General features: G+C 46.8%; 3 protein-coding genes across 3 annotated transcripts in view; all 3 read right to left on the bottom strand.

Annotated features, from left to right (window-relative positions):
* Positions 1-378, bottom strand: part of Fcmr (Fc mu receptor) — a 7213-nt gene extending 6835 nt beyond the window's left edge. The window contains exon 1 of the mRNA XM_051147338.1: positions 1-378. This exon is cut by the window's left edge and continues 4 nt beyond it. Within this exon, the coding sequence (XP_051003295.1) occupies positions 1-366 (366 nt within the window). The 5' untranslated portion in view covers positions 367-378.
* Positions 379-17433: 17055 nt separating this feature from the next.
* Positions 17434-41033, bottom strand: Pigr (polymeric immunoglobulin receptor). The gene is made up of 11 exons (XM_051147337.1): positions 40866-41033; positions 33841-33938; positions 26896-27240; positions 23501-24154; positions 21864-22193; positions 20998-21315; positions 19910-20099; positions 19379-19500; positions 18866-18997; positions 18697-18755; positions 17434-17654 (listed from the first exon to the last, which is right to left on the bottom strand). Exons 2-11 carry the CDS (start codon positions 33911-33913, stop codon positions 17559-17561), a joined length of 2319 nt encoding a protein of 772 aa, XP_051003294.1. The 5' UTR covers positions 33914-33938; positions 40866-41033; the 3' UTR covers positions 17434-17558.
* Positions 41034-54190: 13157 nt separating this feature from the next.
* On the bottom strand, positions 54191-57826 carry Fcamr (Fc alpha and mu receptor; the record flags this gene model as incomplete). The annotated part of the gene is given in 5 exon segments (XM_051147336.1): positions 54191-54437; positions 55065-55183; positions 55811-56564; positions 57456-57657; positions 57659-57826. Coding segments are annotated over 5 exon segments (1395 nt in total), but the record flags the coding sequence as incomplete, so codon positions are not given.
* Between the last annotated feature and the right edge of the window lie 13085 nt (positions 57827-70911).

Genomic DNA, 70911 nt, shown 5'->3' with positions numbered 1-70911 from the left:
ATGGACGCTCAGGGTGATTTTCCGGGTCTTGCCCCGGTCTGTGTTTTTGCCCACACCACAGGCATAGATTCCGTTGTCATTTTCAGTCAGCTGTGTCATCTCCACCAGGAAGAGACTCTCATCCAAGTACGGCGTTAGGGTGACTCGTCTTTCGTATTCCTTCTTGACAAAGCTGCCAGACACCACGGTGGTGCATATTTTAGGGTCAGTCATCTGTCGGCACAGATACATCCTCACGGGTATTCGAGGGAGTGGGCACTCGATGATAATGGATCCGCCCCACTCGGCGTCCAGCTGTACTTCTGGGAGGACTTTCAGGGACCCAGACACTGCAAGGAGAAGAGATGGATGCAGAAGAGGCCCCATTATCAGACGTATCTCAACCTCAACCACATCATCAGCCTCACGCATCTCTCCATCCCTAGTGGTGGCCCCATGCATCTCTCCATCCCTAGTGGTGGCCCCACGCATCTCTCCATCCCTAGTGGTGGCCCCACGCATCTCTCCATCCCTAGTGGTGGCCCCAGGCCACTTCATACTCATCCTTAGATCGAGCGATATCCCTGTCCTCAACCCAGCTTCAAGCCTTCAGGGATTTCCACCTATTGAGTCATGTTTGGTTTCTTCAAGGTCCTATTCTCATTTGGGCGTACTCTGTGCGCATCCGACGTCCTCAGCCACATAATTAAATCTGAGACTGTAAGGACTTGGACACAATTGCAGTGCCTACTCCAAAGAGAAATAGTATGCCTGGAATGACCCCCCAATGGCACACAACCCCCAAGTGACTTCAGTATGTGGGTGAAAAAGGTGACACATGCTTACAGCACATTTTCCTTCGGAGTTCTTTTTCTCCTCAGGTCTGTTCATGTACCCAATCCTCCTTTAAACTCTATTAAACCTTTCAACCAGTGCACATTGGATGCCTTTCACGTGCACCCCTGTCTTATACAACAAGTCATATGACAAATTACACCAGCAGATAGCTACCATAGCACAATGTAATAGATTCCATGAGAGAGCCAGCTCAGGGCTCCCTGAAAGGAGCGAGCAGGAGCAGCTGACTCAAGCTACTGAGGGGATGGGTCCCTGGAGGAAGGCTTTTGAGAGAAGTGATGTCCAGGCTGTGCCCTGAGTGAATGAATGAGCGTGGAGGGCAACTGAGAAGGTGACACTGGTCACTGGTGCAGAGAACTCACGGAAGGGAAAGCTGGGGTATGCGTGAGTGTGAGTACACGCCTGGGAGAGAAGCAGATCAGGGGAGAAGTGGGAACTGTGGGCAGCAAGTCCCTGACCTCAGAAAGCAAAGGAGGATAGAGTAGTGTAACCCAGCCCGCTAGAGGAGAGAGTAAAGCCACAGATGGCGATGTAAGTGCGTCCCAGCAAGTGCCTCCATGTACTGAGAAGAGGGTGTCCTAGTTACTTTTCTATTGCTGTGATAAAACACCATAACTAGACAACTTCATTTGTCTAGAGCATTCCATTTGGGGCTTGTGATTTCAGAGGGCTAGAACCCATGACCATTGTTGTGGGAGGCATGGCAGGCAGGCAGGCAGGTGTGGTGTTGAGGTGGTAGCTGGGAGCTTTTATCTTGATCCACAAATAAGAGGAAGATGATGCAGAAGAGAGGGACGGGGAGGAGGTAGCGAAGCAGTGGTGTGGGGTTTTTGAAACCTCAAAGCCCACTCCCGGTGCCACACCTCTCCCAACAAGGCCACGCCTCTTAATTCTTTCCAAACAGTTCCACTTAATGAGGACCCAGCATTGAAACATATGAACATATGGGAGGGGCATTCTGATTTAAACCATCACAAGGGTTGATAGGGTAAAGTGTGCATGTGTGTGTTTAGGTGGGCCTGGAGGGCTACGGCGGAGAAGCAGAGGGCCTTTCAGATGACAAGAACATGCTGTGTCCAGACGGAGACATGAGCAAACATGGCAGGGAAACCTGCTGGCTTTCAGATGTTCATCTACAGACGTTCTGAATAGCTCCAATGAGCTTAGTCAAATTAGTTAAAAAAATTAGAACATCAATGGGTTTAGGGGTTCTAGATTTGGCTATTTCTGGCAGAGGGGAGTGTTGAAGGGTAGGGAGGTGGAAAAAAAAAAAACCATGAGCTAGAGATGGGTGTTAGGTGAGGGTGGAGAGGCACTGGAAAACATCCACCGGAAATGTTGAGGTCAGAAAGTTGAAGCTATGTTAACATGCTAGAGGGAGGAAGAGGCAGAGAGGGCTCAGCCAGGAGCACGGGGTCTGCCAAGGAGCCCTGCATAGCAGACACAAAGCCCAACACGGCTAAAAAAACTGATGCCAACAGAACTCAGGAGATGGTGTCACTCCTGGACTCAGCCAATGGAAAGGGACCATAATCACAAAGTTCCAGTCAAGGGTGAAGACCTGGTCCAGAGGTTGAGGGAATCACAGAACTGACCAGATTCCAGGACAAACTAACAGGTGCATCTGTGGTCAGGACTACAAAAACAGGTTGCCAAGACAGAGAGAAGTTGGGTACAATCTCGTAGTCTAGAAGTTTGAAGTGCTGCTGTCCACGTGAGTCATTCAGGGGGCTTGCAGATGCCTGTAAGTAGTCTTGTCCTTGGGCGGGGTGGCTCCCTATGTCTAGGCTGGTGCCGGGACCTCACCCTCCTTAAAGGAACATTCCAGGTGCCATCTTTTTGGCTGTTTAAAAGTGACTCTTGGGAAGAAAAGGGAAGAGGGAAAAGGCATCTAAAGGACCCCACCCATTTAATATTAATGTTGTAGAGGCAATTAAGTGACATCCAGTTTGTAATCGTTAATTTGGCTGGACAATCTCTAAATTGCTGGACACGGTAGAAGAGGAGGAATGATGCAGTCTGGAAAGTCATTGCCAATGTATAGTCAGATGAAAACACATGTCTGAGATGCTAATTATGTCCCTTCGCTTTTTCATGGCGCAAAACGAGATGAAATAAGATGGTAGGGCTTTGAGGGCCGAGGACACACCGGAGATTCTCTAAGTGGGAGTGGGATTCAACCCAGTGTGGAGCAGAATGCTTGAAAAAATGGGAGACCCCCTGGCTTGAGATTCCACACTTATCAAGAGGCCTATAGGCGATGAGTGTGTCTGTGGGGCAGGCATTCTCTCTAACTGAACCTGCAGCTCACCCATTCACCAGCAATCCTGGGTGTTCTCTTGTTCCTGCCTCCCCAGCTCCGGGCTCACAGGTGCGCATCGCTGAACCTAGCTTCTTACGTGAGTGCTGTGGCTCTGAACTCAGCTTCCCAAGCTTTCGTGGCAGGTATCTTGTCTAACTATCCAGGCCCTGACTGTAAAATTTTAAATTCTATTTAAGAGGATGAGAGGGCTGGTGAGGTGGCTCTGAGGTGGCTCGGGAGGTAGAGGCACTTGCTGACAATCTTGGCCAATTTCAGCTTGATTCCCGGTGCCCATGTGATGGAGAAAGAGAACCGATGCCCTCAAGTTGGCCTCCATATGCATGTGCCCCCTCCTGATAGACAAGCAAGTAAACAAACAAAATAAACGCAGTAAAAAAAAAAAAAAAAAAAATAGAGCCGGGTGTGGTGGCGCATGCCTTTAATCCCAGCCAGCACTTGGGAGGCAGGGGCAGGCAGATTTATGTGAGTTTGAGGCCTGCCTCGTCTACAAAGCAAGTCCAGGACAGCCAAGGCTACACAGAGAAACCCTGTCTTGAAAAACAAAACAAAACAAAACAGGACCTCCAGCAGCCTGACTGTGTATGGGCCTGGCCTCAGCATCCCATGCTGACCTCCAGCAGCCCCGCGTGTGTACAGGCCTGGCACTTGCTATTAGTTCTGCCTCAGAAATGGCTTCTGTTTCCTTTCACAGGACACTCCTTCAGGGGCAACCTGATTCTCTTGCTTAGAATGTCTGTCTGCAATGATCCCCTCTTTCTGTTGCACCGTTGGCTTAAACCTCTCTTCAGCACTGTGATGTCGCACACACAAGGCCTGGTATTGGCACCTTCCAGGCCCTGAGATGGTGTTTGCCTCTCCTCGACTTTTTCCTGTTTTCTTTCCCAAATGCCTCATCAGATTCCTCTCCTCTCCTTCACTTTCTCTTTGATCAACTTCCATCAAAATTTTGTCTCTAAAAGTCCACCAAAACCGCTCTCATCCAGTTCAACACACCTGTCCTTGTTGCTGTCTCTGGTGAGCACTTGGCTTTATCTCACTGGTCCCCTTGCGAGGGTTTGACCCCTCCAAGTTCTCCTTCCTAGCATGGCTTTTTGTGCACCCCCACTGTGCTGTCTTATCATTGTTGTTACTGTGGCGGCTCCTACGTCCTCACCCTCACCTTCGCCTCCCTCTCAGAGCTGGGCTTCCACAGCGTTTGGGACCTGACCTATTCTTTCTGTCTTCACTTCTCTTCCCACACTAGGTCATTTACTCTAACCTTTACATACAGCTGCTGATAGGTTAGATTTCAACAAAACACATATTTTTTTTTTGGTTTGTTTCTAGTCTTGTCTGAGCTCCAAACTCAGACCCTTGGCCCTTGGACTCCATTAAACATCTAAGATAATATCAAACAACAGCCAGGAGAGGACTCCTCATCTCTCTTCCTCCTCATTCATAAGGGTTTTCGACCTTGGGAAACAAAACACTACATCCAAGCACCAAAGCCCAAACTCATTCTCATGTTAACAAGTTAAGATTAAACTGCTACTGGTCCGGGGTGGGGGGTGGGGATGATTCCATGGGTAAAACTGCTAGCTAGACAATCCAAGTGCAGTTCTTGAACCCATGTAAAATGGCGGAAAAGTGTCTGTAATCTCCTCACTCCTATGGTAAGATAGGAGTTGGAAAAAAGAGAATTGCCTGGAAGTTCATAGGCCAGCTTAAAGTATGTAGTACAGCAGCAGAAACAGCGAGAGAGACCCTGCCTTAAGTAGGCAGAAGCTATGAAGTGACTCCCGAAAGTTATTCTCTGATCCCCATATCATACTGTGGTATGCACACAATAAAAAATAATTCAAAGAATAAACTTTCATATTCTCTCTCTCTCTCTCTCTCTCTCTCTCTCTCTCTCTCTCTCTCTCTCTCTCTCTCTCTCTCTCTCTCTCTGTGTGTGTGTGTGTGTGTGTGTGTGTGTGTGCTGAGTCACAATATGTGTATGTATTCTTATTAGTAGCCTAGATAAAAAATGTTTGAAGCCCATATCTCATGATAGTGCTTTGGTTTATGAGGGAAATTCCCATAGAGCTCCATTTAATGTGGGTCTATAGTTGTACTGAGGGCTAGGGCTAGGCCCACCCCAATAGTTGTAGGTTGGAGGGCAGTAGTAACAAATAAAGGCCAAACAAACAAATAAACTAGTTATTTGAAATTATTATCAAGGGCTAGGGATACGGTGCAGTTGCTGCAGTGCTAACCTAACACACACACACACACACACACACACAGAAACCTGAGCTTGAGTCCCAGTCCTCTGTAACTAGGCATGGAGGCCCATGCCTTTAACTCTAGCTCTTGAGATCCCCTGCAAGAAGATCAAGAATTAGGAGCCAGCCTGGGATACAGGAAGCCCTGTCTGCAAAACAAAACAAAACAAAACAAACAAACAAACAAAACCAAGTCACAATAAACTGCTAATTAAAATATTTTGTATGTTCATAAGTCCATATATTCCTTCTCCATTGCTTATGGCACATGTGACCTCCCTCTCGGCAGGCTCTACTTGGTGCCTATAGCTTTCCTCAGTGATATAGAAATGTGCTACATTTCTGGAACCTCCAAACCTGTGGAGTCTCCTCTGATTTACTTTCACACCTACACAGCTGTCCTCTCAGAGTCTTCATATAGAAACCCCATCCCTGCCACACTTTGCCTAGCCTCAGAGGCTATTTCAAAACTTGACGATGGCCTTCGTGAGCCCTTCACTCTTACTTTTTTTTTTTTTGAGACGGGGTTTCTCTGTGTAGCCTTGGCCATCCTGGACTCACTTTGTAGACCAGGCTGGCCTCGAACTCGCAGCGATCTGCCTGCCTCTGTCTCCCGAGTGCTGGGATTAAAGGCATGCGCCACCATTCCCGACTCACTCTTACATTTTATCCATCTGCAAAGGCAGATGCATGTGGACAGTGCCAAGTCCTGCTGTAAGCTGAAGACATAGTGTGGCTTCTTGGACCACAGCTAAGACAAGATCTGTGTGTCCCTAAGGATAAACCTGAACAAGTGCTTCCCAGGGTGGCAGCATTCTAGTGTCATGTCCCAAAGATTCTCATTTCAAACGAGAGTTTTTCAAATGAATTTGCATCGCTACACTCTCTGGTTGGAGAGCTGAAACCGTTCACTCAATGCAATGTTCCTATTGTCCCCTTGCAAAGTCTGAGGTTTCTCTTTGTGCTGGCTAGTTTATGTCAACTTGACACAAGCTAAAGTCATCTGAGAGGAGGACACCTCAGTTAAGAAAATGTCCATTAATATTGGCTTGTAGGCAAGCCTGTAGGGCATTTTCTTAATTAATGATGGGTGGGATAGGGTCCATCCCATTGTGGGTGATGCCATTCTTGGGCTGGTGGTCCTTGGTTCTGTAAGAAAGCAGGCTGAGCAAGCTATGAGGAGCAAGGCAGTAGGCAACATGCCTCCATGGCTTCTGCATCAGCTCTTGCTTCCAGGTTCTTGCCCTGCCTGCGCTCCTGTTTTCACTTCCTTTGATGATAAACAGTGATGGGGAAGTGTGAGCCAAATAAACCCCTTTCTCCCCAACTTGCTTTTTGGTCATGGGGTTTCATTGCAGCAATGGAAACCCTAAGACATTCCTTAATTGCACCAGTCTCTTAAAGAATCCTAGCTGCTTTGGCTGGGTCCATTTTGTCTGTTCTATTTGCACCTTTAACTGAGTTCAAGCTCCTTTCTTTGTCTAGCAGCATATTTTCCACACACTCTGTTCTTTCTCGCTGTAAATCTGGGTAAACACAGTAAGCAACAACCACGCCATGACGTGACATGAATGTTATGCCACATTCACATATCTTCTGTCAGACAACTCAGTCCATTTGATGTCAGGACCATTCAACTTATGGAGGCACAAACAGAACACAGTCAGATTCTCGATAGTGTGAAGGAATGACTTCTGACTCCAGTTTCTGACAGAGTGAGAGAATCTTGTTTTCCGGTGAGAAGTCTTCACTGTCCACGTCTTTCTTTTCCTATCATTGTGGCCTGTGCTCTCACCAGAATGGATCAATTACCTTCTGCTTACAGCATTCTCGACCTTCCCTAGCTCATCTGCTGTTTCAAAATCCCTCCTGAAGACTAGGCCTATAAACTGCAAGCTCAGGTCTCTCACAGCAGTAAACCCACTTCTTGGTATCAATTTCCTGTATTAGTTACTGTTTCTCATTGTTGCCACAAAATGCCTGACAAGAAGAAACTTCAGTGAGGATTTGGTTCACAGTCTGAGGGTATGGACCAGTGGTTCTGAACCTAAAGGTCACGACCCCTTTAGGGGTCAAGTGGCTGTTTCACAGGGGTCACCTAAGGGCATCAGAAAATTATGTTGTGATTCATATCAGTATAAATATTACAATTATGGAGTAACGATGAAGATGATTTTATGGTGTGTGGGGGGGTCACCCCAACACGAGGAACTGTATTAAAGGGTCACAACATTAGGAACCCTGAGAACTGGTACAGACCATCATGGTACCACAGGCTATGGTAGCAGAAGTGTGAAACTGCTCGGTCACATCTCCAGGTGGATAGTGGCGGGGATCAACAAACAGAGGAAGGAGAATCCCAGTGCTCCTCAGGCTTTCTCTTTTTTTCTCTTTATTATGGTCTCAGTCCATCGGATAGTACAAGCGATGTCAAGATGTGTCTTCTCCCCTCCATTAATTTTCTTCAGAAACAGCCTCACAATCACACCCAAAAGGAAGCCTGACTAATACTCTAGTATTTCTTAATCCCTAGAATTTCTCAAGTCCCAAGCAGAAGATATTATTGATAAACTAAATAAGATAAGCACACTGTATGTGTGCGATAGACAGTGAAGAGCCAGTTAGTGAGTAAACTGGGATGTTCCCATTGCAGGGACAAGCTGAGAGAGGGCACGGTAGCAGAAATCTGTAGTATGTGTTCAAAGAAGAGTCCCTTTTCTCTGGACAAAGGTACAGGGGAGCATGGTGAACTTGGAATATAAAAGAGAAGAGTGCGTTTAGGATGGGGGCCAATGAAGAACATTACAATGTTAGAGACGCTTAGGACAAATGTGGTAACTGGTTTATATGGCAACCAGAGATGTATACCAGGCAAGGCATTAGGCACATTTGTATTCCAGAGCTTGGAGCTCATTCAGGAGGGATGCCAGGTAGGTGGTTGTAGGTAGAGATAAGAAGTTTAGGGAAGCAAGGTGATGGTGGTGCACGCCTTTAATCCCAGCACTAGGGAGGCAGAGGCAGGTGGATCTCTAAGCTAGAGGCCAGCCTGGTCTACAGAATGAGTCCAGGACAGCCAGGACTATCATACAGAGAAACCTTGTTTCCAAAAACAAACAAACAAACAAACCAACAAACACAAACCAAAAGAAAACATATAGGGACTAGGTTAAGGAGTCTTCATCTGAAGTCGAAAGTTGCCCATTCAAGAGAGGAAAAAGATCTAAAGAAGGAGAAAATGTGTCCACAAGAAGAGCAAACGTTGGAGACACACATTTTAAGATCCTATATTAATAAGTGGATATTTAAGATATGTGACACCTTCAACTCTTAAAAATCTAACATCTGTCCTGAGTGGAAGTCTGGAAGAATGCTTCCTGAGTGGGGAGGGGCCAGAACCTCCCAGGTCTCCATCTTTCTGCCCCGAGTCCTGGCTGCGGCTGAGTCTGTCCAGAAGCACCAGAGCCAGAGATGGCTGGCAATTGATTGGCTCTGGCTCACTCAAACCAAGCAGTTAGTTTCCCCATAGCACTCACCTGGCAGGAAGTAGAGAAACCAAAGCCAAAGGCCCATGATTCCTTGGAGGTGAGATCCCATCCCAGAGGCCCCTGGAGTGAGGCTGAGACACACCAATCACCTGGGAGCCTTCTCCAGCTGGGTGCTTGAAAGAGATTCTGACCTCTGAAGGCCTTAAAATGAGGAAATGATCATCAGTCTTGTTTGCTAACTAGCCTTTGTCTAAAAAAGAAAACACCAGCCAACCACAGCGGAAATCAAGAGTTGAGAAATCATGTGCGGCATAAAAAAAACCGAGTGATCAGGTTTCAAAGGTTTCAGAAACTTGAGACTAGAGCAGCTAGCTACTAGGCTTTGGCCCTTCGTCTCCGAGGGACCTCCTAGGATTAATATGAACTGATTGCTTTTGAGCTAGAGTCACTTGTTTCTCCCCCAGCAACAAAGGCTTTGTGGACCAAAGCTAACCTCTGATGGATACTTGTGAACACCTACTATTTGCAGTGATTTTTAACCACGGATTTTTGAGCAATTCACTATTTTCCCCTGAATTTTATCTAAAAAAGCCAAATGAAGGCGAGGCAACGAGGCCTCCGGCACCCCACCTTGCAGAGTATCATTTCTGAGATCTTCGCCACAGCTTGCCCAGCACCCCAGTTATCTTTCAGTCTGCGTTCTCTCACAGCGGTCTCCTGAAGGGGCTTCCCTCTGGCAGAGGCACAAGCCACTGGCCAATAAGCAGAAAGGCAATGCTAAGAAGAGTCAGGTGTGATAAGTCACATAGCAATGCTGCCTGAAGTGTCAGCAGCCTGGTAGAGCCATTCTTCAGGACACCCAGAGGCAAGGGCGAGGCACGTTGATGGAGAAGAGAGAAACAAGGCCTCGAGGGATCATGAAAAACAACTTTGGATTCAAGACAGAATGCTGGAGGGTTTGTCCAGGGTCCAGGCTCCACGCTCGTTAGCCTTGGGCAAGCTTCCCTGAGCCTGTGTTCTCACTAGTAACTTGGAGATGGTCACTTGCCTTGCTTGGTGCATAGCAGAAATCACTGACGTGGAAATGCTAATAAAAGCCCTTTAACATGGCCTTTATAGCTTTATGGCCTTTAAGATATGGGAAGCTGTCACGTATTAGAAGAGGATTCCCAGGCTTTCCTTGGTGGTGGTGCGGGTTCATTGGTTCATTTGCCCACAGCAGTCCCCAGGGCCCCTAGTCTAGGCTTCCCAGCCACTTGTGCCCACACTATTTTAGAATCATTGGTGGCCTGGCTGCCTGCACACCAGAGTTGTCACATGCTCTCCAAAACACAACACAACAATTTCCTCAGCCCTGGAGGTTGAATGTGAGCTCGCAACAGGTGCAGAGGAAGAGGAAAGAGGAAACGTGTGGGTGTGGGCTGCCTGCCCCTGCCATGCCCTTCTCTCTCCAGGACTCTACTAGCTAAGAGCAGCCGGCATGTGATGTCCTCCAGGCAACAAATAGGCCAAGAGGTCATAGGGCAGTCTCAGGCTTCTGCTTAGAGTGGCTGACTGAGGGCAGTTTCAACTAGCATCACCGTCAACACTTCCTTACTGAGGGAGCTAGCTGGGCTCTCCGTTGACTTAGCTAGATGGCTGAGATTGCCTTAGAGTCCTGGGGTGGGTGAGAGGAATGAAAGGAGAGAAGGAAGGAAGGAGGGAGGATATGAGTGACCATGCCGGGTGTGATAGTGGGAATGGTGGATGTCAATGTACTGTGCTGTGTGAGGTCAGTGTCCTGTGCAAATGCGCTGCGTGTTATATGCAAGTAGGTTCTGTGCAGCGTGTAGGCATGTGATCTGTGTTCTGTGTGATCCGTGGTGTGGCATGTGATGTGGGAGTGCATGATGTGGCTGTGAGTGTGTATATGTATATGTCATTATTGTGTCTATGTGTTACATTTATGTAGTTTCTGCATATCTATAAAGTTCAGGAACTGGCTGTGTGGTTGAGCCAGTGGGTCTGGGCTGAAGGCATGTGGATGACAGGACAACATTTAACATGTATAGCCTTTAAAAGGGAGTCTTAAAAAAAAAAAACCCATATGAGGGTAAAAGCAAGAATTTGTGTTTGGGGCTGGAGAGATGGCTCAGAGGTTAAGAGCGTTGGCTGCTCTTCCAAAGGTCCCAAGTTCAATTCCCAGCAACTGCATGGTGGCTCACAACCGTCTATAATGAGATCTGGTGCCCTAAAGAATTTGCGTGTGTGTGTGTGTTTGTGTGTGTTTGTGTGTGTGTGTGTGTGTGTGTGTGTGTGTAAGGAGGGAAGGAATGAGGGGTTCTTTCTTTCTTTCTTTCTTTCTTTCTTTCTTTCTTTCTTTCTTTCTTTCTTTCTTTCTTCCTCTGAGAAATGTTTTCTCTTTGCAGCCCTGCGTGTACTGAAACTCTCTCTGTAGACCAGGCTGGCCTTGAACTTAGATCCACCTGCCTCTGCCTCCAGGTGCTGGAATTAAGGGAGTGCTCCACCACCACCCAGCTACTGTGGTTTTCTTTATTCACTGAACTAGTTTTAGTTTGAGGCCAATCTACTTCGATATCAAAATAGCCAAGGAAGCTTGTTTCATTTGATTGACAGGTTGACTCTGATCTTTTGATCTCAGGTTCTTTGCCAATGAGTATGGTTTTTGTTTTTTTGTTTTGGTGTGTGTGTGTGTGTGTGTGTGTGTGTGTGTGTGTGTATGTGTGTGTGTGTATTAAGATAGCAGATACTTGCATTGTGCTTTTTAATGCACTCAGATAGCCTGGATTTGTAAATGGGGCATTTGTGTCAAAGGCTGGTTTTTGAGAGATGTTTGCTAGTGCCTATGGCTTTGTTGGCTGTTGTTCTTTGTCTCATGTTGCTGTTAGAGATTTCCTGGCCTACAGTGTTAGCTATGATGGATTCTTTCCCATCTCTGCTTTGCTCAGCTATTCATTTCATAAGATCATTTGCTTTTGTGAATGTTTTTCTTTTAGTGTGTTATCCATTTAAATATTTTTCGGGGGGGAATTTAAAAATTATGAATGTATATGTGTGTGTAAAAGTGTATGTCACATGTGTGTGGGTACCTGTGGGGGCCAGAAGAGGCTGTCAGATGCCTTGGAGATACAACTGGCAGTTGTAAGCAGCTAGCTGTTTGTGGTGGGAACTGAACTTAGATCCTTTGGAAGAGGAGGGTACGCTCTTAGCAGCTGGGTCATCCCTCCAGGCCCCTTTAAGTATTTTCTAAAGTAGTGGCATAGCTGTTGTGACTTGCTCTAGTTTGCAAACGTTCTTATTTATTCCTCAGTTTCAAGAGATAGCTTTGCTCCCAACCCCTGATTGGGATGTGTGTACTTGCAGTGCACAGTACAGCCGTTCGTCTGTCCTTTCCAGCTCAGTGTTGCTGGTGGTAGATCTGACGCTGTTCTGTTACCTTTGCCTTTGTAGGTGGCTTGGCATTTTTCTCTTACAGCTTTAACATGGGTTCTTTGCTTTGCAGTGTGGACATCGTGACTCTGATATGTTGCGGAGAAGTTCTTCCTGTTTGGGTCTCTAAATGGCTCTTGTGTTTGTATGTCTGTTTCTTTCTGTGGACTGGGAAATATCCTACCATAAGTTTATTGAAGAAACTAAGTTATGTTTTTAGATTTTTACCTCACTCTTTTCTTCTTTCTTGAGGATTCTTGGGTTTGGTCATGGTCACCAACTTTTATTTTGTATATCTGAATGGATTATCATCTTTAGTTTGTTCATCCCTTGATAGCCTTCTTCCCCTCCCCCCTTCTCTATCACCTTTGGGGCTTTGTTTGATACTTTCCACTGGGCTTTGTTTGCTTGATTGCCTCTTTGATTCCCAGCATTTCTTTTCTTTCTTTCTTTTATATTTCTCTCATTTAAGTCATTTAAGGAGATGGATTTCTTGTAGCCACAACCTCATCTCCTCCTAGAAACAGTGTTCTGAAAGATGCTTTCTGGTCTAGCCGAAAGACCTTTTTGGGATTGCTGTTGCTCATAGGAAAGATTCCCAGCATTTCTATTTGGCACTTTCTCAATCTCAAGCTGAAGTTTCTCTGTATTTCTGCTTGTTATCTACATTGCTCGCCTTTCTGTCTATTTCACTAACTTTCTGTTATAGGTCCTGTGCTGATTTCCTCACTTTGCTCATCTGCTTATTTGAGTCTGTTATGTAGTTGCTGATTCTTTAAATAGTAGAACTCTGAAATATGTTTTCCATCTATCATTGCCTTTGGTTTCTGGTTTAGGGAACTGTGATCTTGTGGCTGTTTTCTTATATTTGCTGGGTTTTTTTTCCCCATGATGATTGTGACCCTTGGGTTTTTTTTTTTTTTTACATTTTGAACACTTTTTGTTTGTTGGTTTGTTTGTTTGCAAGTCTCTCAGGTAAGCTGTTTTTGCTTGTGTTTATGTTTCCTGAACTATTTAAAAGGGATGCTGGCTACAGTAACAGATACAAAGACTTGGCAGCAGTCCTGGTATGAACTTGCATCAGTGGGTGCTTGGCCCTTCTCCTGTGTTTTCAGTAGGGTTCAGAGTCAGTGGCACTACGGTACTGACTTGGAAAAACATAGTTAATAGGTTTTTAGAGCTAAGCGAATTGTAAGTGTAAAACGAATGGGAAAGGAAAAAATACAAAATTTGAAAATGGGGATAAGTGTGGTTTAGAGTGACAAGAAATAATGTTCTAGAATAGGTTCAGAAAAGAAAGGATGTGTGGTGGCACACACCTTTAATCCCAGCATTCAGGGAGGTCAGAGGCAGGTGGATCTCTGTGAGTTCGAAGCCCAGGAAAGCCAAGGCTACACAGAGAAACCCTGTCTCAAAAAAAAAAAAAAAAAAAAAAAAAAAAGGACAGCTATAAAAGCCTATTTAGATAAGACAGAAGCAAAAGACAAAACAACTAAGCAACTAAAGAACTGAAGCAAATATTAAACATTAAAGTTAAACTGCATGGCATGGACTCGTAGTCCCTGCTTCTTTCTGGTTAGGTTAAACACAGCTCCCCCTACCCCTCAGTCATCCTTTACTGCACCCTTTGCAGATGGGTTACGGCTTCAAACAAATTAGATCAGTATGGCGCCCCTCCCGAAAGGGGCTGAAGGGAGTCTCCTTTATCAGCTCCCTGCCTGTGAGCTGTAGCTTCATCTCCGGTGTGGATGCAGGGCTTCCTGTGGTGGGGTGTGGAAGGTACACCCACACGTGTGCTCACCATTGCTGCCGGGCCCTCTCTGGCACATTCTGGCTGTTTTAATTCCTCTTCTCTGACTGCTTTTTGCCAAAGAATGTTTGTGTCCAGTAGGTGCATTTTTGCCAGGGTCAGCACACTGCTCGCAATCCTACCTTCTCCCTTGCCTAGGCAGTGGTCCAGGAGCTGTGTCCCTTATGTTCCTCAGGCTAGCCGCCCTCGGCGTACTTGCAGGGAGTCTCACCTTAAGGCTGTCACGTGGTACTTTTACCACAGTCCCCATAGCTCTGTGTTGTTCTGCCCATCTTTCTGTTCATATTGTGTCTAGCTCCTGTTTGCAACTCGACGGTCTAGTCAGTCTCTCCTCAGCTTGTCTCTCTTACGGTAGCTGAGTTCCGCCGGAAGCAGTGCCTCCTGGGAGCTACCTTCCGCTGACTCCAGCCTGGCGTGAGCACCGTAGAGTGGCTGTGTGCCTGCTGCTCCTGGCTATTTTACCATGATGATTTTCTAGATGTCACCATGGCTTATTTCTTTTCTCTATGTCATGTTTTTGTTTTCCCACTGCCCTTTGTGTATCTCTGATGCTCTTCTGGTCTTTCTCTCATAAAACTTCTAGTCACGTTTATCTCTACCCTTCTCCTTCACTAGGGCACATAGAGGCAGCAACTCCTCTGTCACCATACCCAGAAGTCTTATTTATTTATTTTTGAGACAGGGTCTTTCTATGTAGTGTAGGTTGGCCTGGAACTCACAGTATTCTGGCCTCAACTTCCTTAGTGCTCTGATTATAGGCATGTGCCATTACACCCAATGACCTTGAAAGAGACTCTCTTGACTACTTGTGGCTCATGTGTCTAGGTAATCTTTTTTCTTTGTTGTTGTTGTTGTTACTATTGCTTTAGCTTCATGGCCAACTTGGCACCATTAGCCTCAGTCTTATACTTTTTATCTAGTATGCCCCTTTCCCACTTGAATAGTTCTATTTCTGAGATAATCCTTCCTCCTCCTCCACCACCATCTCCTCCACCACCTCCTCCTCCTCTTCCTCCTCCTCCTCCTTCTTCTATGGTACAGCCTCCCCAGCACAGGTAAACATTTCATGGAAGCTTGGGTTGGGGTATACTACGTGTTTCTTTGCCTTGGGGTCCATTCCTCATCATAAATGGTTCATGTCTAAACTCATATTAGTGTCTAGTGTTCTTAGAAGAATTGTTCAGTCTTGAGTTTTAGAAAGGTCTTAAATGGTTAGAGATTATTTCAGTTTACAAAGGAAAGTCAACTGCTACACCAAATGTCTCAGAACTGGTAGGTAGATCTTGTTAATGTATAGTCATATTATTGTGTAACAGACTTTCAAAGAAAACTAAAAAACCCAGGGAAGGTTTCCTTGTCATCAGATAGGCAAGTAACTTCCTGAATGATGGTCGTTGCTGGTTTGTTTCTCGTCATCCATCTCCCAGTTGATCATTACCCTGCGGGGCTGCATGCCCTCCAAACAAAGCGCAGGTCCACCTGTGACCCAGCTTCCTTCTTGTAAGGACTTTCTAGAGAGAAGAGGACTTTCATGTCCTGCATTTGCTATCACCTATCGATAATACAAGTTGGGAATAAAATGGCATGGCCTGTGGCTTTAATGACATTTCTTGGCCTCTGAGTGCAGGGATTAGGGTACGTCATGTACGAAGAAGGCCAGGATTGGGCTTCTGGCATGAGTGCAGACATTGAATCTCAGCTTCTGTTGCACGTGGAGCCCTCCAGTGACATTGCAAGCAGCATAGGGATGGGCGTGTGATGATGATCATATTATGGTAACAAGTGACACAGCTTACAGTTAATTACGTCTCTTCTGGGATGACTTTCTATCATTACCAGAGAAGCTAGATCTTCATCCCTATGACACAGAAAGAAGACTTACTTTCTCATCGTCCTCTCTGCCCCTTTTTCCCTGGGAGGGAATCCAAGACTGATCTAGGCCAGGGCCAGGGAACCAACGCTAAGTACTACAGTTGGGAGCCCAAGCAGAGAACGGAGGAAGACTGGGCTCAAGGAAGAGCCAATTAGTTGGTATCTGTCCCCAAGGCAAGACCTCTTCAGCTCAGCCTTTGCGGTGGCTGAGTTTGTTGGCTTGAACACATACTCTGGGGCACACATAGGAGCTAAGGTTTGGGGAACAAATGCAGTCTGAGCCTCCTTGGTGGCAATCATAGACTTTAATTATTAATGGACATTTCTGATTTGTTGATTTCAGCCTGTAGGTGCTGGTTGAAGTTCAAAGCTCAGAGAGAAACAGTCTTAATTTGACTATTGGGAAGAACCGCTGCTCTCAGGCTCCATCTTCTTCTTGTCTGCTCAAAACTCTCCAAATTTAAGAGGTTGAGAGTATCTGTTCCCTTATCTAAGGGCCACATGAGTGACAGGAAGGAGAAAGGTGAGACCAGGGAAAGATCCATTTGCCATTTGTATTTTCTCTTCCTCCTCTTCCTCCTCTCCCCCTCCTCTTCGTTCTCCTCCTCTTTCTCCTCCTCCTCCTCCACCACTACCACCAAATCCTTCTCTTCTTCCTCTTCCTCTTCTTCCTGACTTGAAACAAGGCCTCATGTATTCCAGGTTGGCCTCAGACATATATCCAACAATGACCTTGAATTTCTGATTCTGTTTCTACTTCCTGAATGCTGGGGTTGTAGGAGCACACCACAGTGCCCCTTTAACTTATTACATTTCCTCTAACTTTTCTTGATGTTAAAGTAAAGACCTCTAATAAGAGCAGAGGTCTTGAAGACAGATCCCAGGCCAAGAGCCATGACTTGTCAAATCTAGTTTGACACTAGTTTATCTCACTGGGTGCCCTAGAGAAAAATCTCTTCCCATGTGGGAACCACGGTGCCCTTATGTCTTGCTTATGCCTTTGACTGCAAGGATTTCTTGTGTTGCCTATGAGATCTGTCTAGTGAAAAGACCGAATCTGGGAGGAGATGGTGTCTCTTCCAGTGGTATTTGCAGAAAGGCTGTGGCCTGGCCTGCCTCCTAGCATTTAGTAGGCACTGCGGTTCTAATGCGTTTTCAGCTGTGTCTTTTGAATCAGGATGCGAGGAAAGGAGAGATAGAGAAGAGGAGAGTTATACTGACATCCCATCATATAGGTAGAAAAGAGGCTTCAGATGGCTCTCCCTCCTGAGATGAGCCCCTACTCCGAACCCTCTTCTCTTGGAGATAGATGTCTCTCAGGTCTGGCTCCTTAATTCCACCTTAATCTCTCAACAGACAAAAGCTACAGGTCAGAACTCCTCACACCTTCTCCTAAATGGGCACAGCTAGGGCAGGCTTGGGTCACTGAGGAAAGGACCAGCACACCTCTGAGAACAGGAGGGAAAAGCCTAGGTGATGGGTGAACGCAGGCTGTGAGTGGATCAGTGTGATTCTCTAGTTGATTGTCACAGGCAGGGGTAGGCTGTTAGTGCCACCTAGACTTCCTTGGGTCCATCATGGACCTGTGCAGCGATGTTGCTGGATTGGAGCAGGAATGCTGAGTAGGCCATGTCAGCTTCCTCCTTGGATGACTAGGGAGCAATAGGAGAGGCATTAGATGGCAGGTGAGAGGAAGGACACACACACTTGATGTTCTGAGTTCACCTCTCCGTATCTACTGGAGCAAAACACACTTTTGAGACTTTGCTCTTAGTCCAGCCCCCATCCTCAGCAGGAAGACATCAGTTTTAAGAAATGGAAAGTTGCAGCCTCTAAAAATAATCTCCCACTGTCTCACTCCCCTTGTATGCAAAGCAGGATGGAACCACCTTCTGTTCGTGGGCCTGTCCCCAGAAGCTATGCTCTCGTAGTCCACAGGCGAGGTGGCCTAGGGTGTTGTCAACCAAGGTGTTCTCTGTTTTCTTTCTCCACCACCCTAGACAGGTAGCATTTTAGCATTGTCCAGGTGGCAGGGACTCAACTTTTGGACTTTACTTCCACATCCTGATTGTGCTAAATGCACAGGTGGGATATGGAGGATATGGAGGATATGGAGGAGCAGATGTGGTAAAAAGTGTCAGTAACCCCAGGATTAGGAGTGGAAGAGCATCATAAGGAGCCTTAGGAAGGCAAGAAAGGAGGACATTTGCAACCCAGTGGCAGGAGTTCCTCTCCCGAGGTTTTGTGATTCTGCTTGGGGTGGGAAAAGGCTTTTAGTGATGACCAGGATGCCCACCATGAATGAATATCTTCCAGCCTCAGGAGAATGGGCAGTCCTGAGGAAACTCTGAAAGGAGGGTGTGTGATCCATAGAAAGGCCTTGGGACCCCATAGCTCAGAAAGACCACCCACCCAGTCCCCCCACCATTAGCATGTGACCCTCCACCTGTGAGCACATCTTTTGCAGGCTCACAGCCTATAACTGAGTTCCCCTCTTTACTTCAGCCATATTGGCCAGTACCCACAGCCAAAGGAAGTGTCTCTTCCTCAGAAAAGTCCTCTTGAATACTGTATTTATGCCATATCCCCTGTTGGGGGAGCCAGCCTCCACATGGGGGGTGGGGTGTCATTTGCCCTGCTATCCAACTGCAGTTTGAATTCCCTGTCGTGTAGTGAGAAATCTTTCTTCCTTACCCTTTTTGCTTTCTTGGATTCCTCTGGCTCAGTGGTGGTCTCAGTGGTAGTCACGATTTCTGCATGGCGAGAAAAAGCGTTCTTAGCCCTAACCAATCTCTGTTCCTTCCTGGGTCGGGGCAGGTCCAGTTCTGCTCTCCCAAGCCCTGGGCATGCTCAAAACACATACCATCTCCTCTTTCGAGGACTGTTTCTTGAATGTCTGGAGAGGCCCCCAGGTTGTCACTGCCTCCCAAATCCCTGGAATTCTGGAAGTCTGCCATGCTAATGTCTGTCCTGTAGCTGCTGATCGACATCCGGTCTGTTTGGCAGAAGAATCGGAGTGAGGGGTAGGGTCATGGGTAAGGAGAATAGGGAGCAAGGAGACTAGGGTGTGTTGCTCTCCCTGAGAGGACCTGACACAGGCCTCGGCCCATGGGATACCAAGGGGTGGTGCCTTTTGGTACTTACCTCCAAATTAAAATGAAAATAGTCTGACTCCCTTTCTTGGGTGGTTAAGACTCTAGGGCCTTTGCAAATCTATGACTCAGTTCACAGAACTCCATCATAGCTTAACTCAGCCCTGTGCAGGGGTTGTTAGTCTTGAGCCACAAGGAAATGGAGGAATAGAATGGGCTGCACCCCAGTCACTCGGCTGATTAGCTGAGCTGGAGGTGAGGTGGGGTGCATCCTCGGTACTCACCCACATTCTTCCTGTGTCGGACTCTGGCCACCCACACAGCCACAGCACCCACTGCCAGCACCAGACCCAGGGGCACCATGGTGGAGAGCAGCACTTTGGAGCTCCCTTGTTGTCCATCAGCACTACAAGAGGGATCAAGTCAGCCTGTCACTGAGAGGGAGCTGATCAGAATGTACTGGGAGGCTGCCCCAGCTAGAGTTCCTGCCATCTATCTTTTTGATGCAGTTCTCAGTTCTGTTTTGCTAAAGACAACCCCTGCCCTGCACCACCCCCCATGAACCAGCAAGGCGGCAAGGACCTGATTCTCTATATTCCAGGCCTGAGATACTGCACTAGGCAGCCCCATCTATGAGAGAAGGGCTGTGTGCCCTCCCCTCCGCTGACAAGCATTAGCCAAGGCTGCGGAGACTGACCATCTGCTGGTCTCTCTCACACTCTGCTACTTGGTTCTAGTGGTCCAGACTTGGGGCTCAGTCTCTGGAGTGTTCTGTGAGTGTGGGGGCCTGGGATGTGGGGGAGGAATCTACTCACCTGCCAGCGTCCACAGCTGCTCTGTTCTCAGGAGCTTGGTCTCCCACACTCTGAACCTTTTCCTCTGCCATGAGCCTGGGGTTCAGAACGACATTGTTCTCCTGCTCACTGGCACTGGATTCCACTACCTCTTCCTCAGGAGCAACGTTTGCATGTGCGTTTGCATCTGGTGGGCTGACATGGCGTGACCCTGAAACGGATGAAAACAAGCTGGTTATGTTTTTTTTTTTTTTTTTTTCTCTCCCTGTGTTCTTATATCTGTGAGTTAGTGGGGCAGTCACAGAGTGAGACCTCAAAGCTACCAAGGAGGGCTGAGGCTAGCGGTAGACTTAATAGTGAAGACCTCTACTCTAGACCTCCAGATATTATTTCTACTCTTCCTGCTCCCACGCCATGATCACCTCCGCCCTACTCTCTACCCTATGGCCATCAAGTTCATTTCCATGTCAGAGATCTATGAATCCGATCCACCCGTGACAGCAGGTTCACAGGGAGATGTTCACAGCACCAAAATCCTGTTCCCAGGAACAGAGTGAGATGGGCCTTCCTCAGTGGCTCCTAGTGAGCCAGTCTCGCTGTGCTCAGACTTCCTAAAAGGCCATCATAGGACAAGCAGAGGCTAGGAACACAAATCTACCAGATGAGTTTGTATTAAGTATAGTCTGTCCTCTTTATCCTTTTGGTTTCAGGAACTGAACCCGGGGTAATGTGCATGTTAAGCATGTACTCTAATCCAAGCTCTACCATAGATCCATGCCTTACTGTTTTTCATCAAGATGTAGGTACCAGAGCATCCTTTGAGAGCACTCTGGTACAGATGCAGGAGAATACAATGTACTGATATGAACATGACTCTGAAATCGCTATGTAGGATTTCTGGATGGAGAGGGGGCTTCACTCTGGTTTGAAGGGCACCTGTGAGATTCTTCATAATGCTGAGATTAAACAGAAAAGCCACTACTATTTTCTTCCCTACTCTTATAGCAAAACCCCAGGATTGATGGAGAAGCTTCTAGGTGGGGACTTTCTAATAAGGCTGCCCATCGGGTGCTATTGGGTGCAGGTGCTCACTGCCCTTGGAGACTCACCCCCTGTCCTCTCTTCGACTGCTACATAGATGGCTGTAGTTTCTCCATAGGCCTGGCCTTGTTTCAGCCCACACCAGTACCAGCCTTCATCTTCCTTCTTGACTGGGTTCAGGGTCATGGAGATGATCCGGTCACAGGTCACAGAGGCCTGGCGGGCACCTTCGTCATGGCTCGGCAGGACGTGGCAGCCCTTGTTGCTCCACTTGCACCAGTATTTCTCTTGGGAGTAGAAATTGCATGGGTAGTGGCAGGAGAGCGTGAGGGCCTCTCCTGCTATAGCAGTCACGTTCCGTGGTGTCACCTCGAGGTTTGGCTTCCCTGTAGTTGGGAATCAGGAAGACAGAGCCACAGAAAGTGAGACTTGGAGATGCCCACAGGGGAAGCAAAGTGGTGGTGGTTTTGATATGTTGTGAGCATTTCCCCTGAAGATAGCATTGCTGTACACCACTCCGAGTACATAAGAAGCAGAAGGCTGTGCTAGCGGATTGCTATTGATGTGAGCACCCTATCAGTCCAGAGTTTGATGTACAACTACAGCCTTGCTCACTGGCTTCTGTTTGCCTCCCTCACTCTCCTTTACTTAGTTATGTTTTTTCTGGGGGGGGGGGCTTAGTACAAGGAGCCACATTCAGTGTTCCATCTATCTACTGAAAATGAGCCCAGTCTTTCTGATATCAAGAAGTGTTACAAGTGATGATTGAAAGAACACAGGGTGCTGGTCACAGCTATGGAAATGTGACCTCTGGCCAAGTAGGTCCTTCCTTTGCCCTCACGGATGGAGGTGGCATAGAAGGAAAGATGTCTATGGCATGAGACTGCTGCTGTTTAGGATGGCCTTCAGCCTGCTCCAGGTCATCAGTTCTCACCTTCAGCAACCTGGAGTTCTATTGTGGATCTCCAGTTAGAGTCATCGGTGAGGCACCAATAGAAGCCAGAATCCTGGGAGGTGAGCTGGTTGAGGATGATAGTGTAGGTACCAATGCCTTGCCCATCAAACAGGGCCAGCCGGCCCACATACTCTTCTTGTACCAGCCCCTGGCTCTCCACAAGCACCGGGCAGTGTCCATTTCCATCCCCTTCCCAGCGACACCAGTACTTGAGGCTGCTGTTTTCCTTGGGGTTGTAAGGACACACGAAGGCCACAGAGCCTCCTGCGACACCCTTCACAACAGGACGACTAGCGGGAATGGTAGATTCTGGAAATACAGATTGGGATTGTGTAAAAGGAGAGAAATATCCAAAGAGCCTTGCATGCCCCAGGAAACTTCTCTCCCCATGATATCCACCATGGAGAGAGGAAAGTTTAGACAAACCACCAACCCCTCCTCAGAATATAAAAGCTATTTTATTTATGTCCGAATCTACAGCTAGAGTCTGGGGGTCAGACTCCAATGACCCCAGTGTGTATCTCATTCCTCTCTTCCTATTCTAATTCTCAGCAGGGAACAAAAGACATTTAAGAGAGAATATTGAACACTTTCCTTCAGCTTCTTATAAAATTTCCATCTAGATAATCATTCAATCTGTTTCTTAGTTTATCTTAAAAAAAAAAACAAAACAAAACCCAGCTCAATGTATTGTACCTAAATTAAGAAAACATATTTGGAACGAGTCTACTTTAAAATATAAACTAAAACTGGGCTGAAGAGATGGCTCAGAGGTTAAGGACACTGACTGCTCCTCCAGAGGTCCTGAGTTCAATTCCCAGCAACCACATGATGGCTCACAACCATCTATAATATGCTCTGATGCCCTCTTCTGGCCTGCAGGTGTAAATGCAGGCAGAACTCTGTATACATAATACATACAGTGTGCAGAAGCGAATGCAAAAACGCAGAGAGATGAGAGATCCCATGGTGACTGAAGATGTCAGGGATGTGATGAGGACCCTCAAAGAAAAGTCATAGCGCGGGTACTCTGAACTTCAAGTGCTGGCTTGCTGCTTCTCATGGGGAGGAGCATGTGCCCTGTGCTCTAGGATGAGAAGGAGCTGGGGGAAGCGTGTAGCTGCTAGACCAGATGTGCCCAGTAACGAATAACCCTAAGAGCTGTGGGAGTGGAATATTTAGATGTGAGGTGTTGCCTTTCCCGGAAGCTTTTAAGTCAACGTGTTTCCATCTGAGCGTGAGGCATGTGACGTGCAACTTGCTCTGGAGTTGGCTGGGGAGGAGAGGGGACATGGCTCTGAAGCCTGTCTAGCAATCATGCCTCCAGCAGAGGATCTACTTTCCATGTTCTTGCTACCCAGGGATAATCATCCATAGGTCCTCAGTAACGTAGGAGGATAATTGGGAATGAGCGTCAGGCAGACAGGCTGCATTTTCTAGTTCTCCTGAACTGTCCCTGCCCCTGACACACATTGTACTTAGTTCAAGACTTTCCGGGTGAAGGTTTACTGCTGACTGACATGAATGGGCATTGATGACTATAACAGAGGAGTGAGCTAGTGCCACAGCTGCCATCCCATGCCACCCCACTTTGCTTCCCTCCTGGAGGTTCTCACCTTCATTGATAAAGAGCTGCCAAACCTGGATAGGCGAGACTTCTTGAGGCAGACTGGAACTGTTGGCCCCACACAGGTAGTACCCTGCATCTTCCTTCCTCAGGCCTGTGATCAACACACTGAAACGGCCGTTGTCATCTCTTTGAGTTAGCAGGACCCTGCCCTCAAAGGCCGGATCCCTCTGCCCCAGGGTGTTGATCACCACATCACAAGTTTCCTTGTTCTTCCGGCACAGATATTTGGCCTGATCTGCCACCTCTCGGCCCAAGGCACATTCAAAAGTCACCGAGGACCTCAGGTCTTTATAAACCAGCTCTGGCTCAGGTTCTAGCACCTGGAGGTTGGCAGTCTTTTTATCAGCAGTAGGATCTTCCCCAGCCTGGCAAACATACAATCCAGCATCACTGAGTCTGAGGTGAGTAATGGTGACACTAAAGGATACCTGGCTGGTCCCTTTCATAAAAAGTGTGGCTCTTCCCTTATAGCTAGGGTTTACATTCTCAGTAGAGTCAATGACAAGTTCGCAGGTCTCGCCTGTCATCTTACACAAGGATTTCTTGCTGTGAGCGTTCTCCCGTTTGAAAGGGCAGTCGATGGTCACATTTCTGCCCAGGTCCTTTGTGTAGACGTGAATGTCGGCTGGGAGCTCAGGAGCTGTGGAATGGAGGACAGGAGTAAATTCTAATTTTCGTTTTGTAACACAGGGCCATTTTCTATACCCAGTGAGGGCTCTGGGTGGCCCAATGACCTTGGATGCCCTCCTCCCTAAAGGAATGCTGTCAGAATTTTTCTGTTGGAACTTCCCCAATGATACACCAAAGCAAAGGCCTCTAAAACAAATGTTTTGCTTTGATTTTTCTCCTGCCCTTTTGTTTTTCATGCCATTCTTCCCAAAGGCAAGCCAGAACGCTCAGCATACCACTTCCCAAAGGAGACCTTAGGAACCCTGACCCCTTTATCCCAAAGCTACCCACAAACCCTAAAAATATTACTTTAACCTACCAAATTTTCTTTGTAACCAGGAAGAAACTCTTGACTTGCCGTTCTACACCAAGGTCTTCACTGCTGTGTCTGTCTCACCCCCCAAAAGAGGCACTACAGCTGGGGTTCCAGGAAAAACTTGAACAGATGGGCCTTGCTGGGTTTTCCACTCAGACTACTGCCACTAGCTCACACTCGTCCTGTTCTGTTTCATCTCTGTACGGCCACCCACCCCTGCTTCATGGAACCCAAGATAAAATCAGATCTTTGTATGGTCCCTGTGAAGTTTCCTATGAATGTAACGCTTCAATAAATGGGGTGAGGGGCTGGAGACATGGGTCAGCAGTTAAGGGCACTGGATGCTCTTCCAGAGGACCAGGGTTCAGCCCCAGAACTGTCTCCAACTACAATCCCATGGGATCTGACACCTCTTCTGGCCTTTGAGGGCACCAGGAACACATGTGGTACACAGAAGTATATGTAGACAAAACACTCATGAACATAAAATAAATAAATTAATTTAAATATATATTTGGTTTTTTGGAGACAGTGTTTCTCTGTGTAATAACCCTGGCTGTCCTGGACTCACTATGTATACCAGGCTGGCCTCAAAGTCATGAAGATTCACCTGCCTCTGTCTCCTGAGTGCTGGGATTAAAGTCCTGTGCCACCACGCCTGGCTGTAGACATTTTCTTTACATTTGCCCTCCCTGCTACGACTTGTACAATATCTAATTTTGGTAGGTGCCAAATTAACATGTGTAGAAACGAACGGAATTGAGTGTGAATTGTCTAAAACCAGTAGTCCAAATATTCTGGCCTGCCTTGGGAAGCAGAGCCGGCTGTTGGTATGGTCCAATCAGAGCCTTTGCTCCCAGTATCTGCAACATTCTCCTAGAGATGTAGGTGGAGTCAACCGAGAATACCTGCTCTGCCCCCTGCCCCTCCCCCTGCACCCCAGCTCTTAGTAACCTGTGATGCTATGCCTCACAGCCTTCGTGTTTGGAATACAGTTGATGGCGCCCACATCCCAAAGAGCAATGCTTCAGAGCCCCTCCACATTTCCTTCTTGGGGTTTTCTCTTTTAACTTTCCCTGGGCAATCAGAAGTCCCCTCAGTGGGCACCTCTTGTCAGATAGCCTTTTTCTCCCTCGCTTCTATTAGCTACAGCAGGTTTGTTTAGAGGCCCACCTCTTCAGTGGCCTAGACGTCAGTCAAAAAATCGAATTCATGCTGATAATTCTAATAGAGTAATGCATCTCACGAAAATCCCACTGATAAAAGAGACTTCCTTGGCAGAAAGCCCCAGTGTAAAGGAACATGACGGTAGGAGCATAAGGAGCTTTAAAACTCTCTTGGTGCATTTTCTACCCCATCCAATGTAATAGATGCTCTATAAGCTGATGACGTGGCTGCGCCAAGGTGTGATTAGGGGGAAGGTGTTAGTTGTAGACACGAGGGAGAGAATAGGCATAAGCATCCGGAAAAGTACAGAGCAGGGAGAGAGAGAGAGTGGTAGACTGAATGTGACCAGCAGACTAGGAGAGAAGCCCGGGGCAGGGTAGAGTGTGGATGGGGGCGAGGCAAAGAAAGTCTGAATCAAAAGGAGAGGACATAGCCCAAATAGCAGGGAAGGAGGAGAAGTGAGTAGCTGTGGGGCGGGAGTGAAGCCCGTGAGCATGGGCGCTGAAAATGAGTAACAGGTACTTGTAATACCGAGGGAGCCTAGAGGCCGGATTGGGCTGTAGCCGACTAATAGCCACCACAGATAGCCATTTGTCCCTTCTGTCAGCGGTAAGGGAAATGGCTCCTTTGGGGAACTGGCTCCAAAATTCCTGTGGAAACCAGGCACAGTGGCACAGACCTGTAATCCCAGCAGCACTCAAGGAGGCAGAGGCAGGCGGATCTTTGTGAGTTCGAGGCCAGCTTGGTCTACAGAGTGAATCCAGGTCAGCCAAGGCTACACAGAGAAACCCTGTCTTGAAAAACCAAACCAAACCAAACCAAACCAAACCAAACCAAACCAAACCAAACCAAGCAAACAAACAAGTTCCTGTGGAATGCTGGCTTTTATCTGTCCTTCTGAATTTGGGGGGAAAGGAGTTTCTTTTGGACGAGACAGATATCATGTCTCAACTCTACCAAATACAACAAAAGCTGTCCTCCTGCACCCGTTTAAGCCAAAGAAGCTTGTTAGAGACCCAGAAAATGGAACATTTCCCCCATTTCTCCCAGAAACGCCTCATGTCTTGATGTTCTATTCTAGAAAGTCTTTGCCTCAGGAGAGAGGAGGCTTGAGACTTCATGTCAGGATGCCCTTCTGTAGGAGGCACCACCCTCCGGCAGACTCTCTCATAGTACCTAAGTTGGTTTCATCTGCTTTCTCCAGAAGCCCAGGGAGACTGGATTCTTACCCTGGCTGACCTCCAGGCTGACGTCAAAGGACAGGCCTCGGTTACTGGTGCCCAGGCCACACTTGTAGCTCCCAGTGTCATCCTGGGTGAGCTGTTCGACGTTGACTGCAAATGTGTTGTTCTCTGGGAAGTTGATGAGGGTGGCTCTGCCAGCATACTCCTTGGAGATGAAACCATTTGAGGAGATGAGGGTTGTGCAGAGGCCGCTGGCTCCTTGCCGGCACCAGTATTTCCGGGCGTGCCGGTTGACAGAGGTGGCTGGGTAGTAGCACGTGATGGAAACCGATTTACCTTCCACTGTGCTCACATCCTGGGGACCAAATATGGGGCTTTTTGTGGACACCACTGTGGAGACAGAAGACAAGAATTCTAAGAAGTGATGGAGGCCAAGTGGCCTGAAAGGATCCACTTAGCTCACCCTGAGGAATGCAAATTTTCTAGTTAATGTGTATTCTCTAGTTATTGAAATGATACCATAGCCGTACAGCATTGTATTAAATAAAATGGTTGTTTAATCATAATTTGGTTCAATTTGAATTGTAATGTGATAGGTAAGTAAATTCACTTTTGCATCTGCTCTAAAGCTGTTGGCCTCTGACCTAAGTTTTTTAAAGCTCTGACACTTTGCCTCCTCCCCTAAGTTGTATAGTTCTTGTGAAATGATTAACAGCTTGCTTAGGTTTGTGTAAGCACACTCATCGCTATACTCTCTGCAGAAGTGGAGTAATTGTGGTGTTTGCCTTTAAAATCCTTTTCCCCCCATCCACTCAGGTGAAGCACATTTCTGATTTGGCTTAGAGATAACTGCCCTGCTAACAGAAATAATAAATTTGGCTAATTATAATCTGTAATTGAGTTGGTGGTCTTTTGCTGTTGGTCTCAAACTCCACAACTCGGGGCAGACTAGGGGCTAGGAATCTAAGCAGGGGAAAGGCTGAGGCAGGCTTGGAGACCCAGGGGCACCTGAGACCATGGCTACCACAGATGAAAAAGTCACTAGTCAGAGTCAGGCCCTGAACTAGTACCACAACTTAGAGTGAACAGCCCTAGATGGGGGCAAGTTCTTTTACGGATTTAGGGGCCCTGGGATTAGGATTCCTTAGACTACGGCCACTGCAATTTTACAGACTGAAACAAAATGGAAGGACTGTTGGCTGATGTATGCTCAGGACAGTAATGATTAGTGAGTTGTTCTAGGGAGTCCTGACATCTGGGGGCACATGGGGAAGATTGAATGTGATTGTAGACTCATTCTCTAGGGATAGAGCAGATGTTCCCCTGTACCCCTGGAGTTTGTCTTTTTGTTTTGTTTTTTTCTTTTTGCTTCTGCTTCTGGTTTTGCTTTTTTTTTTTTTTTTTTTTTTTTTTAACATATGAGTGAAGATATTCAGTGTATGTCTGTATCTGACTCCCTCTGACTGTGTAAATGGTTTGTCTTTTTAGTTTTCTTTTTATTTGTGTTTGGTTAATTTGTATTTTCTGCTGTGCTTCTAAGTTTTGGGGAGCAAGAAATGGGGAGCAGCACACAGACCAGTCTACCTTGAGCTGCTTGCTGCCACACATTCAGGAGTTCCATGAGGCAGACTATGGAATTAAGAAGTTGTTTAGAAAGCTCTGCATTCTCTGTGAACTAGAATGTCCCCACTTTCTAGGTGGGAAGGCCAGATGTAGGGCCCTTTAACTCCAAAATTTCCAGGAGAGGCTGGCAAGTGGTCACAGGGAACCTTAGCCATCCAGACCAGTTTCCTTATATTGATGGCTAGCTCTCCCTCGTCCTTGAGCTGCCTCCATGGCTGCAATGTTCCCTTAAACAAGGCTCCTCTGTTTTAATTACCAAGTCAATAAGTCAAAGACTGAGTAGAAACCTAAGTAAAGTGCCTGAACTCTCTGTACTGGCCCCTGTGGGAGAGGATTTTCCACTGCCTTATAATACATACAAGCCCAGGATCCAACTGCATCTGAGGGGTACCATGCACCATGCATTGGCAGCCCCGAGAATCTATCCTGCCCTGCCCTCAGCTTCTCACACTTGGAGTGTGCTAGCTTAGCAAGCACACTTGCTAGCCAAGTGAGACCCCCAATTGTTATACCTCTTAGGGAGGCACCCCCTAGTGGGCTCCAACCCCAGCCTGTGCAAGGAGTTTGTGGGGAGCAGAGGCCCAGACCACCCTCTCTTGTTTATGTTTCTTTCTCGACCAGTTGCTTGTGTAACTGGAAGACTCAGAACCCTCCCTTCTCTGAGATTTTTCAGACCCTTTTCAGTCTGTTGGAAACTATTTTCTTTACCCACCAACTCATCTGCGCCAATTGTAGGAAACTTCTAGGTACCATTTTTTAATGCTGAGAGAGGGATAGAATGATCTGAGGCCAGGAAGGCTGTGATGGGTCTACAGGTAATCAGGGAAGATGCAGAAGAAAGAGCCAAGCAAATATTGTTGTCATCTTTACAAAACTGGGACCCAAGATAAAGGGGCACCATTGCCAGGCCTTAATGACCGGAACAACAGCAGCTGCCCCAACTAATCTCTCAAAGATATGGGAGGTTATTTAGAGAAATCAGAAATCTTCTGCTGGGTTCCTGGAGCACTTCTGGGGAGCTTACCAGGAGTTTAACTCTACAGATCTGATGTCCCCTGAAAACCAGCTCCATATTAATGTTGCTTTTGTCACTCATCAGACCCAGGTATTCACAGGAAGTTACAGAAATGAGACGGTCTTGATGGGATGAATAGGCCACAGTTAGAAACAGCTCAGGAACTTTTAACAATAGAAACTCAGATGAGAAGAAAGACAGAAGACTGGCCCCTGTGTTCAGATAGGCTGATAAGATCCAAAGGGTAACATACCACCTTAGGTGATCAAATCAGCCTTGATCCAGATCGGAGAAGGGCCAAGATGCATATCATAAAGAAAAAGGAGACTGGAAAAAAAAATGAATGTCCTAATTGCCATTAGGAAAGAGGGACAAACGCTCATTATGACAGGAGTGGATTGACAAGAGGGGGCTCCATACCAATGATCCCCCAGATGTCCATGGTCACAGGAGAAGTAGGGCAGAACATTCGTTTCTAGTGGATATGGGTACAGCCTATTCAATGCTAATCCACTTGCTAGGTCCCCTTACTAAGGAAAGACCCCCCATCCAAGGGGCCTCAGGGATTGGAACCTGAGAGGTGGACCTTGGACAAGGTACTGTGACTCATTTTGTTGTTGCTGTTAAGCCACATTTTTCTGAACCCCATGATTGGTAAAGACTTGTTGAGAAAACTTGGCGCCATGATCATATTTAATGAGAAGAAAGCCACTCTAGACCCAAGGAGTCTTTACCCAGTGATCCCGGTGACTTGCCCTTTGTCAGAAGAATATAAATTGGCAGAAAAGACTAATGAGGGACTGGGAACAGATGAGCCCCTTCTAACAGAATCAATGCTAACATTCCCTAGGGTGTGGGCAGAAACCAACTCCCCTGGACTGGCCTCACACCAACCATCAGCGTTCAGCTCCTGAGCTCAGCCTCACCTATAAGGGTGAAACAGTTCTCTGTCTCCAGAAAGCATGTCAACTGCCTCAGAGATGCAGGTATTTTGACTCCCTGCCACTCACCTTGGAACACTTCTCTGCTCTCCGTCATTAAGGCAGGCACCAAAGACCATTATACTGTTCAGATCTTACGCGAAGTAACTAAGAGAGCAGAAAGCATCCCCAGACAGTACCAAATCCTGGTGCTTTGCTCAGCCTACTGGATCAAGGAAGAATTGTATATACTGTCTCAGCCCTGACACAGCCAGTGAACCAGCAGAGGAGGCCTGTGGAACACCTGAGCTGCTTCAGGCTTGGATCTTTCTCCACCGCCTCTTTCCTGGCCTGACACAGCCAGTGAACCAGCAGAAGTGAATTGGGCATGGGCCACCACTCACATTAGCTGCCATCCCAACAAGGCCTGTGAGACACCTGAGGAGCTTTGGCCTTGGGCCTTTTTCTGCTGGCTCCTCCCTGGCTTGACCCATCCGGAACACAGCCTGTGAACCAACAGAGGAGGCCAGTGGGGCACCCGAGCAGCTTTGGCCTTGGATCTCTCTCCGCCCACTCCCCACTGTCTCAGCCCTCTGGCACCTGGGAGCCAACCAATATTTGCTGTTGAACAGGCAGATCCTGAGTCAGGAGTCAGCTGCCATTTGATCTGGACTTGACTACCCACAGGGGTTTGAGAACTCCCCTACTCTGTTTGAAGAAGCTCTTACTGTGGACCTGCTTGAGTACTTCCAGGGGCCTCTTGAATGTTGCCTTCTTGCATTATGTGGATGATCTCATCACTATGCACACCCTCGAGGAGTGCAAAGAAAGCCACCAAGGAACTACCTGAAATGTGTCAGCAGCCAGCCTACTATGTGTCTACTAAAAAGGCCTGATTGTGCGCTAATAAGGCAACTTATCTGGAGTATTTCTTTGAGGATAGCAACAAGAGGACCCTGTCTTCAGTCAGGATTAAAGCTCTTCTGAATACCCTGAGCCACAGGATGAAAGGCGGGTGAGAGAATTCTCCATTACAGCTGGATACTGCGGACTGTGGATGCTCAGCTTTGCAGAAGGCACAAAGCCATTATACCAGACTCTTGGAGGAAATGCCTCCCTGAGTTGAGAGGGCAAAGAAAAGGTGGCATTCCAATCCAAAAGCTCAGGGAAGCCTGATGCCAGACTCAGTGCTTGGGCTACCTGACGTTGATAAGCCCTTCCACTTGTTTGTGGATGAACGGCACAAGGTGGCACAAGGCCACTCAAACTTTGGGACCCCGAAGAAGTCCTGTGGCCTGTTTGTCTATGTACCTAGACCCTGCTGCAGCAGGATGACCAGCTTGAGTCTGGGCCACTGGGGCCACAATGGTATTGTTAAAGGAAACTGATACATTGACCATGGGACAGGAAGGAGTTGCTTGCCATTGTCTGCCCCTCCCCCCACTTCTTCCAGGAGCCTCTGAGCACTGGATGTCAAACACATACCTTATCCATTATCAGGCTCTTCTTTTAGATACACCCACGATCAAATTCTTACCTTCTGTAGGGTTAAACACAGCATCCCTTTTGCCTGAGCCCCAAAGAACTATGCCCAGGTCATCAATTCCCTGCAATATGGACTATAGGACCTCTGAGACTAGATTCTGGGGAAGAGAGATGCAACCTCATTCACCTATGGAAGCAGTTATGTATAGGGTGAGTTCAGGTATGTAAGAGGGGCTGTAGTGACACTCCCAGAGGTGATCTGGGTGCAACCTCTTTCTCAAGGGACTTTACCCCAAAGGCAGAACTGGTAGCCTTAACCCAGGCACTAAGATGGGGAAATAGCTGTGCTGTCAACATCTGTACCACAGCTGGTATTGCCTTTGCCACATGCCCATGGTTCCTTGGTCCAGGAGTGGGGCCTGCTGACCTCTACAGAAAAGATCAAAGATAAGAAGGAGAGCTCTGCTTTCCTAGCAGCGTTGTTTTTGCTGCCAGAGAAGCTTGTTATTACCCATTGCCTAGGATTTAGTAGAAACACAAGGCAACAGATTGGGTGGTGCTAAAGCGAGAACAACAGCCACAGCCAGTGGGGCCACTACAAACATTCGGGCTTCCATGTACATACACAGTGAGGAAAATTGGGCCAGACAGTAGAGATTGACTGAGACAGAGGACTGATAGATGCTTCCAGATGGGGGCCCCATCCTACCAGAAGCTTCTGAGTTTATCCTTTCTCCCAGAAGTCCATCAGAGTATACACCTGGGACTGACCAAATCAAAGGAATTAATCAGAGACGGGTACTTTCTGTGCCACGTAGACGAAAGGGTTGAACCAATTACCCACTGCTGTGCCATCTGTGACCAGGTGAATCCAAGAGAAGCCAAACTAGCATTGATGGGTGTTGAGAAAGAGGGCTTAATCCCAGAAAACACGGGAATTGGACTATACTGAAGTTACTCTGTGTTTACAAGTTTTTATAGATACCTTTTCAGGATAGAAGCCTTACTTACAGGTCAGAAACAGCTAATGTAGTCACTAAAAAGTTACTAATAGAGCTTATTTCCAGATTCGGCTTCCTCCCCTCTTTGGGGTTTAACATTGGTCTTGTGTTCCGGGGCAAAGTTGCCCATTGAATAGCTAAAACTCTGGGATACATTGGAAATTACCTTTCACCTGTGGAGCCCAGAGATCAGGACAGGTAGAAAATGCTAGCAGGGCTATTGATATATTAATTCAATTCTGGGGAGAAACTGGCGAGAGGTGGATAGAGCTGTTTCCTATCGTTCCTTTTAAAATCAGGCGTCCGTCCTACCGGGACAAACGCCACCATTTGAAATAATTTTTGGCTGCAGCCTCCACTTATTCCTGCAAAGGGAAGGCCACAAGCTGTTGAAATGTCTAATTGTTCTTCCTCAAGTCCTTACAGGCATTGTAGCAGACAATCCGAGACATGCGGAGTCCTCTATCACCCTCACTGCCAACTCCAGAGGTTCCAACTCCGGATACTTGGTGTGGGTCCATTGCCTGCCCAGCAGAATCCTGGAACCTTCCAGAAAGGGGCCTACAGGTACCGTATCAACCTTCACTTCAGCAGGAATCAAAGATTTGACCCATATGATCTTAACCCAGTGGGGAGTGTAGTCACTAAGAAAATACCATTTCATACAAAGCAACGGCTTTAGTAGCTGTTGACTTCTTACCTAAATTCCTTGTCCACAGAGGACCCTCTACCAGAGTCCTGCTCTCAAAAGTAGGAATATTCTGTCCTGTCTCTGATTACCAGTGCTTATCAGGCCATTTTTAGACAATGCCTTTTGTGTATTGGCCCTGTGTGACTGTGTCTCACGGGGATACACAGTTTGTGAGGGATATTGCTGTGGGTGACTCTGATGTCAGTGTCTCCATGGAAGAGAGTTTGAGCTGGAAGTTGGGATCATCAGACCTACCTGGGAAGGCAGCTAATAGGATGCTGAAGAAGCAGAACCTCATTGCTGGTGGCTTCCAAGGGGGTTCTGCCATTCAAGTTGTCTTCGTGTGTGAGATGCTGAAAGACAATAACGGAAGGAGATGAAGTTCCTCTCTGACACCTATTTGCTTTCTGTACCCAGGAACTGTTGTAAATCCTCTTGAATTAGCAAAGATGAACAGTGCTTCCTTACTGCTAAGACTCCCGGTACTCCCCCCCCCCCCCCCCCATCTGCTTTCTCTCATCTACAATAAAAGCCTTCCTCTCAACCAATAGGCATTCTTAATTGCTTCAATAATTATAAATACCTTTATCTTCTTACCTAAGCTGCATGTTCCTTTGCACTAGTGATATGGACGGCATTTCTTTGATGTCATCCAGGATGCTGTATTGGGCATGCCATATTGGGCACACCGTAACACGGCCCCTTCTTTCTGTGTCAGTTCCCCTCCCTGTATCCCTGGAGGTGGAGGAGGCTGACATGGTTTTGGGTGAATGATGAGTAAACTGAGACAGGGAGAGGCACTTTAACAATTGTGGTGTTTGGAAAGGTATACAGAGGCTTGTAGCTGTTCCACGAGGGTTTCTGTGCAGATGGGCAGAGTGGAGCTAAGGGGATCTGAGCCCTGGCTTGTCTATACTGTCAGTCTCTCTGCTTCTTCAGGATTCTCACAATATGCTTAGACTGGATGCCAGAATGCCTTTGTTTGTCAAAGTCTGTCTTTGATACTGTTTGTATAAACTGACAACATGACCTCTCCATGGAATGGTTAAGAGGAAGGTTTTTGTTGTAGGAGAGAAAGGGGTGTGGTGGGGTAGAGGGGAGGGGAGAGAAACAACAAGAATAGTAGCAAGGTTATAAGGAGAAAGAGTAACTGGAGGGCGTTTAGGGTAGGAGAAGAGGTGAGAAGGGTAGGGTGCTAGCAGGGACTTTGAAATGTGCCACAGGGACTTGTGATAATGAAGGAGTCAGCATGAGCTTTGATACACTAATAGGCACCACACGTAGCATAAGTCCCTTCTGACAGAGGGACTAGCAATGGCTCCTCTTGGTAGAGGGAACCAGCTTCACTTGTTGCCCAGGAATGCCGACTTTCATCTAACCACCAGGAACCGTCTATGTGGTCCAGGCTGAGCCCATTTCTGGGTATTTGGATTACCCTTTGGAGTTTGAGGAGTTACATTTCCTCTGGAGCTGACATTGTTCATTTAAGTTTTACAAGTACCCTTGAAATAACACAGACAGACAGACAGAAAGAATCACAAGCAATGAAGAGGTTAAGATGATGCCTTATGCCCAAGGCTTCTAGTGATTCCATTCCAGGGTCAGAGACAAAATGTAGATGTTTTCATCTTTCCTGCCAGTTGAGTTCCAGCAGGACAAAGATGGAGAATCCAAGTAGCCCATGTGGACTTTGTACACAGTCCAGGCTACAGAAGACTGAGGCCTGGGTCCATGGTAGGCTGTACTATCTGAAGGACCCAAACTATACCGTAGACTCTAGGGCCTAGAGGAAAAAGGGAAGAGAGGGGAGTCCCCACTTTCCAACAGACTTTGAGGACTTTGCTTGACTTTAAACTTTGGAATGGATTTGATGGAGCTTTTAAAAGAGAAGAAAAAACAACCCAATGTTAATAGGCCCTACACAATAATGAGCACCCATAAAGATAAGGAAACTGTGAGCAGGAGGCAGCCTGGACACTATGTCTTCTCTGCTTGTCCCTGACTCCTGCTGCCCAGACACTTCCTTCACTAGCTGAGCCAAAGGCAATAGAGTTGTTTATCTTGGTTATTTCTTTTCCTTAGGGGAATTTCCCAGCAAGAACCCCTTCTATTTCCTTGTGGAGATAAAGGTATTCTGTTTCTCTAGTTCTCTGGAAGAAGTGAGGGCATGGGGTTGGGACATAGGTGTCAGATGGCAACTAAAGGCTTTTTTTTTTTTTTTTTTTTTTTACTGGGGTTAATGGCCCATGATTTCTTACCAAGTGAATGATAAACTCCTGGAGTGGAGCCTTAGCCAAACTCAGCCTAATTTGGATGTGATCAGGTGCTTGCGGGTCATCTGAGTGGCTAGAAGCTTCCAGGTAAGAGCTGCCATGCCATGAGGCCTATCTGAGCTGCCATGCCATGAGGCCTATCTGCTATGTAACGGTTGGGATGGGTGGCGCCAAATCCCAAGGGACGTGGCACCTGCCCCTTGTGCTAGTCCAGAGTGTAGTCACGGGGGGGAGGGGGGGCAAATAATTCCAGCTTTTAAGAGCCTAAACTAGCATCTTTTACTCTCCTTCTTGTCCTTGAGTCTAGAAAAGCAATCTTCTAATAGCCACGAGGCAGAACTTGGTCTTTTCATAGGCTCAGCTGGGGTACTATCCTCCTCTGGGTGGGTTGACGGCCTTTCCAGAGAACCAGGTGCCAGGTTCCCTATAGTGGGGGACCTGACTTTTAGCCAGAGCTTATCATTCTTTTGTGACACATTCAGATGGCTAGCCCAGTCAGTTTGCAAGCATGGAGATATGTGTGTACCTTCAACTTTGTGTGTAGCTCAAAGTTGGGTGTGAGAGCATCCGGGTACTTCTATCTGGAGGGAAAAACCTGGGAGAGGGTCACCATGATGAGAAAGACAAGAATTGACACCCAGGGCAGATGTTGGGCAGGAGATATTTTGAAAAATGAGGACTTTCCTTTGCCTAGAGCTACAATTTAGACCCTTCCTTTGGTAACAGCTAAAAAGACTCCATGTTTAAAACATTTTTGCCTCAGTCAGACTTTTCCCAACGTCCAGGCAATCCAGAGTTCATGGGGCCCTCAACAGCAGAGTTGAGTTGAAGAGAGGAATTTAAGAAGGGAAAGAAAGAGTAAAGCGCTTACTTGCCCCACCCCCACCCCAGCTGTTTTGATAGGACCCTCTCTCACGTGGTTTAAGGTATTGCCTCAGGAACCGTGAGGGTAGATTCGATTACTTTAATGTTGCAGACAGAAGATCTAAGGCCTAAGTATTCTTGACCCCAAGACCTATATCAGACGGGATACTGGGACCATGAGTCTATTATCACTTCTTGCATGAGCCCAGAGCTCAGTTCTATGGGGTTATAAATATTCTAGGGAACTAGCTTAAGAAAGGCCAGGTTGTCCTGACTCCTCACGTCTCCCACTTGGGAGCCACATTTGCCTGTAAACAAATGGCTTCTCTTGCTTTTTGATAAAGTGTTTTACAGCACCTGAAGGGCCCTCCTCAACACTGAGAAAGGGTCCTGATCTGTAGAAACAGTTTGGTTCCTCTAGAGCAGTGGTTCTCAATCTGTGGGCTGTGACCCCTTTGGGAGTCAAAGAACCCTTTTCACAAGGCTTGTATATCAGACACCCTGTGTATAAGATACTTACATGATCACAACCGTAGCAAAACCAACATTATAAAGTAGCAATGAAAATGATTCTATGGCTGGGGTCACCACCACACGAGGAACTGCAGCATTAGGAAGGCCAAGAACCACTGTTCTAGAGAGTTGACCTTGGGGGATATTTTATAAGATCAAAGGCTATAGTGTAAAAGACCCATAGCCTACACCAGGTCTGATGTGATTGTAGCCTTTTGACTTTGAAAACTTTACCCTCCTTTGTCTGGGCACCAAGAGTCTTTTCCCTGGCAAGGCCTACTCTTGCCCAGCTCACTAGAGGACCCCTTATACTCTTAATTGGCTCAATAAAGTGTGGTGATTTATAACTTTCTCGAGTGAATTAATTTCAAAAGTGTATGTGCACTGAAACCAAGGTTGAGCTTTTTTTTTTTTGCCCCCTGCTGATGAGGTCGAGATGTTCCAGGTTGTTTGTGGTCCGCTGGGTTAGTTTTTCAATATAATTCTAACGGATGTCCCCAAGCTTGCAAACTGGGGCAGAACATGGGCCACAAGGGAGAATAAAGTTTATCCCCTTATAAGCCCAGTTTTGCTAGGTCCCCATTTGGTTAAAGTGACTGCTTTTCAGCTTTTAGGACAAACCTTTGTTCATCTAAACTCCACTGTGCCTCCTTGCGGGAAGAGACAGCCGGGCCCGGATCTTAGCTTGTAACCCTGAAAAAACTCAGCTTCTTCGCCTCCCAGGAGAAGGTAAGATGGGATGCTCAAAGCTCCAGGGGCTTCACGGGGGACAGAGAACGTGAGCTAAGATCAGAAGAAGCCAAGTGTCTGTTTCTAACAGCCTCGGAGTATGAACTTGAAGGAGTAAGTTGCTGTGGCGTTAAGAAGACTAGCGAGAGGATGGCTTGGCCGCAGGGGCTTTCTTTGCGTTTCTCCTCGGCCTGACCCGCACGGTCGGTCCCCTTTCCCGTTCCAGGAGCAGCACTGTCTAAGCCCATTTGGGACTATTACTTTGCCTCTCACAGACCAAGAGTTGAGCACAGAGCAGCATGAGCTTGGAAATTGTCACATGAAGAATGGGGTTAAGGACAGAAGAGAACCTGGCGGGGAGGGGGGCGGCGTCCAGGATTCCCTTCTATCCTGGGGTATAAGGAGCATTCTCACACTTGCGTGGAAAACACCAACGTGATGTTTTCATCTATAAAATGAGCATATGAATTCCTGAGTCTAACTTGAAAGGTGAGTGCCTTTGGCCCGGGAGAACATGGAGAAAGACAACAGAATGATATATGCTGACACATTTTTAATGACATCAGATGTTCTCCAACAGAAAGAAGTTACAATAACTCTAAAGGGCAGGAGTGGGTGCTGCCTGTGTACCTACTCTTCACGGTAGCTACGCACTGGGCTGAGTGCTAAGACTGTTTACTTTTCCACTTGGCTGTCACCTCTGTCACTCGAGGACTGTGCCAGCTTTAGAGAAGAGAAGACAGGTGTCCTTTCCTCCCCACCCACCTTTCACGAGAAAGTCAATTCTCTTGAAGAGTTGCTTGGACCTAGAGGTGGTGCCACGAGATCTTTCTTCCTGAAAACACTAGTTGCCATTTATTTAACACCGGGCATGAACGGGGACTGTTTCCTTTGTTTCCCGAATCTGGATGTATCCATGCCAAAGCCCTGTTACTGCTGCCATGCTGTGTCACTGCCAGTGAGCCAGACATCCTAGCTTCCTTGTACCCAGAGTCAGAGAAGAGGAGGATGTGGATCATGTTTTCTGCTGAACCCAACGTATAGGTTGAGCACCCCTTATCCAAAATGCTTAGGATCAGAAGTGCTCTCCATTTTAAATTTTGAGATATTTTCAGATATGTGATAAGGTGTCTTGAGAATAAGACCCAAATCTAAATGTATCCTAGAGGTAATTTTATACATATTTAATGTGACTATGTTTTAGATTGACTCCTATTACCTGAGGTCTGGTGTGGAATTTTCTGCTTGCGTAGTGTTGGCTCTTAAAATGTCTGGGTTCGGGACAGTTCAGATTTTAGAATTACAGTTTCAGGAATACTCAACCTGTAATTTTATTTGTTTGTTTTTGAGGCAGAGTCTCTCTATTTCGCTGAACTCTAACTTACCACCCTGCCATTCTCCCACAATCCTAGCCCCACAAGTGCTAGGATTATAGGTATGTCCCAGTTGCATACATTTTTCAGCTAAGTGGTTTGCTTTGGTAGGTGATATATAGGAGTATTTAAAACCATACCAGAAAGGCTGTAACAGCATATTGTTTAGACCTCCTGGGTGACTTTAGATCATTCGTATAAACTCATCCAGTTTTCATTGCCTCAACTGTGGCGCGGGACTGTGGTGTCTGCCTTTCCCAGCTCCTTGGTGATTTGGGGTAGAAATGAGATAAAGCTGTGAAGTCCCAGGGTGAGCGGGTTTACTTTACTGAAGGGAAGCCGAAGTGGCCGGGCTTTTTGTGAACGAACCTCACAGATCTACAGGTGCACTGTGATGCTATGAAGCAGGTGATGGTTACAGGGCTAGGTCCAGTCCTTTGAGATATAACGTCACATCCAGGCCAGGCAAATACACGAGTGGAAAGTTCCAGATACGGCTCAGAGCCGAAGCCTCTGTCTTCAGCTACCAGAGAGATGCCGTCAACCCAAATCTCCGAAGCTGGCACGTCCCTCTTTATATAGTGAGACATCTCTAAATCCCTTAGCGGCAGGGGAAAGTGTTAACAAAAACTGTCATTCAAAACATGTGTGCCCTGGCTGCCCCCAGGTATGGTGGCAGTTGCACAAATGGAGCCATGCAGAGGGTGAAGTCAGGCTGCCAATGTCCTTCTGCACCGGCTTCGGAATATTGTCAGGAGGGATAAGGACAGGACTGATGGCTGCCTGGGTGCTGTGTTAAGGGGTACATTACAGGGCTGCTGCCTGTGCCTAGAAGGTGCCTGTGCTCCCCCCTTAAGTCTATTACTCCCCAAGGACACCACTTTCCCCATTCAGAGCAGGGCAGAACAACATCACAATGCATACTTGTTTCTAGTGGCACAAATCTGTGGCGAGAAGTCTGGGTTGCAATTGGAAGTGACTTGAAAGCCTCATAGAATCCCAGAAAAAGGAACCGAGTGTGGCCTCCTTGGAAAGGCAGCTGAGGCAATGTGTGTTTTTGCACAATCTGAACCCAGACCTGCCTGCCGCCCAGTAAGTTCTTGAGTAATTGGACTAAATTAAGATGCTCCAAATTGTTGCAATATTGCTGCACTTCACACATATTTTCTTATTTTGAACCCATTTTGGCCTGCAGTGATAAGTGTTATTTTTAAATCCTCATTTTGCAGATTAAGACTGAGGCTCAGAAAGATTAGATACTGTGCAAGTTAGTAACTGTAGGAGGATAAGGGAATTTGGGGACTAACGGGAATGCTGGCAACAGACTTTTGTCACCCATGCTATTCTGCAGGAAAAGCACAGCAAGGCATGCCCATGCATGTGTCTGTACTCCCTTGTGGCATACAGGCACACAGTATGCCCTGTTTACCTCACTCTCTCTGTGAGGCTGGGAGCTGGAGGGCAAGGGATCTTCAGAGCTAAGATCCCAAGGAGCAGCCTATCCCAGGATCCCAGGCAGCACACTTACTTTTAGCCACTTCCTTCTCTCCAGATGATCCAGTTTCACAGGCTGCCAGTCAGTGTGTGCCCCTTCCCTTCTAGAAGCTTCCAGCAAGGCACAGGTTACTGCTGCCAGAACTGAAACTGCTCTGTGCTTGACCCGCACCTGGCTCTTAAAGGGCCGTTGTCCCACAGACAAGGTAGCCAGCCCCGGAGCACGTGACTCCCACAGATCCTTGCTTTCCTGGCTAGCTCCTTTTGTTCTCTCCTGTACTTGGGGAGACTGTGCCACTCACGGATCCTCCATTGTTGCAGCTTCGGGATATGGGACTGGATGTCCCTTACTGTTTGGCCACTCGCCCCCAATCAGTAGGGATTGCTCTAGTCTCATGACTCCCCAGCACATGGGAGCCTGAAATGCTACTCCATAAGCACCATCTGCAGTTTCCCTTTCCAGCCTAGAGCTTCCGGGGACCGTGGCAACTATGCTTCTCCCCTTTTCACCCCAACTCTACCTGAGCTCCCTGAAGCTGGGCTGAATGAGGAGCTGTGTCAGACCCTCCCCCCCCCACTTGGCACACACAGAGGAGGACTCCCACCGGCTGAGTTGAGATAGCAACCTCCTTTCTCATTACAATGAGTTAGTCCCCGAAACTCTCCCAGGTCACAACCTATTTGGGTCTCCTAGGTGTTCACCAGATGAGCACAGGCATCCTGTGTCACACGAATGAAGCCTATTGTCCCCATGCCCCAATGGGCCATGCCCCCATACCCTCACAAGCTCCCCCTCGCCGTTGAAGTTCTATGCACTGGACTGGGCCTGGGCAGGGCTCACTGGCTCTTCCGGGAAGGGGAAAAGGAGAAACAAGGGCTAGAGAAACCAGAGGGTCAGACATGCATGCGATCTCACTCACAGCCACCATACAACCACAGCTTTTCATTGCAAGAAAAGAAACTATGTTTTATTATGGAGTTCAATGAAAGATCATAAATCCACAATCTTGATGCAGAAGAAATAATAATTATAGACACTTCCAGGAAAGCCCAACCTAATCAAAAATGCTATTTCAGATAGGGTTTCTTTTTCCCTTTGTCTTTTTCCCCCCTCTTCCTAGCGGCAACATTGTTGCCGGCAGTGGGGAGTGGTGTTTGATTTTGGTCTTGGTTTGATGCACTGTTGTTCTTCAAAAAGACAAAGAGGTTCTGTGAACTTTCATCCTTACTCATTCCAAAGGCTCTGGGTTCACTCTTGTGGCTGCTGCTTAGTTCCTTCGGTGGGATTTCTGGGCTTCTTGGCCCCCCTTTGCCCTTCTTCTGGCTGCAGAGTTGACGGGGCGATCTGTAGCTTCCTGAGGTCTCTGAGAGAACCTTGCTCCTCCAATGCCTACACATCCTTTAAACTGCAGAACTCTTTTGGGCAGTGGATAATGGCAAAGCTGTGGACTACTGGCAGCTTAGAGAGAACAGGCAGTGTTGCAGCCCCTTGGCTCTGGACTTTCCAAACTGGTTCGTTAGACATTGTTAATCTCTCCTCTACTGGAGCTCGGGCTCAGAGCAATGGTGGCAAGCGGGAGGTTTACAGAGACACACTCATAGCTGACTTCTTTTTCTTCCTTGTTAGCAATTTCTTCCTTCCCATTCCAGAATGTCAGGAGATGTGGGAGGAGAGGGAGATGAGTAGGTACAGAGATGACACAAACCAGTCTCTGCCATCTGAGAGCTCCTTACGCCATTTTCTGTTCTGGGTCTCCTCCTATTTAAACTCAATAGTTAAGGTATTTGTAGGATATGTTTGCTTTTCCCAAAGCAGGGAACAGCTTGTGTCTAGTTCTCTGGCATGGAGTATATTCTAAGGAGGCTCCTGAGTACTTACACCACAGACATTTAATGAAAAAAGGGTTGAGGAGAGGGAAGGAAACACACCATCTGAGGCATCACTTCTTTTGCTGCCTGGAGGTGGGGCCGGACTCCTTGCCTTCTCCATAACTCCAGGATGGTGGGTCGCTCTCTAGATCATGTACTGGGTGGTGCATATTTCCAGTGGTGCCAGAAGTCTTTAAGCAGACCATGTTAAAACCCATGTGCCCACAGAGAAACATCCACGGTCCCCACATACCTAAAGCCCATCTCTCCCACGTAGGGATCCGGCTTTGGGAAAGAGGAAATATAAAAGTAGAAGCCAAACAAATAATCAGGAACTAAAACTCCTGTGGCCACCTCTGAGTTCAGCCACAAGCTGGTGGTGTGAGCACAGTTATAGGCTTCCTCCCTCACACTGCAATTTCCCTCTCTAGAACCCAGTGAGTGACCCCTGGAGCCAGCTTGGAGGGAGGAGGGACTGGCCCACAGTTAGGCAACTTGTCTAATGTTCAGCTTCGTAGTAATGATGACAAGAATGCTTTCCAAATCTTACTTCATTTGCTCAAGTCAATCCTCTTCTAGAAATAAGAAAATATGACCTATTTTCTTTCCTTTTCTAATCTTTTTTTTTATTCTTTACATATACATTTATGTTATTACACGTATGTACAACAGATTACCTACAGCAAGAAGAGCCATGACACAATCAGGAATTATATAAATCTTACATTCTTAGTGTTTTGGCTATTTGTATTTGATAGCCTTGGAGAAAACATCTTTCCTATCTTGGTGCATCTAAAATTCTGAATGTAAATCAATCTCCATCACATCGTGTCTTTATCAACTTAAAACATCTATCTAGACCTAAAAATGTCTTAATCCCTAAACAACCAAGCTTCATTGTAAAACTAAGCTACCTGGTCTACAACTCCATCAGAGACTTGAGAAGGAATAAACTTGATTACCTAAGTATGCCAGGAGTGCAGGTAGCTTTCTAAATGAGAAGATGGCAGAGACAGTTTGCTACCTGAATAGTCACCCAAAACTCTCTATAATGTTGGAGCATCTTCTTCAGCCTTCTAGCCCAATATATTTGATAGACACATTTGTGAGGCAGGAACTATTGAAAGGACTTGCTTACCCTGTTTTGGCAGAGTATGGCCACTGACTCTTCCTGCATCCAAGCTTGCCCTTTTTTAGGCAGAGAATTCTGTCTATGGTAGAAAGGAGAACATTTTGCACAGTGGCTTGTTTGCCACATTTGAAGCCATCTCCATAAGGAGGTTCTTTGATGCTCATCATCCTCTTGGAGGTAGGCTGGGTGTTGCCAGGAGCTAATCTGTCTCGTTGTCAGTGAATCTTTAAAATAATAAAAACAGTTTTTTAAAATACCAAATAAAATATGACCTATTTTCATCTGGTATGTGGAGGATCAGAACCACTGGATCTGAGCCAACACACCTGTGTCTTAGCTTTGGCTCCACCTCTAACTTGCCAGATCACTTCCCCTGTAGGCTTGCAGGCCTTACATAATTGAGTGAGCATGGCTGTTTCCAGTTCTAGGTTTCTGTGTGTCAGTTGAGCTTTTGTTCTGAAGAACAGAAATCCAGAATCAAGGTGGCAGCAGGGGCCACCTCCTAACAAAATCTCTAGAGAAGTATACGATTCTGGTTTTTTCCAGTTTCCAGCGTGACGTTCTTTGACTCACAAATGAGCCTTCCAGGGTCTTCCTTTGTAGTCACTAGAGTCATTTTGTCCACTGCTCTTATGATGACACTCACCGTAGCATTTGAGGGCCAATGATATAATCTGGGAATATTTCTTCATCTGATTATACAGAATTTAATTTTATCCACAAAGGTTGGTTTCATAACTTCAGCCACACTTACAGGCTTCTGGGATTAGGATGCAGATACAGCTTTGAGAATAGGTCTATTACAGGCATGTACTCTGTACCACAACTTGTTAGAGACCCAGGGAAACTGGAAATATGCAGAAATGTGTACTGTTGTTCCCTTGGGGTGAGTCCTCACTCACATACAACACTGTCCTGCACAAGCCAGGAGGTAAAAAGCATGTGGAGGCAGTACAACCTGTGAGGAGGGGCCGGCTCTGTACTTAGACTGTCCTGGATTCATACCCAGGTCTTTTTATCTGTTAACCAGGAACCCTTGGACAAGTGGCTTAATGTCTTTGGGCCTGCTTATCCTAAATCCATAAAGGTGTTATAAAAATTACTATGTATAAGGGCTTATACATAGTATGTCATAAGCACTATGGCAAGTGCTTCTCAGTCAGTATCAGAACTGGGGCAGAACAGGACCTCAGCACTAGAGTAACTCTGCACTAAATAACAAAGAGCCATGGGCACAGATGTGGGATGAAGGAGATGACAGAGGCAGGCCTAAAACCAAGATCTTTCCGCGTTGGATTCCTGCTACTTCGCCCCACCCCCGCTGCTTACCAAAGCCTACACATTAAGGATGAACATTTTGAGTTACACTTTCACAGACAGCAGGTGGGGGTGGTTTCCATTTACCCCTTTGGTTGGTCCAGTGGATTTTAGAAGGTCAAGGCCTATACAGATCCAACCTTGGGGATTCATTAACTTGATGCTCTAAGTGTTAGGATTCTGCTTCAATCTGCTTACTTGTGATGTCATCCCTTACCTGGCACGGGGGAGTGACCCCGCCCAGGGCCATATAAAAGAACAGACCCTCCAAGTGGTCTCTCTCTGGAGTACCCCTTCCTCCTTTTTCTTCTCCCCTGATGCTCATTTAATAAACTCTGAATAACATAATATCTAAGTATTTTGTTCTAGCATTATCTTATTCTTAAAAAATATAAAACTAAGAATAAGGATTGACCCAACTGCTGATAGAGAAGGATTTCCCCAGACTATACATTACTTCCTCACTTTGCGCTGCCCATCTGTTACTGGCCTTGAGTTTTGATCTGGTTCATTTTTCTCAGCCAGTTAAAGAATTAAAAGGCAAGAAAAAGTCTCAGACATTGCAAAGTCAACCAGTGAAGGCTTTTATTAGGAGTGAGGACATACAGACACACACACACACACACACACACACACACACACACACAGAGAGAGAGAGAGAGAGAGAGAGAGAGAGAGAGACAGAGACAGAGACAGAGAGAGAGACACACACACACACACACACACAGAGAGAGAGAGAGAGAGGAGAGACAGAGACAGAGAGAGACAGAGAGACAGAGAGAGAGACACAGAGAGAGAGAGAGAGACAGAGAGACTCTGCAGGGCAGAGAGGGTCTTGGTAACTGGAGTCCAGTCTCTTTTTGAGGGTTCAAGGATTTGAGAGTCTTCGGAGGGTCTTATCCTAATTTAGGGCTGTTCAGTTTGAACAAAGACAGGGAGGCTAATAAATATATCCTGATTTCTTCTTGAGCTTGTTTGGGTCCATACAAAGGAGCACACAGGCAGGGGCGGGGGTGGGGGGTGGGCACAAGGTGTGGTGGCGGTAGGACAAAAACGCCCACCAGGAGTGTGAGGAAGAAGCTGAGTGCTTGCCATCTTTACTCTCTACTGGTGGCCTTTCTCTCTGTCTGTCCACCTAACAGGCGTCTGTGTAACTCCCAGTCTTTCACATCTGGCAGGGGTTGGCCCCGTGATTGCTGCAAGGTGAATGAAAACAAGACTGAACGGGTGAAGTGCTGTTTGCCATCAGCTCTGCTCCCATCTGTAGGCCTTTAGCTAAGTCAATATTTAACCCTGGTCCTGGAGTCAATGTTTAATCTCAGGACAGCCAGTTCTATAATCCCGCTTTTCCTATCAAACCAAGCGTATGGTCAGTTTGATATTTTCACTGAAAAAGTAGCACTGAGACAGTATCCTCTCCACCTTTGGAAAGGGTATCAGCTGTTTAGAATTACTCACTCCACATCTGTAGATAATGATACAGTTTTGTGACCTGGTGAGAGGATGGTGCTCCTTCTCCTTGTTTCTTCCTGGGCTTAGTGGGGAAGAGCATGGGGTGGGATTGTGGCCTCTGTTTGTCCGTCTGGCAACCAGAATGCTGCTAGCTGGCGACAGACTAAGTGGCTCCTTGTTTTGCATCCCAGTAGGAGAGAGAGAGAGAACCGAAAAAGTCCAGTTGGCTGATGTTGAGCAAGTTTGCTGAAAGGTGCTGAGCCTAGACTAAAGCCTAATTTCTCCACCCCCACAGGCAAGTCTTCCTTTAAAGGGGTGAGCAAAATAGAAGGGAGATTGATTATAAGCACCCTCTACTTGCCTGAATATTGGGGAGGGATGTATAAAGTGAGGACATGACTGCTCCAAGGTTTGGTTGAGGGGAAGGTTTTTATTGTAGATATGAGGGAGAGTAAAGCCAGAGGCATCTGGAAGAATGCAGAGCAGGGAGAGACAGTAGCAGAGTAAACATAACTGAATGTGGCCATGAGGAGGGGGCGGTAAGAGTGTATAGAAGAGGGGGAGAGAGAGAGATAGAGAAAGTGCAATGAAGAGAGAGGGGACCAAGAGCCATGAGAGAGCTGAGAGAACCAAGAGAACACATGGCAAAAATGTCAGGGTTTTTTTTTTTTTTTTTTTTTTAGGAATGAGAAGCTGAGGAAGGGAAGCCCGTGAGTGGAGAAGGTTAGTGTAGGGGTCTAGGTGAGAAGGGCTGAGGGAAGCCAGAATGCCAGCATAGTCTCTGAAAGAGGCATTCGCAATGCTGAGAGAGCCTGGAGGCCATTGCGAGCTTTGATACAGTGATAGGCACCACAGTTAGCCATTTGTCACCAGTTTCCTTTGGACAGGTAATTATTTAGTGGCTCTGTGGGGATTTGCCTAAAGATGTCCAGACATGGAGTTTGCCATCTGGAAGTATCATGCCAAGGAGGGAGAAGGGGCTAGCCAGCAAAGAGGTGGGGTGTGGAGGAGTTAAGTAAGGGAGGAAGACTGTTGACAGTTTAGCGGCTCCAATATTAGATGAGTCATGTCCAGGCCAAACATGCATTCCAGACTTAGAGTTTTGCTTTGTTTTGTTTTGTTTTTCCTCCCTAAATGAACACCCAAGTTACCTCTTCAGTGACCACCGCCTGCTGTGTGCTCACCTGATTACCTAACATTTGTCCTTTACTGTTTGCAGAGCATTGTTGACTCCTGACAGTCAATCAGAGAGTGCACAGACATAGATTCTGGGGCCCGTGGGATGGAGGCACTGTGGGACCCTTTATCATCTGGGTTGAGAGAGAAGGGAAGGAAGAGATTGTGGCAGGGCCCCTGGGGGGAGACTGTTGAGTGGAGGCAGCCTTTGTGGGTACATAGAGCAAAGCTGAATGCAAGAATATAGAAATGGAAAGTTGGCTATGACCCAACAAGGTCTCACTTCCCCTCTGGGGATCTCCCCAGCTCTGAGAAGCTTTGAATCTACTATTCCACTTGTCAGGAACAGGTGAACAAGTCTTTTCTGAGATTAACAAACCACCCTCCACCCCCATGCTTGGCTAGGGAGAAGGAGGAAGAAGTTTTGAGTAGACATCCAAAGTCAACAGGTGAGTGCCAGGTGACAGGGCCCAGCCCCTCTCATAAGCCACCAGGGTCCCCTGAAGATTGGCTGTTTCCTTGTTCCTGGTCTGGGATGGACCTGCCTGTAGCCCAAAGTGTGCCATGCAGGCTGACACTGGGAAATAAAAACCAGCTCCTGTAAAACCCTGCAACCTGTGTCCTCTGGAGCCTTAGTGTTCCCAACTGTGATAGGAGAATCTTTCTTTCTGGTGTTGAATACTGTCAGTAATTTTTAATCTGTCTATGCTACACTGTGGTGGTCAGGAGCTGGTTGCATCTTTTAACTAATTTATCTTTCTTGTGCCAGGTTCTAAAGGAGCAAATTTTATAACCTTTGCCTACTGTTTTGCTTTGTTTTGGGGTGTGTGTGTGTGTGTGTGTGTGTGTGTGTGTGTGTGTGTGTGTGTGTACACTTTGAGGCAGAGTCTCACTCTGGAGCCCAGGATTTGCTCTACAGCACAAACTGACTTTAAACTTGTAGCAACCCTCCAGGCTGAGCCTCCCATATCCTTGGACTACAGGGAAAAGTCACCACATGCAACTTCCTTTGCCTGAACTTAACCCATACCATCTGGGCAACTTGTTTAATACCTTCAGATCTAGTACCCTAGATTCCCACACATTCCCCCTTCTCTAAAATACTCTGAGTCTGGTGGCAGGAATTTGCAGCTCGAGAGAAAGAAGTGATCCGAATCGAATCCGCAAATGTGTATCTGCTTCAGAGCTCTAATTCCCATGGGCCTCTGGGGCTGGGGGTGGAGTCTTCCTGTGGCTGACATCTCTCTGATGGGTTTCACAGACTACTCAGAGAGTGGGCAGTTGAATTGTGCTTCCTGCTGACAGTCAGGGGAGCAGGAGGCCAGTGCCTGAAGCCAAGCTTCGGCCCTTAAAAAGCGGAGAGTGTGGTGATCCTGGTGACAGAGTTCACTTCCAGTGTTGAGTCTCCAAAGTGTGTTTGTCAAACTGTGAACTCTGGGGTATCTCCACAGTGGAGGATGCTCAGAAACTCCTCATCTGTTTGGCATGTGCATACTAGTGTGCCTTTCAGTGGAGGAAGTTTCTTTGCGGGCAGCTGTGAAATGGATTCAGAATCTCTCAGACCATCCTAGGAGAGGTAAAAAAAAAAACAACCACAGGAGTGCTAGTGGCCATACAGTCCGGGGGTCTTGAAATAATGCCGTCTCGGGGTCCTGATTGGGTTCATTTTCTCTGCCAGTTAAAGGAATTAAAAGGCAGAAAAGTCTGAAGGTCTACAGGCTGCAGCAGAGAAATCTCAAGCACCGCAGACAGAACCAACAGTTGAAAAGGCATTTATTGGGGGGGGGGGGGAGAGGAGGAAACACGGAGTGCAACAAACACACAGAGAACAACTCACAAACCCTGCCACTTCTCTCCTGGGGGGGGGGGGAGTTGAAAGGCTCTGAGGAGTCTTCCTCCCCTCATATAGCGTTGGCTATATACGGTGCTTGATTGGCCCCAAACTGTTGTGTGACAAGTCCTGAGGGAGCCTTGAACTTGTTGATGCACTCCTTCAGCAGGCAGTCTGCTGGCGGGAGATGAAATCCTACCAGGCCTTTGATTTTGTCTCCGGTCAGGAGGGTGAGGAAGAAGCTGGCATCTTGGTGCTTTGCTTCCTTTATTACCTAGCCGCGGCTTCTCTCCCTACCTGCCTGCCTGCCAGAGAGTTTGTCTAACTCCGAGTCTGTCAGCAGATCGTGGTGAGAAGCATTTATACTGAATTACCTGGGGTCCATGGATACTCTTAGAGGTTCTTGACGTTTGCACCCCACTGAGCTCAGACAAATATCAACACTAGTTAGTGATTAAAGAGAACAAATGGCTGGAAATGACTGTGCAGCTTCTCATACAGGAATCTCAAGGAGAAAAGCAAGCAACCTCATGAAACTCTAAGTAGGAAAAAGACCTGGCCAGAAGACAAGATCGTTGTCAGGTCTGGAGGAAACTCCAGTTCCCCAGATTCCAAAAGGCAGTACACGCGTCCAGAAATGACAGGCTCAGCTGCGCTATGCTGGAGGATCTCGGGAGGGTACTGTCGGCATTCCTCGGGAGGCCATGTAAGTGTTTCTGTCCACCAGAGAGAGGTCCCTACCTACCTCCCTTTCCCCTGGAAGATCAGACAGTCCTAATGAGCTGTAACTATGGTGCTTACCAAAGCCCATGCTAGCCCCAGGCTCCTTAGTCCTATTCACACGGACTTGTTAAGCATTTCAAAGTCAATGTTAGCCTCCAGGCCCTTCTCACCTCCTGACGCCTCCTCCACTGGGCTAGCTGGCAGGCTGCTGCAGTGCACACCCTCCTCTCTTCCCCATAACTGTCCTGTATACAAGGGCAAAGTTTTCCCCTACCCCAAGCCCAAGCATGCTATTTTCACTATTCTCGCTTGCTCTTCCCCGCTGCCCTGCTTCTCTAGCTCTGGCATGTCCAGTCTGCTTCTCTCTCTCTCTCTCTCTCTCTCTCTCTCTCTCTCTCTCTCTCTCTCTCTCTCTCTCTCTCTCTTTCTTTCTCTCTCCCATTTACCTTCCCCAGTCATGAAGTGGTCATTTCAGTGGTTTCTTTACTGCGTCCTTGAATACAGCTATCAATACAATACAAACAAGATGCCAAACAAAATAGTAGCGCTCAAGGCCAGAGGCTGCAGGTGGGCCACCTCTCCTTGTTTGCCTTTTCCTTAGAAGTATGAGATGTTTCCTCTGAATGTCAGTTTCCCCATCCATAACATGGGAATGGCCATAATGACCTTCAGAGATGTGGCATCTAATGCATATAGAAGGAACTGTGTAAGTAGAAAGAGGAGTGTTGGAGAGCTGTGCCCAACTGTTTCACTTTCCGAAAATCAATGACATCTCTCAGTCCTGGAACGGAAGTGCCTCTGATTCTAGCCTGGTAAGGAAGGGTTCCCTGCCCCTCGCTTCGGTAGGCGGCAGGAGCATGGTGCTAGTGAAGTTGACCTGCTCTATAGGGTTTGTGTCTGGCCCTTTAAGCACGGCCCACCCATTCATGTATGTCCGTTGGGCCATAAAGGACCTACTTCCGTCTGCTGGCATCTGCTCAGATCTTATTTATTCCTGCCTCTCTCCGAACTCCAGGGCCAGAGACTGATCTTCTGCAGCTCCTCCTGGTGGATCTCAGCTTCCGCTGAAACACCTCTCCTTCTGGAAGCTTTTCTGCCTCCATCACCTTACCGCAGAGGCCTGCCCATTCCTTCCTGTTCCCCTCTTCTAGTAAGATGGGCAGTCAGACATGACACCACAGCTGCTCAGTTCAGGACAAAGAGCATCCAAGCAGTTCAGAGGAGGGAGAGGTCCCTACAAGGGGCAGCAGCAAGTTCCTGAGGAGACAGGTCTGATCTTTCAGGTCAGATCTATATGTATATACCCTCTTGTGGAGTCTTATGGCTTAATGCGGGCACTGCAAATTATGGTTGAAGGCCAAAGGCAGCTCTCTATTTCTGTGAAAGTTTTGCTGGACTGTAGACTAGCCAGTGGTTTGTGTATCCTCTCTGGCTACAGAGGTGGAGCTGAGTGACTGCCTCAGAAGCTTCTGAGTTGCCAGGTCTACAATATTTGCGGTGTGGCCCTTGGAAGAAAAAGTGGCCATGTCTTGGATTAATGTATTAGCTTCCCCCAATGAATCATCTAAGGAGATCCAGTTCCAGGAGATTGCTTTGCTAAGCATAATAGTCCAGAACACATCACATCTCTGCTCTCAGTTATTCACCTTTTCCCTCTGGATGATTAGTGCTTTGGGAAGCCCTCATTTAAGAGTCTGTTAATTATGCCAGCCAGTGATGGGGCACATGTTTAATCCCAGCGCTCAGGAGTCAGAGTCGTCAGATTCAGAGGCAGAGGCAGAGGCAGGTGGATCTCTATGAGTTTGAGGCCAGCCTGGTATACAGAGTGAGTTCCTGGAAGCCAAAGCTACACAGAGAGACCCTGTCTTGAAAAGACAAGACAAGACAAACCAAACCAAACCAAACAAAAAACCAAAACGAAGAGAAAAAAAAGAGATTAACCTAGAATTTCCCAAACTTCTTTGAACTACAGTTTAATTTTCTCTGACTACCTTTTAATATCCCAAAAAGCTGATTTGATATCCTATGGAGATTCCTGGTAAAGGCCAATTGGTTAGGCAGACCAAACAGCCCGTCTTGGCTGAGTTATGTACTTGGCAAGCTCTGCTTGCTCATTGATGGAAGGTGGAAACAGTGGCTTCTCTGTCTCTCTTACTGGTTTCTCAGGCAGGCTGAGATAGTGGACCCTAAGTAGCCTGGAGTGACAGCTGTGGTGTGAGGCAGCTTTGACAAGCTATGCTTAGCTAATGTTGCAGTGGTGAGGTGGAAAGACACTAGGCCAAGGCCTTACCCTCTGCAGTCTTCACTCTGATTTCACTAGCTTGGTTACCTGAGTGACTTCTTTCACTGGGCCTCAGATTCCTTCTACATGAGCGGCTTTCAGCCTTCCTAAGGCCGCAACCTTCTAATACAGTTCCTCATGTTGTGGTGACCCCCAGCCATAAAATTATTTTCATCTCTACTTCATAATTGCAATTTTGCTATTGTTACGAATTGTAATATAAATATCTGATATGCAGAATATCTGACGTGTGACCCTTGTGAAGGGGTCATTGGACACCCCAAAGAGGTCAGGACCCACAGGTTGAGAATCACTCTCTGGATTAAGCATCTATAGCTCAGAAGTTCTGTGTTTCCACCTAGCTAGATGACTTCGATCTGCCAACTTATCTAAGAAATGTCTCTCATAGGCCCCTCATTGCTCTTGGCTTTCTTGGTACAGTATCTGGGGTCATGATCAGATATGAAGAGGGATTTCTAAAGGACTCAGATGCCCCTGACAGCTTAGAAGGCAAGATCAAGCCTTCTAGAAATGCCAATGCTACAGATCTGAAATTGGTATTGGGACTTTTTCTTTCCCCCCCGCATCATTTGTTGCTCAATGTCTGTACTGCCCACGCACAGATAACAGCTCACTTGCTAACACATCTGACAAAGAAAAAGAACAGATGGGGCCCCTGAAAAGATGGTATGGTCAACAATGGGCAAAATTCCCCAACAAATATGGGTTTTCATAAGACAGAATCTACATAAAATTCTTCGCATTTGTCTCGTTTTCCACTCCTAAGCCATTTCCAGCTTTGTCCACAGTCTTTGATATCAAACATTTATAAGCAGTGGAACAAGGGGAGATTGAGGATGAGAACCTAGTGAAAAGTAACCTCTCCTTCCATCATTTAGGGAAATCCCAGAAAATCTTGGCCCAGCCAGAAGATCTACAGTAATAATGAGGACAGGGTCAAATGGGGAGATGCCATGTCAAGAGTGAGTGTTCTCCCCGACCCACTGACACGGTCATCTAGTGAACTCTCAAACAAAGGGGATGGAGGCCCTAGGGGATTCAGACCTCTTGTCCAGGCAGATCCCCAGCGTCCACCAAGTTCATGCCATCCACAGCCAAACAGTCACGAGTGTTTAATTTGCTGGAGTCCCACTGGAGATGTAGTGAAATGGGTAAAGCACAGTTACTGCCCTTAAGCTCTGGATGTGCTTGCTCAGGTGAGCCTGGTATACGAGGATACTGTCGAGTGTGAGCAGCAGGCTTAGTACTAACAGACACAGATAAGGAGAGGTACTCAGGGAGGCAGCGGTGACAGCATGGGACTTCTCATTTTCCACACTGCCAAGAACGGAGATTTTGTATTCTCTCTTCTCCCCCGCCCCCTCTCTGAAAGAAAAACTTGTAAAGGGCAGCAGACTAGGCAGTTAAGACAGCTAGACCATGAACCCTTTCTGGAAGCTTTTTTGAGTCATTGTACTGTCACCTTTAGCTATGCAGAATGCCTGGCCCTCTGAGACCCAAGTTGGTAGGCCCCTGTGGCCCCAGGTGGAGGCTGAACTCAGTTAGCTAGTCGCCATGTGGGCAAAGGAAAGTGAGAAAATGATGAAGAAGCCACGGAGCTGTTTGGTCTTGGTCCTCCTTCCGTGGTGACTGAGCTGTTTGTCTTCCCATCCTCAGGGTCCTGGGTCCTCCAGGACAGTCAGGCTGGCTTGGGTAGGAGGAAGGTCATCCTGCCACAAGTTTGTACCCACATCAGAGAGCTTGTCTGGTAGGAAATGTGTCATTTGAATTAGAGTGATCCTTGGTACCCTTTCTGCCTCCTGAGCTGCAGAGACACAGAGAAAGTTGTGAGTATTCTGGGGGTGGACATACATACTGATTTGCGCCCCCCCCCCAAGAACCCAAGGCAAACTTCTGGGAAATTCCCAAGATGGAAGTCCAGTAGCTGGGCCCTTGGAACCATAATAATTGGTCCAGAAGAGTTGATCCCTGGCCCTGAGAACCATAGCCTCTCCTACTGGCTCCCAGAAAGTCACAATTTCTTCTCACCAAGACTGCACACCATGGGACACTCACACTGGGAGTCTGCATCCCTGGCATATTACTCTAAGAATAACGCAAACTGTGCAGAAGAGTATGCATGCAGCCTTTGGCCGCAGGGCTTGTCTGTTCTCCTATGCCAGGGTTGCCAGTGTGGTTTCATGCCTATGGTTAATAGTTCTTGTCGTCCTCCAAATCTCCTTAAACCAACAGATGCCACTGAGGCAAAGGTGTAGAGAGAGTTTTAAGAAGCCACAACCAAGCATAGTTAGATGGTTCGGAGTGGAATGTATCTTTTCTACATCCAAAAGTGGGGCCACTTGATCTTACCCTGACCCAGCCCTGGGGTATCAGGTGGAAAGAAAGAGCCATTTCTTTCCCTAGATTTGGGGGTTACTTAAGCTCAACTCACAGGTCCTCTCTCTCCAGACGCTCCTTTTCAGTAGGACCAGAGCTGCAAGCAGAACCAGGGCCAGCACGGTGAAGATGGGAGTCAGGATCCAAGAGTTGCTTTCTTCACCTATGAAAGCACTGGGGGAGGGAGGGGAAGGGGGAGGGGGAGACAAAAACAGAATCCAGCTGGTCAGAATTAGATGGACTATTAAGACTATGACAGCCTACCTCTCTCATTTCACAGAGGGACAAGCTGAGTCCCAGGCTAATTGGTCACCCCTGTCCCTGTAGCTGGCTCCCAGCAGAGCTGTTTTCCTCAGCTCCTCAGGCCCCAGCCCTTTGCTGTTCTCCACCTTCCTGGGCATGGGCCACAATGTGTCATATTGAGAAAGAAGATGAATTGGAGCCAGGAAGTTGGCCTTGGCACTTGGCTCTGTCACAACTTTGCCTTGTGCCTTCAACAAGTTATTTATCTTCTCAGAGTTTTGCTCCCCACATTGAATATAAAGTCTGGAGGGTCCCAGACTATTATTTAATTGTGTCATTTGGAATTTTGTTTGCAGTCCACTGGAAAACCTTCAGATAGCATTGTCACAGCACAGGCTCTGAGGTGTGGAGGATGGTAGCTGAGGCTTAGATACCCCATCCTACCATTTACTAATTTGTAGCTACAAAGGGAAAGAGGGCAGCAGGAAAAAAAAAAGGTCTGGCTGGGAAACAGGGCAGACGTGGGGACCCAAGTCAGAGGAGGGACCCAAGGCTTACCTCTTCATGGATGACCCCTTGCCAGGGACCCACGTAGAGCCCACTGCTGGAAGCTGGCTTCGTGTGGAGGGGCTATGTTCTTCAGCAGTGTTTTCTAGGCTCCCATCATTGCTTCCTCCCCCAGATGCCACCTCCATATGTGTAGTGTTCCAGGTCCATACACTTGGAGCTGGGGGTGACTTCTCCTCCGTGGAGTACAGCATTTGTTGTTTAGAAACCTTTGTTCCCTCTTGTAGAGTTTCCTGGGTCACATGTTCTGAGTGCAGGACTGGTGGTCTTGTGGCTCCCGTGGTCTTCCTGGGTGCATCTGGAGACGTACTGACCTCTGCTTCCTCCTGTGGCCCATAAGCCTCTAGAGTTGTGCCTTTATTCCTACCCTCATGAGCGCTAACACTAGTCGTTACTGAGTTTCTGGAGCCCCATATCCAAACGTCCTGTGTCGTACTGAATACACTTCTTGGTTTTGGAGCTGAACTCTCTGGAGTGGAGACTGTTGCCTTGATAGGGTCATCCTCTCTGCTGCTTGTCCATGGAACTGTTGTCGAAGTTTTTCTTAGGGTTTGCTTTCCATTGGCTGAGGAGGTAGTGTTGCTTATACCTGTAGTTGGAGCTCTTGGGCTCCATCCTGAGCCTAGGTCTTCTAGACTCTGGGTGACTTCTGAGGTCCATCTGTTGGCTGCTACAGAGGCTGTTCCAGAGGCTGTGATGGGCTCAGTAGAAGCTGGAGCTGCCGCATAGGTGGTGTTGGAAGGACCTGTGTTTCGGGGGAAGAGAGAGAGGGAGGGAGGGAGGGAGGGAGGGAGAGAGAGAGAGAGAGAGAGAGAGAGAGAGAGAGAGAGAGAGAGACCGTGTGAAAAGGATATCTTTCTAAGCTAAATGCTTCTTAAGTAGGATGCACCTCACTAAGAGAGGTGATGTGATCTTCTGCCAATAAGTCAGATAAAATTTGAAAATGAACATCTCAAAGTGCTTCTGTTCTTTTGCAAATATTCACATTTTATATTCTGATTTCCTTTCCTTGGGCTTGCATACTCCCTATTTGGCTACCCAAGAGCCTGTGGCACTACTCAGCAAAGGAGCCTCTGATTGCAGCAGACAGCTAGCCTGCAGCCTTCAAGGGAAATATATACTCACCGGAGAGGTCAAATTCTGGATAGGTATTCTGCAGAGCAGCCTTTATGGGGCACTGTCCCTCCCCCCACCTTATGCCTCCATGCCTCCAAATAGAGACTTTGGGCTGTCAGATGTCTGCAGAGGGATCAGCAAGGGGCTGCTACAGAGAAGCCTAGGCGCAGACCTTCAGTCCTCCCAGGTAGTGCTCCACAGTGCTACTTTCTCCTCATGTCAGGAACCAGGGCAGTCACCTTGTCCAGCTCACAGCATTTTTGGAACTTGGCTCCAACATTCATCGTACAATATTCAAGGCAGGAAGTACCAGGCAGAGACCTTACGTGTATTCTGTTGGACACTTCTGAAGATGACTTCTATCCAAACAAAAAGTCTGCCTCCTAGAGCCTTTCTCCTACTTCTCCTTTTATTGCCCAAGGCTTAAGGCTTTCTTGGGCCCTGGGCCTTCTCTTGCACCCATTTCTTTTGAACTTGGGCTTTACAGAAACTGGCCCATCAGCCATCAGCTGGCTCCTACCTGTGGACACAATCAGGTTCATGCTGAAGAAGAGCATGTCATTCCGGTCTCCTATGCCGCAGCGATAAAGTCCCGTGTCATCCCGAGACAGCTGGGACAGCCTCACCCGGAACAAACCATTCTGTGGAAAGTCAGTGAGAGCCACGCGCCCATGATAGTCACGGTGAGTATAGCGGTTGGTGGACGCGATGGTGTGGCAGACCCCACAGCGGAGGCCGCAGGCGGCACCAGTATTTCCTTTGATGCCTGTTGACTGAGGAGGGGGCATAATGACAGTGGATGGTGACGGCTCCCCCAGTCTCTCCAGACACCAACCTCGGGCCTCTCAAGGCATTTGCATCTGCAGGCAGAGAAAATAGGCAAAGGAAAGGGAGCAGTGAGGTTAGTCACTGTTACGGAGTTAGTAAGGAACCCTGCGTGCCAGAGACCGCAGCTGTAAAGGTGGCCTGTGGAGCTGAAGAGTGAGCGTAGCCACTGAGGAGCTGTGGACACAAGGTGTCCTTTCCTCTGAAGACAAGAGGCATAGTCTACTCCACTTGGCTGGTGCAGCTTCTAGATCAATGGCTGACATTTTCCCATGCTCGCCACTTCTCTGTAAATCAGGAGACTGAGCACACAGGAACCACAGTGGGTACGAGAGCCCAGGTGAGAAGGATTGCAAACACACCTGCTTTGGCAATATTTAGGTGGGCCTGAGTACGTAGAAGCCAGCACGAGGGGGACTTTAATTTGATAAGGTGTAAGCAGAAACAAAGTTTATTGTTTCACTGACCTTTCACACTACACCCGTGGACTTATCTGCTCTTTAGTGAGACACGAGGCACCATCTTGTGTATAGTAGATTTCACTGTCTCTCTTGGCACACATGGTCTAATCTAGTCCAGCCTAAAATTATGTGTCTAGCCTAATGTGGTTACAGGCTGAAACTTGTGTCTCCTCTAGCTGAAGGCTTTTCCTTTGCTCCCACTAGCCTCGGAGACTGTCGTGGAGGGGATGTGCAGATTGGATCTCCTGTTTTGCTTTCTTCTGTGGCTTCCTGGACTGGCACAGGGAAGGGAGCGGCGGTGCATGATACCACGCTTCTGTGCATGGCTAATGTTCAAAGTAGCACTGCCCCTCACTCTCCCTCCCCACATATCTGGCTGAAGTTCCCTCCTGTGGGAATGGCTTCTTGTTTTGTTGGCTTTTTATAGCCACCAATAACAACCCTAGGACTTCCGGCTGTTTGTTCTTTGAGACTTATTTTTATTAGTTTATGTGTGTGATGGTTTTGTCTTCATGCGTGCCTGTGCAGCACATGTGTGCTGGTGCTTGAAGAGGTGGTGCGCCTCCGTGTGGGTGCTGGGAGCAGAACCAGGGTCCTTTGCAATAACGAGTACTCTTAAGCCCTGAGCCAGCTCTCCAGCCCTGCTTCTAGCTTTTTTGCACCTCTTTTTGTGGCCCACAGTTCCCTCTCTTGGTGCAGGCCATGAACTGGGTCAGAGGACAAACACTTTGTCCTTCCGTCTAAAGAAACATGGAGTATAATGAGAAATTTGTTTGGTCACTCTAGTCATTTCTTCCCTCACATGATTTAGAGTGAGAGAAAGTGGCCCATTGGTCCAAAACACTTCTTACACTAAACTCTTCAGCCTTTCTAGGGTTTTTGCCCTCCTCCCTACCCCCCCCCCCCTTAGAGGCCAGGACAGCTGCCTGTTGGGCTATGGCTGAAACCAGCTCTGTAATTTCTTCCTACAGACTTCAAAGGCCTGCTGAATATTTCGGTTTAGGGTGTAGGAACCTGGTAGCTTGCTCTTTGTTTTTAGGGCATCTGAACCCAAGAAGTTGTGACCAGTACCCCTTTATCAGGATCAGTTGAAGAATATATGGGTCCCAGTACAAAAGGAAAACTCAAGACACCTTGTCCAAATTCGTTATGTTTCGAGATGAGGTTGAGCATGACAGCACATGCTGCGAGCTCATCACAAGGCTGAGGCAGAAAAAGGGTTGAGTTAATGCCAGCGTCAGCTACATAGTGTGATCTGCCTCAAAGACAGACAATACTCAACTCACAGGGGTACAAACTGGCCTGTCTAGGCATCATCACCTGGTTTAACCAAGCTACCTGGGTAGAGGTAATGGAAACCACCAAACAAGTGATTTCTTCTCTCTCACATACCCTACAGCACCAAATGAATGAACAGGGACTGAATGCTTAACTGTCAGTATCCCATAGGCCAATGAAGTTGCCTAAGGTCCATCCTTGCGAACCGAACCACTCTCCCCTCCCCAGCGTGCTGGCACCAAGGAGCACTGAGGCTGCTACGGAGGCTGGGGCCTCCCAGCTCTCCTTCTTCCCACAGCATGGAGATAGAAAGAACACTAAAGAGGGAACTCAGAACTTGGTGCAGCTGTGTCAGAACCTCACGCCCCAAAATGTAAGCTCTCCACTGGGGCAGCCCAATGCTAAATCTCTTCTACAGGTTTGAATTGAACTGAACTTGTATCAGTGCAGCTCCATGGGCTGGGGGGGGGGTGGCGGAGGGGGGGACTTAAAAACCATCCCATCAAATAATAAACGTCAAGCTGGCATTTTAAAAATCTGGTGTGCTTTTATCACACTACCCTCTTTTGTCTGTTACTGTTAATTTAAACATCATTTTAAAGAATTTATTTTACTTTTTACTTACAAAATATTCTCTGTGTATGTGATAATATGAAAATAGTCTTGCTTAATTTGTACATTACTCAGTGGGATTTTTAACGGTTGTCTGTATGTTTCTCCACTCATTTTATTAACTGCCATTCTTTAATCTTCTTCCCACACACAACTCGCATGCTTTTTTTCCTTCCTGCCTCTTTTTCTTCTTTGTCTCTTTCTTATCCTTCCTCTTTATATTTCTTAGGTGTAACGTCCCAGAACTTTAACAAACTCTTGAATCTTGCACTGTAATGGCACCCCAACTTTCTCCTTCCCAGCTACTTTCCACTTTGTTCTTTTCAATGTTGATCTATTAATAAAAAGAATCCCTATCCTCATCCACTTCCATTTCTTCTGACTCCTAATCTTAATAACTAAATCCAACAAACACCTTGTTCATTTCTCTTCCAACAGCTGCTGACGTCATCGGCTGCTGTTGTTACTGACCTGGTGTGACATTTGTGTGGTGGACAAATGCAGTATCCGTGGCTGTTTCCACAATCAATATTCTACTCTTGGAGAAATACAGAGGCTGAGGCTGGCATCTTGAGTTCCTGAATTGAGGAGCTACTTCTGAATTTTGCACCTCAACTCTACCACAACCTAGCTAGCCCCATCTGCACATGGCAAATACTTCAACCAAAAGAATACTGTGAATAAAAAAAAAATCCAAGGGATGAAATAGCCCCAGATATATGAATCTTAGTATAAGAAACACGAGAAATCAAGGCTGTGTAACTTATCTAAAAATTACTAATCCCACAGTAATTGTCTCCAGTCAGCATGAGCTAGATTAAATGCTACATAAATAGCTCAAAGAATGTTTATATTAAAAGAAACTAGAGAGAGAGAGAGAGAGAGAGAGAGAGAGAGAGAGAGAGAGAGAGAGAGAGAGAGAGAGAGAAGAGCCCCTGAATGAATCTCATAAGAGCACAAAAAAGGGAAATTGAAGTAAGGAAAATCAATACAAGATAGAGAAGAGAATCCTATAAGGAAATAGAAACGCTGAGGGAAAACCAAACTGAAATGCTGGGATTGAAAAACATGACAGGGACGTGGAAGGTCTGTGGAAATCCTCATCACGGGAATTGGAAGGTCTGTGGAAATCCTCATGACGAGAATGGTCAGGAGACCTGAGCTAGAGACACAGTGGAGACTGGGGCCCTCCACCAAGGGCAGGGGTGGTTAGTGCGTGACTCTGAGGGGTACTTTACAGACATCCGGGACATCACAAAAGATCAGGTTTAAGAATCATAGGCTTAGAAGAAGGAGAAGAATTTTACTTAAGGCACAGAAGACATTTTCAGCCAAATCAAAGCAGAAATGTTTTAATAATTAGAGAGATGCCAATCTAGATATAGATACAGATTTAGGACACCAAACAGATGGGATAAAGAGGAACTCCCCTTGTCATATTGTAATTAAGCTACTAAATACACAGAACAAAGAAAGTACATTGAAAACGCCTGAGAAGCATTCAGTCACATATAAAGGCAGTCCTACTGCAGAACAGATGTCTCCATAGGAACTTCAGAAGTCAGGAGAGCTTGTAATAATATATTTTCAAGTCTTGAAAAGTAACAACTGCCAACACAGACTGTGATGCTCAACAAAGTTATCCATCAATGAAGGACAAAGAAAAATGTTCCACAATAAAAATATGCTAAAGGCAGCTTTATTATTAATAGCCAGAACTTGGAAACAACCTAGATGTCCCTCCAACAAAGAGTGGATAAAGAAAATGTGGTACATTTACACAATGGAATACTACTCAGCTATTAAAAACAAGGACATTATGAAACTTGCAAGCAAATGGATGGAACTAGAAAAGGTCCTCTTGAGTAACCCAGACCCAGAAAGAAACACATGGTATGTATTCATAAGTTGACATTAGCCATAAAGTACAAGATAACCATGCTATAATCCACAGACCCAAAGAAGATAAGTAACAAAAAAGGGCCCAAGGGAGGATGCTTAAATCTCACTCAGAAGGGGAAATAAAATAGACCTCAGAGGAAGATTGAGGGAGGGAACTGGGTGGCAAAGGGGATGGAGAGGGGAATAGAAGGGATCAAGTGCAGAGAGGACTGAAGGAGAAAGAACTGAGAAAGAGAACTAACTGAAATGGGGGGACAGAGGGAGTGTACCTCTGGGATGAGCCAGAAACCTAGGACAAGAGAAACTTCCAGGAATCTATGAGGATGACCTTAGCTACAACTCCTAGCAGTAGGGGATGTGGACCCTGAGGTGGCCACCTCCTGTAACCAGGCAAGACTTCCATGGAGGAATGGTGACACTAATCCAGGCATAAAACGTTCAACCCAAAAGTTATCTTGCCTATAAGAGGTGTAGGGATAAAGATGGAATAGAAATTGAGGGACTGGCCAACCAACGACTAGCCCAACATGAGACCTAGGCCATGAGAGAGAGAGCCAACCCCTGACACTATTAATGATATGCTGCTCTGCTTTCAGACAGGAGACTAACATAACTGTCCTCTGAGAGGCTTCACCCAGCATCGGATGGAAACAGATACTGAGACCCACAGCCAAACATTAGGTGAAGCTTGAGGGATCTTGTGGAAGAAGGAGAGAAAGGATCTGAGGAGCCAGAGAGGTCAAGGACACCACAAGAAAACCTGCAGAATCAACTAACCTGGGGCCATTCGAGGCTCACAGAATCTGAACCACCAAACGAAGAACATGCATGGGATAGACCTAGGCTCCCTACATATAGATGTGCAGCTTGGTTCTCATGTGAGTCCCCTAACAACTGGATCAGGGGCTGTCTCTGACTCTGTGGTCTGCCTTTGGATCCCTTTCCCCTAACTGGTCTGCCTTGTCTAGCCTCAATAGGAGAAGATACACCTAGTTCTACCTCAGCTTGATGTGCCAAGGCAGGCTGATATCCATGGGAGGCCTGAGGAGAAAAGGGAGGATAGAGTGGGGGGAGGGGAGGGGAAAGAGAAGGACTAGGAGGATAGGAGGGAGGGGAAGCTGTGATCAGGATGTAAAGTAAATAAATTAATTTAAGAAGATAATAAAATTTAAATAACTTTATATTTGGTAAATTCAATAACAGATGGAATCAAATATTTACTTGGAACTTATTATGATAAGATAGGAAATCTAAGTACTATAGTTAGGTATGAATTGAATTCATAACCAGGAAACTATCCTGCAAATACATTTTCTGTGTTCATAACATTGTATCAATAAACTTTATCTAATATATGAATACATTTTATTTGATATATGAAGGGAAAAATTGGAATAATTAGTAGATGTTTGAAGTCTCCCTGAACTGTTATAACTCAATAAAATGATAGTTATGAAAATAATATTCAAAGTTCATATGTACATATCATTATTATTATTGTGTCTATATTGATGCTAATAAACAATTTGAAGATACCACTGCTCTGGGCATTCCTCTCACCGGTCTCCTCAGGTCATGTAGAAGGACAAATGTGTAGAAGTTATATATGGTGTTTTCAAGGAATACATTAGATTTTGCTTTGAGAAGGACTATTGATATAATTCTAATGAATGTTTTTGACACACCTAAAACAAAAACAAGATTAAAAAATATGCTAAAGGAATTCATACCTGCTAATTCAACTTAATAGAAGATGCTCTTCAGATGGAAGAGAAAGCCAAGTGAGGCCCCAGGAAAGAACAAAGCACTCTTGAAAAATAATAGTTAAGCAAGAGAGGAATATGAAAAACACCAAGGGCAACAAATTCAACAGAGTTTGACGGGAATTAGGGGGCAACTCTCCATTTCCCATAGAAGATGGATTAAAACTACTTTAGTATAGAAAGAGCATGGAAAAAGGTGTTCGAAGGTCTTGGAAACAAACAAGTGCTGTTTTCTAATATTATCAAAAGGATACAGGAGGCCATCTCATGATGATTGAGGGAGAAGTCCTCAAGAGGAGATTTCAGTTCTGAGCATACACAGAACATGGGTGCCTCCAGTTTCATAAAGCAAATATGCTATATTGTAAAGACATAGATTAACTCTAACACATAAGAGTAGATGACATCGATACCCTAATCAACAGGTGGTCACCCTAACCAAAACAACCAACCAACCAACCAACCAAACAACAACCAAAAAAAAAAAAAACCAAACCCCCCCCCAAAAAACCCAAAAGAACCAAACAAAAAAATTCAGAGAAACATCTGAGTTAGATGAGGTCAGAGTTCAAATGGGTCAGTGGATCTGACAGATAGCGGTAGAACATTGTGTCCAAACATAACAGAGTCCACATTCTTCTCAGCTGCCCAGGGGGCCACATGTTAGTGTACAAAGCAAATCCTAACAATATAGGAAAATTGAAATAAGTTCTTGTATTCTTTATGAATAAAACAGAGTAAGCTAACATCCAGCAGCCAAACAACCACAAAATAGACACAAGCTCTTGGAAATTAGAGGACACATCATTGAATGACGAATGGATCATAGAAATAGAAATAAGGGGCCAGAGAGATGGCTCAGCAGTTAAGGGCACTGACTGTTTCTCTAGAGGTCCTGAGTTCAATTCCCAGCAACCACATGGTGGCTCACAACCATCTGTAATGTGATCTGATGCCCTCTTCTGGCCTGCAGGTGTATGTGCGGGCAGAGCACTGTATACATAATAATAAATAAATAAATCTTTAAAAAAAGAAATAGAAAGAAAAAAGAATGTAAAACAAAAATTGTTTTTTGAAAAGATAAACAAGATTAACAAACTGTTAGTCAAATTATCAAAAAGAAAGAGACCAAATTAATAAAGCTAGAAATGAAAAGGAAAGCGTTACAAAACATACTAATGAAATGTAGGTTATTAGAACACACCTTAAAAGCATACTTAATTGGAATCCAAACGCACACTTAATTGTAATCCAAAAGAAATGAATAAATATCTAGATTCACATGAATGACTTATCAAAAATTAAACCAAAAGGAGGAGCTGGAGAGATGGATCAGTGGCTTAGAGCACTGATTGCTCTTTCAAAGGACCCAGGTTCAAATCCCAGGACTCACATGGCAGCTCACAGCTGTTTGTAATTCCAATTCCAAGGGATCCAGCACCCTCACACTGACATATATGCAGGCAAAACACAAATGCACATAAAATAAAAATACATAAATTATAAAAATTAAACTATTAGGAAATAAACAATCTAATATATCTATAACAGGCAGTGAGTTTGAAGAAGGGATAAAGAACCTACTACATAAATCTCTATGTAATTAGACCCAAGGCCTAATTATAGGACAGTAGCAACCATAAATGTTTTGTATCAATACCACTGAAGGATTAATTAAACAACATACTCCAAGCTACATCATAAAGGTTACTGTATTACATTTTATCATTAAAAGACAAGAAAAAATTTTAAAAGACAATGATAGTAATCATCATTAAAATTATTATTGCTAAAATGTTTGCACCCTAGGTTCTAAGAATTCTTGTGTTCTAGAGTTGGCACATTAGGTAGTCTGCCTTTGCTGATTGAGGATCTTTGATTGACTCTTGCAAGACACATGAATTTTCATTAATACCAAAGTTAAGAACCAATACCTCAAGTGCTTGTGTGGTGAGTTACTAACTGTAGCCCTTGGGTTCCATAATAATTAAACGATCTGTTTGTAAACTAGTCGTCCATGAGAATTAAAGAATGGGCTGGCATTTAGGATTAACTCACCTGAGGACCCTGTCACTAATCCTCTGATTCTTGGTGTGTGTGTGTGTGTGTGTGTGTGTGTGTGTGTGTGTGTGTGTGTGTGTCTCACTCATCTCCATCACTGCCCAGTGGTAGTATATTGTTATGACTTCCACTGCAGGCAGTGGTGGAGTTGGGAGTGATGCAGTTGAGGCAAGCCTTATAGGGATAGGACTTGGTTTGACAAAGGGGATCTGTGGCCAGACAGAGGAAGAGGAGGAGGGGCTGTACCTCTAAAGGAGTTCTTCCAGCAGCAAGGGGGTGTGGACGCCATGTCTGTTTCCATAGTGTAGATATGGGTCCTAGAATGGGGAGAGTGAGCCTGCAGCCATCTGGAACGGGACCCTCCGTGTAGAGGGGTCATGGATGAGCCTGGGTGAAGAGAGAAGCTGAGCCACCAGGGGCCACCAATTGCCCACAAAGCCATTCTCAGAAGTGTGAAGTCAGCTCCAATCCCTGCCCCAACACCCCCTGGGGTAAGAGAGCAATCCTCACTGGGCTCCTGCAGTCTCTGAAGATACTGACTATTAAGTGGCACAGCAGAAGTGGGGCGGTGGTGGGGTGGGGGTCGGGGTGGGGCAGCCAGAGACTACACACCTTAATGTTCACAGAGCCTGTGGGTGTATAGGGATGTGTCTCTGATGATTAAAGTACTGACCGTAGAGCAATTGAGTTTAGAATACATGAGACATAAAGTGGACTGTTACCTATGTGAACATAAGGTCTTGTGCGGTCTGAGAGGTGGTGACATCAGACAGATGTGTGACTCTTGGCTCACTCTACTTGTTAATGAGCCCGACATGTCAAATCAATCCATTTTTAGTATCATCATAATACTTTCACTCATTAATGAATTCAATAAAAAAAAATTTTTTTTTTTTTGATTTTTTGAGACAGGGTCTCTCTGTGTAGCCTTGGCTGTCCTGGACTTGCTTTGTAGACCAGGGTGGCCTCGAACTCACAGCGATCCTTCTGCTTCTTCCTCCCGAGTTCTGGGATTAAAGGAGTGTGCCACCACACCCGGCTCAATAATTATTTGTAAAACGGCCTCCCTGGACTAGGGTCTAACTAATAGACACTACACACACGATATTCTTCAATTACGATCATAATAAACTTTAGACATCACTGCACGGGGAAAGGATCATTGATTCTCTTGCCTAATCACCATCGGGCCTGCCTCAGCACACCAGGTTACAGGTACTGTTAGGACTGGATTCTAATTGTCCTCAGTTATGTCCATATACTAAGCCCTTCATAAATATGCATTAAGTAAGTGAATAAGTGCATTCATTTTTTTAAAAGTCATATAATTCCTGTGTATACTGACTTCTTCATGTGTAGGATAGGGGCATCTCCATTTTTATGTTGCTAGTGCTGGGTCTGGCTCTTGTAAAAACCAGTGGAATCGAAGCCTGTAATATTTGTGTTTCGCATACCTGTGAACCTTGAAACACTCTGTAAACAGATAATTTTCAGTCATCCACGTCAATGAGAGCTGGGGTGGAAGTGGGGGCCTAGATGGTGTGTGCGTGGGAGGGATTCCAAACAATGACTAGTTATTTTTGAGCTAGGCATTTACAGTCTCCGACGCTTCTCAGCCCCCGCCCCCAGCCCTGCGCCCGAGCCCAGATCCAGAGCGCACTCGGTTTTGGCTCCCAGGGAGAGAAGACACTGATCTGCCTGCTTGGTACTGAGTTCAGTGCCCGATCTCCAGTGGTCTGTGAAGCCTGGCTCTGGCTTGTGTTTGTGGACTCACCATGGACCAGGCAGAGTACGAGGAGGAGTGATTTCCAGCTTGTTCTCAGGCTGCCAACCTGCAAGCACAGACAAGAGGCCAGAGGGAGGCATATGAGAAGCTAGAGTGAGGGGCGAGGGGGTGGGAGGATGGGGGTCTTGGGGGGCTGGAGGGTATGGGGTTCGGAGGAGGGGGAAGGGAGGCTCAGGGCTGGGCACTCTTATTGTAGAATCTGTTCTCTCTGGCAGTTGGATAGCGCTATCTGAAAGGCAGGGCCAGAGAACTGCCTGTCCTGGGAAACGGGGCTCTCTGGTGCTGCAGGTAAGGTTACATTTCATTTACTCATGAGATTTCTGTGTTCAAAAGAGGCAAATCCACCCCGCCCCCGACCCCGTGAGATTCCAGCTCCAGCATCCACTCCCCAGGGAGGAGCCCTGAACTGGCATGGGTAGTGCAGAGTGGAAAGAGTTTAGGAGCAAAGTTCGAACCGAACCCGCGAGGTTCAGAAAGGCCAGCCTAAGGCTTCTGACTTGTCGCTGGGGAAAGTCAGCAGTTCTGAGTAACTGATGGACACTGCGTGGGGTAGAGCATCCTTGGGATGCAGAATTTTCCTCCTCTGTCTCTTCTCGTTCTTGCTTCCTTGCAAAGGGGAGTTATTTCTTTCAAGGGGGTAACCTTTGGTTACACTGAGTTAAAACTAAAATCTTCACCCTGTTGACAGTAGGGTGCTGGTCTGTTTCTTCTCCACGGTCTCCACGGTCTCAGAAAGCCCTGTCAGACCTTCCCCATCTGCGTTTGACCTTTTCTAGTCTACATCCTCCCACTGGCCTTGGCAGCTCACTGAAAGCTGAGCCATGTCACATCTTTCTACTTTCCAGCTCTGAACCCAGATCCAAGCAGAGTGTGGACCCTGTGGGCAGCTACTAGGAACGGGAGCCCCGTGCTGTGTCAGGGAACCCCAAAGGGATGACTTCTCAATGATTAAAAGGACTGAGATTGTACACATCTTCTCAGTTCTTTGAGGATTGTCATGGGTGCTTGGCCGCAGTTCTCTGGACCCACACACAGGTGCCATTGTTTTGTTTTGTTTTGTTTTTTTAAATGTGAATTTGCACATTCTTAAGAATGATCAGTTGTGCCAACTTTAAGTAGGTGCCTTGGCACACAGGCAAGGAAGCCTCTACACTCCCAACTATGCCACAGAAAGCCACTGGCCAGTAGTACAGGATCAAATCAGAGGAGAAAAGGCAATAGGAATGAGAAGATAGCAAGCAGGAGAAATCAAGAGCTCAAGGAACACAGGAGATAAAAGAAAGAGAAGGGAAGAGAGGAAAAAAGAAAAATAGCTCTAGGCTAGGCTCCTCCCGCCTATCACCTGGCTTAGGTCTCCTGAGCTAAGTCTACTAGAGCCTTTGGCTGCCCTACTTTCTTGGAGACCAGAGTGGCTGGTTTGAAAGGCTCAGCTTCCTTACATTATTGAGCTCCATCCCCACCACAATTTAGCGTGTTTCCTCCCATGAGCACCGTCAAGGGCAGCCTCTGCCCTTTCCTATCTTACCCCTGACCTCTCTAGGCTCTCCCAGGGTGTGGCTGCACCTAGTCCCCACTTTGATTAATATTCACCGAGTCCGTGTTTGCTGCGTGGCTGCATTTTGACACCCCAGGCCACTGTTTCCAAAGTGTTGAGTCCCCATACAGCTCATATAAAGGCCAACAGGCTATGCTATCCAGATGTTCTGAAGCCCACCGGTGTTTCAGGGACAGAGCTGCCTCCACGGGGCAATGAGGAAGCACAGTGTGTGATAAAATAAAATGTCTCCTAGTTACTTCTCAGCCTTTATCATTCAGTGGCATGTCTCTAGTCCCCCTCTTTGGCAATGACCTTCAGGAATCTTTTCTGCAGGGCTTTGTTACCCTGCAACACAGAGTTTAGCATCCTGTGGCCCCTGAGTCCTGCCGGGAAGCACAGCCACCCGCTTTTCATCTCAGGCTCATGCGTGACTTCCCTGCCCTCCCTTAGCCCCTCTGAATCTCACTTCTCTTCTACCTCCATCCCCATTCCCTGGGATGCTCTGGCACATGCAGAAGGAAGAGCACAGCATCACCACGCTTGGCTTTGCTGGATGGAGGCTGCTGGTGGACCCTGATGCTTATTCCCCTCCACTGCAAAAGACTGGCTTTGCCTGGGTGGCTATGTGTTCTGCATCTGTGCTGGCTCTGTCTTACCCAGGTCTCAGACCCAGTATACCTTGCTGTAGCTGAGAAGAGGGTATAGAGAAGATATGTAGGAGCCTGAACTCCTGAGTCTTCTCTGGCCTTTGGAAGAGCCTACCTGTTCTAAGGAGGACCCCAGAACACAAGCCACACTTGCTGCTGCTGTTACTGCTGCTGCTACTGCTGTTACTGCTGCTGTTGCTGCTGCAACCTACTACCCGTTCTTAGAGCAAGACCCAGATCTCCAGAAGAAAGCCATATTACCTTTTGCTCTCTGGGCTTAGCTGTGGTGTCTTGGTCCATGTTAGTCCCAAGCAAAATCAACTTGGACTTTTTCTTTTATCTAAGGAGATGCTGGTGTGTTCCGGGGGGTGGGGGGGAGTGTCTTCTGGTGGCCTTTTCTGAATCTGGAGACTGAGAAGGCGGAATGATGTGTTAATAGCGGTGGGAGTGAGGTCTGGAAGACTGAGGCTTCAGAAAGGAAGCCATGCCACTCACCTCCGTGCCAGTTGTATCAGGGTCTCTTCGCTGGAGCTTTACTGGTGAAAGAAAGTCAGTTCTGGTCTCTTGTCCTTACTGTCACTTACTTCTTTGGAACCTTTTCCAGGGCTGGTGACAGTCGCTCCTCGGAAAGCAGATCGATCCCCACTTTTCCTTCTCTCATACCCCATGCGAGGTACCAGACTTTTTAGGGTGCCCTATCTCAGCAGTCTACTTAGCATGAGTGATGTAAGCACCTGATCAGGAGAGAAGGGGATTTCAGGGTTCAGGAGAGGAATTCCCCCCAAAATCTGGTCATCGGCTGCTGCCCTACTGCTGACCTGGACATTTCAGGTTCTGTGGAAAAGGCGTTTGAGGGGTTTGGTTCGGTGACTTTAAATTCATGGTGGGGTGTTTACCGATATGTGTCCTGAACAAAGAACAATAGAACTAATGAAATGGTCTTCAGAGAAAGAGAACCAATGTATCCTAAGCAGATGATTCACTTTAAAAAGCACCAGTATTTCCCCTTGGGAAACAGTCTGCGGAGGCTCTTTTCTTTGCAAATGACATAATATTCCTACAACTCTTAGTCTTGGACTGGCACAACCTAAGCACTCAAAACAA

Source organism: Acomys russatus, chromosome 6 (genome assembly GCF_903995435.1).
Source record: "Acomys russatus chromosome 6, mAcoRus1.1, whole genome shotgun sequence".
NCBI lineage: Eukaryota > Metazoa > Chordata > Mammalia > Rodentia > Muridae > Acomys > Acomys russatus.
This window is presented reverse-complemented; position numbering and strand designations above follow the sequence as displayed.

Coding starts and splice junctions, on each gene's coding strand:
- Pigr (XM_051147337.1), bottom strand. CDS start 33,913: ATGGCAGAACCCCCTTGGAAGCCACCAGCAATGAGGTTCTGCTTCTTC. Junction 27,241..33,840: donor CCTATTAGCTGCCTTCCCAG/GTAGGTCTGATG, acceptor CTGTCTCCACAG/TGGTGTCCACAAAAAGCCCC. Junction 18,998..19,378: donor CCGACACAGGAAGAATGTGG/GTGAGTACCGAG, acceptor TCTGCCAAACAG/ACCGGATGTCGATCAGCAGC.